This window comes from Grammomys surdaster, unplaced genomic scaffold (genome assembly GCF_004785775.1).
Source record: "Grammomys surdaster isolate TR1022 unplaced genomic scaffold, NIH_TR_1.0 125669, whole genome shotgun sequence".
Classification (NCBI taxonomy): Eukaryota; Metazoa; Chordata; class Mammalia; order Rodentia; family Muridae; genus Grammomys; species Grammomys surdaster.
The window spans coordinates 1663101-1730966 of NW_021620506.1; the positions used below are offsets into that span (position 1 = coordinate 1663101).

The 67866-nt window shown below is 49.8% G+C and overlaps 3 protein-coding genes across 5 annotated transcripts in view; 2 read left to right on the plus strand and 1 right to left on the minus strand.

Moving 5' to 3' along the window:
• Window positions 1–6386: 6386 nt before the first annotated feature.
• Tnnc1 (troponin C1, slow skeletal and cardiac type) lies at window positions 6387–9740 on the minus strand. Its single transcript, XM_028787547.1, has 6 exons — window positions 9674–9740; window positions 8222–8252; window positions 7845–7991; window positions 7371–7485; window positions 6679–6815; window positions 6387–6592 (listed from the first exon to the last, which is right to left on the minus strand). The coding sequence occupies exons 1-6, from the start codon at window positions 9695–9697 to the stop codon at window positions 6561–6563; spliced, it is 486 nt and encodes a 161-aa protein (XP_028643380.1). The 5' UTR covers window positions 9698–9740; the 3' UTR covers window positions 6387–6560.
• A 1587-nt stretch (window positions 9741–11327) lies between these two features.
• On the plus strand, window positions 11328–47883 carry Nisch (nischarin). Of its 3 annotated transcripts, XM_028787469.1 has the most exons (21): window positions 11368–11581; window positions 13652–13735; window positions 14774–14956; window positions 25832–25880; window positions 26916–27079; window positions 27376–27471; window positions 28839–28934; window positions 29860–30012; window positions 30909–30977; window positions 31356–31541; window positions 31711–31839; window positions 33363–33476; window positions 33787–33898; window positions 37868–37992; window positions 38939–38988; window positions 40901–42301; window positions 43758–44457; window positions 44896–45052; window positions 45649–45777; window positions 46224–46385; window positions 46631–47883. In XM_028787469.1, exons 1-21 carry the CDS (start codon window positions 11486–11488, stop codon window positions 47239–47241), a joined length of 4866 nt encoding a protein of 1621 aa, XP_028643302.1. In that variant the 5' UTR covers window positions 11368–11485; the 3' UTR covers window positions 47242–47883. The 3 variants fall into 3 exon arrangements, with proteins under 3 accessions (XP_028643303.1, XP_028643302.1, XP_028643304.1); XM_028787470.1 differs by lacking the exons at window positions 37868–37992; window positions 38939–38988; window positions 40901–42301; ... (3 more) ...; window positions 46224–46385; window positions 46631–47883 and adding an exon at window positions 34451–35531 and having other exon boundaries at window positions 11328–11581; XM_028787471.1 differs by lacking the exons at window positions 37868–37992; window positions 38939–38988; window positions 40901–42301; ... (3 more) ...; window positions 46224–46385; window positions 46631–47883 and adding an exon at window positions 36202–37866.
• Window positions 47884–49933: 2050 nt separating this feature from the next.
• Window positions 49934–67866, plus strand: part of Stab1 (stabilin 1) — a 28746-nt gene continuing 10813 nt past the window's right edge. Inside the window, exons 1-35 of the mRNA XM_028787468.1 lie at window positions 49934–50152; window positions 54241–54377; window positions 54690–54805; window positions 55012–55097; window positions 55163–55232; window positions 55578–55673; window positions 55899–56009; window positions 56231–56427; window positions 56641–56771; window positions 56938–57065; window positions 57300–57394; window positions 57563–57697; window positions 57833–57970; window positions 58125–58187; window positions 58632–58745; window positions 58830–58883; window positions 59059–59139; window positions 59376–59534; window positions 60014–60076; window positions 60300–60395; window positions 60747–60833; window positions 61858–61969; window positions 62593–62779; window positions 62889–62982; window positions 63109–63267; window positions 65011–65106; window positions 65717–65812; window positions 65949–65996; window positions 66101–66231; window positions 66420–66531; window positions 66834–66911; window positions 66990–67088; window positions 67199–67297; window positions 67421–67552; window positions 67771–67866. The exon at window positions 67771–67866 is cut by the window's right edge and continues 33 nt beyond it. Of these exons, the coding sequence (XP_028643301.1) occupies window positions 50072–50152; window positions 54241–54377; window positions 54690–54805; window positions 55012–55097; window positions 55163–55232; window positions 55578–55673; window positions 55899–56009; window positions 56231–56427; window positions 56641–56771; window positions 56938–57065; window positions 57300–57394; window positions 57563–57697; window positions 57833–57970; window positions 58125–58187; window positions 58632–58745; window positions 58830–58883; window positions 59059–59139; window positions 59376–59534; window positions 60014–60076; window positions 60300–60395; window positions 60747–60833; window positions 61858–61969; window positions 62593–62779; window positions 62889–62982; window positions 63109–63267; window positions 65011–65106; window positions 65717–65812; window positions 65949–65996; window positions 66101–66231; window positions 66420–66531; window positions 66834–66911; window positions 66990–67088; window positions 67199–67297; window positions 67421–67552; window positions 67771–67866 (3777 nt within the window). The 5' untranslated portion in view covers window positions 49934–50071. The remainder of the gene's footprint in view (window positions 50153–54240; window positions 54378–54689; window positions 54806–55011; window positions 55098–55162; window positions 55233–55577; window positions 55674–55898; window positions 56010–56230; window positions 56428–56640; window positions 56772–56937; window positions 57066–57299; window positions 57395–57562; window positions 57698–57832; window positions 57971–58124; window positions 58188–58631; window positions 58746–58829; window positions 58884–59058; window positions 59140–59375; window positions 59535–60013; window positions 60077–60299; window positions 60396–60746; window positions 60834–61857; window positions 61970–62592; window positions 62780–62888; window positions 62983–63108; window positions 63268–65010; window positions 65107–65716; window positions 65813–65948; window positions 65997–66100; window positions 66232–66419; window positions 66532–66833; window positions 66912–66989; window positions 67089–67198; window positions 67298–67420; window positions 67553–67770) is intronic.

Sequence of the window (67866 nt, forward strand, 5' to 3'; positions counted from 1 at the left end):
GAGAGTCACAGCTAAGATCACAGAAGGCTGAGAAAAAGCTCGGCTCAACCCTGGAACCCTCTCTTGCTGCTGGTACTACTGGAGGGTTAGAGTCCTGGGACCCTACCTCCCGATCCTATTTCTTCTTTACAGAGGAAACAGATTAGTCTCTGGCTCGGCACAAGAAGGACCCATGGCTTGCAACTTCACCTCCCTGTTCCCCTGGACCCTAGAACATTAATATGCTGGGGGCTTCTTACCTGGATAGATCAGGGGCTGCTCAGAGACACCAGCAACTGGCCCCATTCCACCTCTGCCTCTGAGTCTACTGAAGAACCCTAACCAATGGCCTTTATTTCCTGGATCTTCCTTCTCCTGAGGCAAGGACCAGCCATCCTGGGTATGAACTTACAAACTGGAGAACAATGCCTGTACAGGGGCTGCTATAGTGGTGGTTCTGTCCTGGGATCTCAGTAGGGTGGAGACATTCTGCCTCCAGCTCCCTGGGGAAATGTTGTGGTACCTAGACCAGGCTGAGAGGCCTTATGTCTTGTTTGAGACTGAGCTGAACAGCCAACCCTTCAGCCAGAGGGTGGCCCTCAGCTGAGGCTGTGAGCAGGAGACCAAACCACTTTTTGATCCACCAGCCTTGTGGTCTCTACTCAGCCAGCCCTTTAGCTGTGGCTGTAGGATGGGCTGTGTCTGCCCAGACAGGCATGTGAGGTAAGCAGGCTACCTCACATCACAGAAGAAGCCTGGAAATCCAGACTCAAAGTGTGTGGACTCAGTCAGATTTCTCTACCTTTCACCCCCTCTCCATCCCTCCCTTCTCTTTCTGTTCCTCAGTTTCCCAGGCTAGAGAACAGGCTAGAGGGCTTTCCTAAAAGGCCCTTCCTGCCTTCTGCAGATAATATCCGGAAAGGCACCCTGAAGGCACAGATCAGCAAGCCTAGCACAGACACCCCATGCCACCTAATGGACAAAGGTGGAACTTCATGACAGAGCAAAGGTGCCCATCTATATTTGTGCTGAAATCATCTCCTGAGGAATCCAGCAGTTACCTAGGCACCCGAAAGATGCTCCCGTGGTTTCTTCTAATGGGAAAAACCTTAAGGAGGCTTCATGGAGAAAGCACTTCCTGGGCAAAGGATGACGTAACTCAGCAGTAGGGAGGACAGAATTAGGTGATGCACACAAGTGCGGTAGCCTTAGCTTCAGGGAGCTGGGGCTCCCTGGGTTGATTTATATGTGATGTGTGTGTTCCTACAGCAGGTGCCAGCAGGTGAATACACACAGGGTCATATAGCCTAGCTATTCCTGGGTAGAATTCTGAGGTAGTAATGCCGGAAGGATCGATTCCCCTTCTGTCCTTAACCAACATGGCCTTTTATAGAATTCCCTTCAGCAGATGGGTCACCATTTCCTTCATCTCTCCCAGAACCATTCCTGCCTCTGGCAGTTGATGAGGAGAGAGCCAGGGTGGGCAGAGACATTCCCTCTCTCCCTAATGCTTCTGGTTAGTTCTCATTTCTAAACCCCAGGCATATGGCTACTAGGGGCAGTACTAGGCAAAGAGGCAGCGGTAGCAGGCTCAGCCATCCTCCTCCTTCCACCACAGTGGGCTTGATTCTGTTCCTTTCCCATCAGCGCTCACCACCATCACCGTCTGTCTCCCACACATACCTCAGACGCTCTTCGAGTGGTCACCCAGGCCATGCCTTCCTTCCTCTGGGTTCCACCACTACACTCAGTCCCCACACCCACACTGCCATCTGTACCAGTCTTTCTCTCATGGAGGCCACTGGCCTACCCCCCCCAACACACTTTGAGTCAAGCCTCACTCTCCTTGCCCAGTTCAAATCTTGGGCCTAGCACTATGACCCAGCCTTGTGAACAATGGTGACTGAGCTGCTCTGCTTCTTTGTTACCTGTGACAGGTTGTTCTCATCAGCAGACCAGTCATCCCCCACCCATCCTCAGACAGCCCCCTTTTTCCCTCAGCCCCTGCCTCTTAATCTCTGCCTTTGCCCCTTCCTCTGTGCCTCTGCCCCTTCCTCTGTGCCCCTGCCCCTTCCTCTGTACCCCTGTCCCTTTCTCTGTGCCCCTGCCCCTTCCTCTGGTTTTGGGCTTCTGTCCACACCATTCACCACCTCCCCTGCTTCTGCTCGCTTCCTTCAGGCTCCTCTACTCTGGCTTCCACCCCACTGCTCCACTAGGACCCTCCCATGGGATAGCTAAGACCTAGGAGGAGGGAAGAGGGAGGACTCCAATCCTAAGACCCTGAGCCGTCAGCTGTTGTTCAGGCTGTTTCACCCACTGACTCTTGTCCATGTGTCCTTCCAACTGTCCATGTGTCCTTCCCAGCTGCTCATTTTAGATTCAGGAACTTGGTCTCTACCATTGTTCCCGGGGGTGTCATTTATGGACAAAACTAGCAAAGGGTCTCCTGCTCTGCTGACACCTCCCTTCCTGGTTCTCACTCTGCCCCTTCTGCTCTGTCCATCTGGTTTCCGTCTTCCCACCAGCCTGTCGCAGGATCACCTCAACTTTATTCTCTAGCTTTCTTTTAATTAAGTCATCGGGAATGCCCTTCCTAAATTTAACCCGAGGAAACCCACCAGAACTCCAATAAAGTCGACAAAAGAACCATCCTGGGAGCTGGAGAGATGACTATCTAATCTGAGTCTGATCCCACAGCCAGCTTAATAAAATGAGTGTGATGGCACACTCTTGTAATTCCAGCACGTGGGAGGCAGGGACAGGAGATCCCTGGGATGCACTGGACAGTCAGGCTAGCCTAGTCAGTGAGTTCTAGGTCAAGGAAAGACTCTGTCTCAGACAATAAGCTGGACAGAACCTGAGGAATAATACTCTGAAGCTGACCTCTGGCCTACACACAGACACACATACAGACACACAAACAGACACACATAAAGACACATACACACAAACACACACAGACACACACATAGATACATATGGAGACACATAGACACATACACACACATAGATAAACATGGAAACACACACAGAAAGACACATAAAGATACACACAGACACACACACACACACAGACACACACACACACACACACACTGAGTTCAAGGCCAGCCTGATCTAAAGAGGGAGTTTCAGGACAGCCAGAACCACATAAACACTATCTAACTCAAAAAAAAATTTTAAGTTCAAGCCAGTGTAGTTTTTACATCTGAAGTCACAACACTTGGGAGATGAGGTAGGAGGGTAGCAAATTTGAGCCTAACCTGAACTACATTGAGAGACCTTGTCAAATTCTGGGAAAGCTGGCTAAAGTACAGTAGAGAGCCATTGAATATTTTTGCCCTTATACATCTGTGTATGTGTGTAAGCGTGGGAAGGGGCAAAAGCCTGCCACTATGTGTGTGAAGGTCAGAAAACAACTTGCAAAATGACTCCCACCGACCCTCTGAGACAGGCTAGTTCTCTGTGTGTCAGGGAAGGAACAGAACACCAAAAAGTCCACTGGGTCCCAGGGATTAGACTCAGGTCATCCCGCTTGGTCGCAGGTGCCTTTACCCACTGAGGCATCTCCCTGGACTGAAAATGGGAGTATTTGTGCCATTTCTGCAACATGTTTGAAAGTCCAGAATTTCACAAAAAGATAAATACCAAAACTGAATACAAAGAAACATCTATCCCCCAAACCTCTGATCTAAACCCGTGGCTGCCTCGGCTTCCATACCTCAAGAAATGTCACTATGACCAAAACTCGAAGGGCCACCCTGGAATCCCTGGTCCTCTCAAGTTCAAGCCTTCAACAATTTCTTTTACTAGTTTCAAAATATTCCCCAAACCCAGGACCTTCTGTAAGGGCATCCCACAGCACCAAGAGCCACCCTGCTGTCCCTCCAGGCCACTAGCAGGCCTCCTGGCTCTCTAACCAAGAGCCACCCTGCTGTCCCTCCCGGCCACTGGCAGGCCTCCTGACTCTCTCACCAAGAGCCACCCTGCTGTCCCTCCCGGCCACTGGCAGGCCTCCTGGCTCTCTCACAGCCCTTCTCCCTTCTGCAGCCCAGAGTGCCTCACTCCTTATGTAAGGTGAGCTGCTTAGGAGCGTGCAATGTAGAGTATATTGGTAAATTGTCCTGTACTGTTTAAGCTTGTTGAAAGGAGACTCTGGGAGCAAGGGGAGGCTCTTCTGTCCCAGATTCCAGCATGTTTATTTCAAATATTCTCCAAAATATTTCCTGTGGCAAATTCACCCCCTAGCTCTGCAACAGGAGAGATAAGTCTAAGAATAAAAACACTGTGTCCTTGAGACTAGCCAAAAGGCCAACCATACGCAGCTGATATTACCACTATTCAATCCTATAATGTAAAAACACCCACAGTAAGGCTGAAGCCATGGGGAAGAAGGCTCCACTGGGAACATCTGGCTGTTTCAGCTTGTCCCGTTGGATTCTACTGGATGTTGTGAGGGCCTGGTTTGGTGTTATCTATCTGCTGCTCTGTGTTCTTTTACTCGGAAGCCTCACCATCCTCACTGAAAAAAGTTTCCTCCGTCCAAGACTCTCTAGATGGAGGAACTCCAGATAGTTGCCCAAACAGGGCTTCCCCAGTTGATTTCAGCTGAAAGGCTATAATCCCCTTTTGATGGTATTTTCTGTTTGTGCTCTCAACAATGCTGAGGGAGCATCTCTGCTGAGTGTTTTGAGTACCTGGTTTGATCCTGCCAGCTAGCTGCTGCTTTGCTCTATCTGGGACTCACTATTCTTTTTACCTTTGCTTTCTACGTGCTTACTAAACTCATTTGTAAACCGAAGGCAGAGTACCGTAGATCACTCCCTAAGCATGACAGAACAGGAGGCCTGGCACTGCCCACCTTCTCCCTGAAGCAGCTGGGGCCGGGCTTCTATCCTGTTTGAGACTCATTCCAAGTCTTTCCTGTCATGCACCCCACAGTTGTTTCACTGATGTTCTTTGGGGTTCAGCTCAAAACCACCTCTTTTAGGAATCATTCCAAGATGACTTTATGACAGGCCAGCACACCATTCTGCTTTTCTCTCTGAATTCCTTTGTCTTCCCATTTTCCAGTGTTGGCTAGACATTCTGTGAGATTAGGAATGAGGCCTCACTCTGATGTACCACACAGCATCTAACCCTATAACTGCAGACAGGATGTGTGGACAGGCCACTGAACGTTGTACTCTGCAGGCTGCACCACCCACTGTGGCCCCTCCTCCTCTGGGACATCAGCCTTGCTGGGTCATTCTGGATGTCTTCATAGGACCCCAAGCTCTCCAGTTCCCAACCCAAGGGCAGATCGATGAGATCCCTGTCCACTCTTCCCATGGCTCTGCAGAGACTGGGAACTCCCGGCAGCTCTTGCCTGGCCAAAGGGTTGTCTAGAATTTCAAGACTATCTCTGGAATGTGCAGCCTGCCTGAAGAATGCTTAGGTTGGGGCACAGGTGCAGAGGCAATACAGTAACAGGGTGGAGCAAGGACAGCTGCTGGCATTCTGGCTGGATCCTGGTTGTCATTATCAGCTGTCTCTCCTGAAGGTATTGCTACCAATACCTCCACTTCCTTGTAAACCCCCAACTTCCCCTCCCTAGTCACTGTTCTGACTGCAGCTCTGACCTGCCGGACACCCTTTCCCTACACACCACCTCTAAACTGGGGATGTCACCAGACCTCAGGCCTTCATGTCCTGTCAGGGAAAAAGACCAGGTGGATGACTGGAGGCTGGCCTCAGAGGGCCAAAGGAACTAGACAGTACGTCCATTTGAATCTGGTCTGTCAGACAGAGTTCTTGGTTGGCTGCAAGGTAGCTGAGTCCTCCTGCAAATTTGCCAGGTGACCTTGGCTCTCTGGGCCATGGGGTCGTGATCTGTAAAATGAGTGCTGGAGGATAGAGCAAACTACACGTTCCCCAGAGGCAGGGAGTCAATACTCCTGGTGAAAACCGCAAGGCAGTGCGAAGATATTGCTGTAAGTCTGCTGGGTCTCAGGAGACTTAGCTTCATTCCAAACAGGATGGAGAGGGTGCTGTGCCAAGGAGCATTCAGTGCCCTCGGAACTAACTGCTCCCCTCCTGAGAGAGTATCTGTGGGCTGAGCCTGGCAGTTCACCCGCAGTGGGAAAATGGGAACGGGCAACTCTGAATGAAGGTCAAATGTCTACTCCGCCTTTCACGAACTCCAGGAGCTTGTTAAAATGCAGGCTCTGGGGCTACAGCAGGGCCCAGTCATCAGTGGGATACAGAGCAAGATGTCTCTGACTTAATGAAAGTCCTCCTGCAGAAGGTGGGTTGAACAGTCAGAATACAAGCTTTCTCACCAACCTGATAGGGATGGTATCATCAGGCAGGAGAGAACCCCGAGAAAAGACTGTGACCCCAGGAAAATCAGACCAAGATACCAGGCCTCTGGGGAGCAAGGATTTATTTGTGTTTCCCAGGACAGGAAAAGGGAGAGAGTCCAGAAGGGCCAAGGTTCAAGGACACAACCAGGTTCAGAGTCTAGAGAACCCAGCTGCACTCCTACCACAGGGTCTGGCTGAAGAAGAACAGGCATGGGCAACTTTGTGCAAAATCAGTGTCTACTCCACACCCTTCATGAATTCCAGGAACTCTGTGGAAAGAGGACATGTATGTGTCAGCAGTAAGAGAGGAGCAAGGGGTGAACAAGAGGGGACCTGGTCCTCCCCATCCCCTCACCATCATAGTCGATTCGGCCGTCATTGTTCTTGTCACCATCCTTCATGAGCTCTTCAATGTCATCTTCTGTAATGGTCTCACCTGTGGCCTGGAGCATCATCTTCAGCTCATCTAAGTCAATGTAGCCATCAGCGTTTCTACAGGGAGGGCACGGGGCATCTCAGAGCCCAGGAGGATGTGGGGGGGGGGGGGGAGAAAAGGGAAGGGGGGGGGAGGAGGGGGAGGAGGACAGGGAGGAAGAGGGGAAGAAGGGGAGGAGAAGGATGGAGAGAAGGGGAAGGAGGAGATGGAAGCTGGGGAGGAGGAAGAAGAGAGACAGAGCCATCCCACACATACAACCCCAGGAGGCAAGGCAGGGACACTAGGAGATGGGCACTTCTGTGTCTCATCACATAGGATGGAAAACAAAGACAGCAGGATATCCAGCCTGGGATCTGAAACTACTCTTTCTTTCTTTCTTTCTTTCTTTCTTTCTTTCTTTCTTGTTTGTTTTTTTCTAGGCAGGGTTTTTCTGTGTAGTCCTGGCTGTCCTGGAACTCATTCTGTAGACCAGGTTGACCTCAAACTCAAAGATTCACTTGCTTCTGTCTCCTGAGTGCTGGGATTAAAGGTGTGGACCACCATTGCCCAGCTGAGACTACCCCTTTCTCCTCTCTGCTTGGGTCAGGGTCAGAAGCCAAGCAAGTTCTTACTTGTCAAACATGCGGAAGAGATCTGACAGCTCCTCCTCAGACTTCCCTTTGCTGTCATCCTTCATGCACCGAACCATCATGACAAGGAACTCATCGAAGTCCACTGTACCACTGCCTGTGGATAGGCAGCAGGGTTGGAGAGAGAGAATGGTTAGCATTCCGGCAGTGCCCCCCCCAACACATACATACACACACACCAACACTATAGGGCTAGTGTGCTCCTTTGCCCACTCTTCTTGTTTGAGATAGAACATTGCTCTGCAGTCCAAGCTGATCTGGAGCTCTCTATGTGGCCCAACCAGACTGGCTTCAAACTCACCGCAGTTCTACTGCCTCAGCCTTCTTGGGATTACAGTACGAGCTATTTGTCAAGTTTCTGGATGAGATAATTAAGGTATGGAGGGAAGGTAGCTCCTGGGCCAGTGAACCCAGGGTGCTACATGTGTGGAGCCTGGAGTGGGTGAAGGGACTCACCATCCTCATCTACTTCATCAATCATCTCCTGCAGCTCCTCCGGTGTGGGGTTCTGGCCCAGCATCCTCATCACCTTGCCCAGCTCCTTGGTGCTGATGCAGCCATCCTCCGCGCCCAGGACAAAGATATCAAAGGCAGCCTTGAATTCTGTGTCCGACATAGGGTGAGAAGATTGAATCAGCAGTCAGGACACTAGAAATCCAGGTCCCTGGGGCCACCAGCAAATTGTCCACCTCCCTTTGAGAGTTCTTTGAGGTCATAGCAAGGAGAACCCTCAGATTGTAGCCTCTAATTTGGGATTCTGAGAAGATGCCTGAAAAGGCATACCCACTTTCCCCCCACTTAGCGCTGCTGTCCCCTCAATGGGAGACACTTACCATTCTTCTGCTCTTCTGTCAACTGCTCTACCTAGAGAGGAAAAGGGAACTCAGGACCCAGACTCAGGCCTTAGCAGAGACTGCTGTAGAGACTGACCCATCTTACAGATGGGAAGAATGATAACAGAAGGAGGTATATATTCCCAGATTACAGACAAAGTCCTCAGTCCTCCTTTCCTGCCCCCAGAGCCCTAAGGTGACCCAGCTGGCTTCCCAGGGGCTGGGCTAGGGCCAAGGTGACAGGCAGGCACATCTCCCAGGACTAAGGTGTCCTGAGTAACAATACTCATTCCATGCCCTTTAGGTCATCCTAATGAAACTTAAACTGCATGGCCTGAGAGACAGCTGTCCCTCAGGTTGAGACAATAAAACTAACATGGGGGCGAGCAAAGCCACCCACTGTAACCTGACCAGGGTGGCCACTGAGCTATTTTTAAAGGGGGACAAAGTTAAACCTGGTGATTGTTCTGGGGACTTTGGTATGCAGGGGGTGGGGCAGTGTTATCTGCCCCCCTGGCCTATTGGTGCTGCCTCAGGAGCCAAAATTAGTCCCCAGCCCCGCCAGGCCTTGTATGGGCACTGGGTGGAGGGCCACCCCCCTACTCCAGCTCCACAGACTCCTACAAGATAGCCAAGGATACCATGGGAACCAGCTGCAGCCCTTCCCTGCTCACAAGTGGGGCCATATTCTGGGGGTTGGGAGAGAATTTCCTGGGAACAGCTGTTTCCTAGGATTTTCTTGTCCCTAGAGCAGGTATATCAAAAGCTCCTCAGTGTCCCCAGGAAATTGAAGAGTATTAGGGTCACTGTTCTCGAACCCGGACTCTTATCGCTCTCAACTCCTACCTGAGCCCTGAGCCTGCCAGGGACTGAGGTTTCAACAATCCGTTCCTTCTCCTCTACTTCTCCCCAGGCCTGTACCTTCAAAGCATCTTCCCCATCCCAGAACTCCAGTTCTCCAGCCCTCTCACAATTTCCTCCTACCTTCTAAAGCCTCCTCAGCCAGCTAAGGGGCTAGAGGAGGATGGCAGCTCTGAACATGTAAGAAGCGGATTGTGAGAAGTAGAAATTGGGGGCAGGTGGCGGGGAGCTGGAGACACACAGAGAGACAAGGACTCGGAGACACAGTGAAGAAGGGACAGAGATGGGAAGACTTGAGAAAGATCAAAGGATGTCTGAAGAATAGCCAAGACAGTGATGGCTAGACATTCAGAAGCAGAGGGAGACACAAGGTGCTGAAAGCTGAGACCACAACCTCTAGCCACATTGACAAACCCCAAAACTGCTACCTTTTCTGCATCCCCTCAAATGTCAGCTTGAGAGGCTGGGCTACAGGTGTGTGTGGGCCCTTTTGAGTCCTCCATCACTTCCCTAGGGTACCCCTGCCCCCCATTCTTAGCTGAGTGAACCCCCAATGGACCTACCCCCAACCCTTAAAGATTCATCTCTCACCGCAGCTTTGTAGATGTCATCCATGCTGGCGACAGCTCACAGAACAGGCTACTAGGGTTGCCAGCCAGCCAGCCCTCGGCCTGGGCTTAAATAGCCCTGCTTCTCTCCACCTCCTGCTGCATTCCCAGCCCAGCCCACCACTGCCTGTAATATCCTCCACCCCCTCCCTGGTCCCTGTAATCTCAGGCTGGCCAAAGTCCCTGTATCCTCTGCCTAGGGCCAGGCGCTATAAAGGACTGCAAGGACCAGGTCTCTTTCCATCTGTTCTCCAGATGCTCCCCCCCCCCCCCCGCCAGGGAAGTCTCAAGAAAAACTAATTCATAATTTATTGCTTTTATTTATGAGTGCATGTGGAAGTCAGAGGACAACTTACAGGAGTCATCTCTCTCTCTCTCTGTTCCCAGGACTAAACTCAAGTTTCATTCATATATGTATATATTTTTTTCTCATAATCTCAACAGCCTCATCTCACAGCCACAGGAAAAGTTTCCTGAATGAATAAAAACATGAGCCCAGGCCCACACAGGAAATGTGAAGTAGTGGGCTCCAGCTAGGCCGGGTCTCTAAAAACAGTTCAATCTTCTATGCAATCGGAGAGGTGGATGATAACACCCCTATTTTACAGATGAGGAAAGAAGAGATTCTCAGATGGACAGTGACTTGCCTGAGGTCAGGCTGACTGGAAAATCCCTACCTTATACTACATGCTCCCCCCCCACCCCCCACCCCCCCAGCAGAGATGGTAACATGCCAACAGAGACTGGAAGTGTAAATCCTGCCAAGAAAAGCCTCCTATGTAAGGTTCCGAGTATAATATGAAACTAGTAAGGGAAGAAGTCACTGGCCCACAAAGGAAAGGCTGGCCTGAAGCCCTTCAGCCAGATCCACTGTGCCTCAACCTTCCATCTTTCAAGGACAACAACCAATGTTCACTTTGGGCTTAAGTCAACAAGTGTCAACAAGTGTCCCTTAAGAACCCTATCTATATCAGGATTCTCTCTCTTCATCCTCCGGTTGGGTCATCTCTTCTCCAGCTAGGTCTTCCCCATGGTTAAAGATGTTTCCTCATTCAAGCACTGAAGCTCTTGTGTCCAGGGCCCAGTCTGTCTCCTCAACTTGAGCTCTTGCAGGATGTCATCTGGGAAACCAGATGGACAGCGCATATCCCTTCCTTCCACCTGCACGTTTGCTTCATCTACATTCTCCCTGAACACACCAGTGTGGCACCTAGCACACTGCTGGTGGAAAGCGGGCGGGGTGCTAGGCACTGCAGAATCACCACAATCAAGTCTCCACCAGTACACGTCACAACAAACCCCCTGAATGTCGGAGAGTCACTCTGGTTCTTGCTCCAGCTCTAAATCTAGTCTTACCTAAGTCTTATCTTCTTCATTTTGCTCTTGCTACACAGGGAATGAGCCTAACAGCCAGGCGAGACCCTATTAATGTCCCCCCTGGAAACGGAGGCCAGGCAAAGCAGACTGACTTTGGAGAATTCAGAAGGCCACTGGCCTCTGCCCTTCGCTGCCGTGGGCCCAGCGGACAATATAAACAACTGCCCGAGAGGACAGAAGCGGCACAGGTATACAAAAAGCAAATTAGGCAATGCTGCAGGAGCTGCGCATGCGTGCCACTGGCTGTGCTGTCAATTACGGGCGAGGGGCGGGGCGAGGACGCAAGAAAGCAGAGGGGCTAAGATGGCGGCGCGGGCGCGGGCGGGGGGCAGCGGGGGCCGGGGGGCGGTGGGACGCTGACCCCGCCCCCTGCTGCTGCCACTCTGCGCCGGGCGTCGGCAGTGGTGGAGCCCGCAACATGGCGGCTGCGACACTCAGCTTCGGCCCTGAGCGAGAGGCCGAGCCTGCCAAGGAGGCGCGCGTCGTGGGTTCTGAGCTCGTGGACACGTACACGGTGTGCTGGGGGGACGCGGGCATCCAAAGCGGCCATAGCGCCTGGAACCCGGAGTTCAACTCGGGGGCTTTGAGGAAGGGGTCTGGGTCGCACATTCGATGAGTGGGTGAAAGGTTCTGCGATAGCGACGAGGGAGCCCTAGAAATGGGGGATTCGGAGGAAGGGCTGGGTCGCATAGGTTCTGGAGGAGGTTCTAGGCGGGGCGCGGGAAGGGGGGTTGGGGAAAAGGGAGCGCGACCAGAAAAGGAGACTTGTGTTGGAGGAATCCGAGGGTGGGGGAGGAGGGGAGGATGAGATGGAGGCCCTCTAGATCCAGGCAAGGAAGAATGCCAGCCCAAGAGGCCTTCTAGGGAGTCTAGGAGGAAGGGGACTCGGAAGGGGGGGGTCTATGATCGGTGGGACCAAGAGAAAGGGCCAGAGATCCTCAGGTGGTGAAGGAGAGACGGTGGATCCCGATCTCCACCCCCACCAACCAAACACCAGTCGCAGTCCAGATCAGCCCCTCGGAGGGGGGGGGGGGGGGAGGTGCGGCGGAGTGGGGAGGTTTGGGAAAATGGGCCTTCGGGGTCTGGTGAGAACAGAATAAATCCCAGCCGTGCAGAAAGAGAAATTACCTCAGGGATGAAGTACAGGGCCTGCAAACCTTAGGGGACGTCATGGCTTAGGGAAGAGGGACACGAGCTTCTAACATATCCTTGTAGGCTACAAGGGAAACCGGACAAAAAAGGAGGGTAGTTACGGTGATGGCGTTGGAAGCCCTTTGGGCCTGTATAGGGTTGGAGGCTAGGCCTGTGAGCCTTGTGGGCAGGCTGCCAGGTGAAAACTTGTTCTGTGGTGGGGGCTCGCTGAGTACCTCCCTGTCCTTGTCCTTTGTTCCCAGGAGGGTGGACAGAGGTAAGGGCCTTGGGCCTGCCTTTGCCCCACCCCATTGACTCCCACCCTAATACCGGATCCCGAGGGCTATTCCTCTATCTAGCTCTTTCTCCCGCTTGCAAGGAAGAGAAGCCGTCACAGTAGAATTCTGGCTAGTGGCTCCTTTTAGAGCAACAGGCTGGCACTGGAGAAATGGCTGCTCCTGGGGGTCGGGGGAATCGGCTTCATTGACTGTTTTCACTAATCTCTCCGTGCTCCAGGCCGAGGAAGGGAAGCTAGGACCATGGGGCTTGATCTAGTTAAGGGATGAGGTCACTCACCTATGGCTAGCTGCAGTCAGTAGAGGCCCTTCCTATCGAGGCTTTGTCCTTCCCCTTAGTGTCAGGAGCCAAGGTAGTGATCCAAGCTGACCATCCTCATTTGTTACTGGATGTGATGCATTCATTGGATGTTATTAGCATACCTATCTTCTGTTCTGTGTTAGGCCTGCACAAATCCTTTTACACTTCATTGCTTTACTTGGTCCTTAAGCCCACCAGGTTTTAAAATGGAGGAATTGAAGCCCAGAGAGAGCTTAGGTTCCCAGTCACTTACATAAGTGGCACATAAGCCACACCCAGGAAATGGGATAGCCAGATTTTGAACCCAGGTTTTGATGGACAATTAACCACCAAAACTATATTGCCTTCTGTTAAGGCTGATTGAACCACTGCTACCCCTGGAAGCATGGTGGTGCCTTGCCTCCTGGTTCAGCTACAGAAGTCAAAACCACAGCCAGTGGAAGAGGTTGACTGAAGACCTACTTCTAGGATGGAATCAGGGTTCCTAAAAAGATGTATAGCAGAAACACTGGTCCTGCCATACTGGGCTCTGCTCTGCCTCTCTTGGAAGGGGCAGCCTTGTCTACAGTACAAGTTGGGTTTTCAACTATACAGAGATAGGAAGAAAAAATTCCTCCGACCCCCAGGTTCAAGGAGGTGTGTTTAGCTAGAAACTCTTTACCATTCCTTCCTGATAATGAAAACCAAAGCTTTTCTCCAGACCTCACAGGGCTGCAGAGGAGGCTGAGGAAGTCTGGGCACACATTGGGTATGGAAGGATGCCTGACTCTGGCTTTTTGGGGAATGGGGACTGAGTACCTTGTAGCTGTTGTAGGTTGAGGTTCTCTTGTCATAAAAAAATCATTTTTCCCTTTAGGTTTATGTCATACAGGTTACCGATGGCAACCATGAGTGGACGATCAAACACCGTTATAGTGATTTTCACGACCTACATGAAAAGGTAATCTAAAGAGCTGGGAACCTGTTTCTAGGGGATGTGGGGCTTATGGACCAAGTCTCCATTGTGCCACAGATTAATTTTAGGGCAAAACTGCCTCCACATCTATTGCTTGTAAGTTTTAAAAACATTTATTTATGGCCAGGGGTAATGGCACACATCTTTTATCCTAGCACTTGGGAGGCAAAGGCATATGAATTTCTGTGAGTTTAGGGCCAGCCTTGTCTACAGAGCGAGTTCCAGGGCTACACAGAACCCTGTCTTATAAAAAAAAAAGTGCATGTGTGTTTGTGTGTGTGTGTGTGTGTGTGTGTGTGTGTGTGGTTAGGTGAGAGGAAGATGTGCACGTGCCACATCCCATCTGTCAGGGTCAGAGATCAGTTTATGAGAACAGGTTCTCTTTCTACCATAGAAGCCCCAGGGATTAAACTAAGGTCATCTGGTTCCTTGACCAGATAAGCCATCTCATGAGCTCTATAACTCACTTTAGTAAGCCAGTTCCTTGATACAGCTGGCAAAAGAATTGATTGGTCCTAGGAGTTCAACCCTAATATGAGACAGACTATGGATAGTATATGTAAATTTTGAATTTAAAATTGTCATACATCTTGAATATAAGACAGTCTCCTGAGGAGGATACAAGTTTGAACTTGTCCCATGAAACATATTTTTATTCTCTAATAATCATATTGAAATTGTATTTTCCATTTGCTTTTAGAAAGAGCTGCTTTCTGTGGAGCATTTGTAGTGAGAGTGTCTTAAAGTTACAAACTCCTTTGATTTCCAAACTTCAGGGGCCATAAGCACTACTTCTCTGAATATCCTCAAAGACTAAAGATGGAATTCCTGACTTGGAATTATGTTAGTATTTCCAGTACTACTTGGATTCGAGGCCAGATTCCAGATGCATTAGCTGGAGCACCAATCCTGGCACTGCTACCAACCGTGGTTGCAGAAGATACAGTTGATAGTTGCAGCCTGGCTCTTACATAGATGCAGAGCTTCTAGGTCTGTGGTTGATGTGCTTGTTTTCCCTTACAGCTTGTTGCAGAGAGAAAAATTGACAAAAATCTCCTTCCACCCAAAAAGATAATTGGAAAGAACTCTAGAAGCTTGGTAGAGAAGAGGGAGAAAGATCTGGAGGTGTACCTCCAGACTCTCCTGATGACCTTCCCTGATGTGGCTCCCAGGGTTCTGGCCCACTTCCTGCATTTTCAGCTCTATGTAAGTTCCTTTGGGGCCCTCTGCTTTGCCTGTGAACTTACAGCCACCAAAGCTCAAGTCATAGAACTTGGCTTTAAGGATCCACAGACTGGACCCCGACCCTGAGGTCAGATGATAGAGGGCAGACGGTATAGACTCCCGTTTGTGTTGGTGGGTTACATTCAATTGAACTGGCCATGTATTTTCTCTCTACTACACGACATTTTACTTTGCAAAAAAAAAAAAAAGCCCATGTTTTTTTGTTTGTTTGTTTTTGTTTTGCTTTAGATTTATTTATTTATTTCTTATATGTGAGTACACTGTAGCTGTCTTCAGACATACCAGAAGAGGGCATCAGATCCCATTACAGATGGTTGTGAGTTACCGTGTGGTTGCTGGGAATTGAACTCAGGACCTCTGGAAGAGCAGTCAGTGCTCTTAACCACTGAGCCATTTCTCTAGCCATAGCCCATGGTTTTTAAGGTAGATTTTCCTCAGATGGGTGAGCATGGGGTAGAAATGTGTAATGTCTGGCATACACTTATTATTGTCATGTGGGCTCAGACTCAACACCAACACATTAACAATGGAGTTATTCACTCTTTCCTACTTTTAAGATTATTTTATTTATGTATGGGATGTGTACATGTCAAGTAAATATGTAAACCAGAAGAGGACGTTGGGTTCCCTGGAGTTTGAGTTACAGGTGGGTCCAGGCCATCTAAGGAGCCAAATTTGAATATATATATATATATATATTAACTGCTGAACCATTTCTTCAGCCTGGACTTAGTTATTCTTGATTAAAGAATTGCTGTCCTGGGACTCAAGGCAGACATCCCCACTGGCAGTGTACTGAAGCTGAGAGAAGCATCATAGAGCAGGTCTGCTCTCTCTGCCGGGTAGAGCATGATATGCCACTGCTGACAGAGTAAATCATGCTGAGCAGATGCTTTATCAGTTTGTGACTGTCCAGAGCTACAGAGCAAGACGATGTCTCAAAAATGGTAAGAAGTAAGACATCATTTAGTTGTGAGACCTTAGGAAGGGTAGTTTAGCAAGCAATGTGAAACAAGAATAACAAAAGCTACTAGCAGTCTCCTTCTGGGAGCTGATTCTCAGGAAAGATAGGACAACTGTAAAGGACTCGCGAGCAAAGGTAGTCATGCCGGACACTGAGGACAGTACGGAGAGCACTGGGAGGAAACTTCTTTAAAAAAAAATCAAGCCAAGCCAGGTGTGATGGGACAGACATACCTGCAGTTCTAGCATTTTCCAGACTATACTTGGAAGCCAGCCTGGGCTACACACTTCAAGACTTGTCTTGAGAATCCAAACAAGGCTGGGCATAGTAGCATGTACCCTTTATCCCAGCAGGTAGAAGCAGGCAAATCTCTTAAGTTTGAGATTTGCCAGGGCCACATAATGAGAATCTTGTCTCCAGTCAAACAAACAGAACAACAAAAATGTGGTCAGCCATGCAACTGGACATTATATTGATGGTATAGCTGAGGTCCCATTGTCATGGGAAAATAAGTATGTAAGAACAAGTCCTAGCCATTCAGGCACATGCCTTTGGTCCCAGCACTTGCTAGGCAGAGACAGATGGATCTCTGTTTAAAGCCAGCCTGGTCTACACAGCAAGCTCTAAGCAAGCCAAGGTTACTTAATGACACTCTGTCTCAACCCCTTCCCCACCCCAAAAAATCCATAAAAGAACAGGTTGTAGAACAGTACATAGACTAGGGTTCTTGTTTTATAAGAAAAGGGGTCACATAGAAGTCGTAGTCTATGAAAAACTACATGTAGCAGTTTTCTTTGAGAGATTTTCTGATAACATTTAATATTTAATTATTTTCCCCTTAAATAATGAAGATGGTCTTGTCTTATAGGAAGTAGCTTCTTTAAAATAAATCTTTTTTGAAGTTGCAAAGTAAGACTCGTGGGTCTCGTTTGGTGATTTGGGATGTGCTGATGTGGCTAGTGTCCTGCCACTGAACTTGAAGGGACCATGCAGTTAGAGTGCTTGTATACCAGCTCCAGTTGTAAATGTTTTTTTTTTCTTTGTGTTAGAAAAAATTCTCCCATGCTATGTGAGTCTTTTAAATAAACGTCACAAAACTTCCAATCTCCACTGAAGAATGAAACCTGATAAACATCTCTTTGAAAGTCTGGTTTGTTGCTTAAGTCTGTGTCTTTGGGAAGAGATTTTCCTGGCTGCTTCAGGTTTGCCCAACTCTGAGCTGGGAAAGGCCTGGAATGTTCTTTTTAGTTGGACTTTCCTGCGATAGTCTGGGGCCAGCCTAACTCTAAGTTTTTCTGGTTTAAGCATGGCCTCCAAGCTTTTGAACATACTTGACATTGTTAATGTCAAACATACATCAGTCATATAAATCTGAGGATTTTAAAAGTAATAAACCTGCCATTGAATGAATACAGGGGTTCTCAGCTATGGCACTGCTGTCATTCTGAACTGTGAGGGACTGACCTGTGCTGTTTAGTAGCACCCCTGGCCTCTGTCCACCCGAAGCCATTTTCCTTCCCAGTTCCGTCAACTACAACTCTATGCTCTGGAGGAAACAACACCCATCTTCTGGGGGGACGCTGAGAGAGATAGAGGGTGGGGCAAAAACCATGCAGTTGAGAATCACTGGGTTAGCTCTCCATTTAAAAATAAATTTGAGGGCGGTGGTGGCGCACGCCTTTAATCCCAGCACTTGGGAGGCAGAGGCAGGCGGATTTCTGAGTTCGAGAGTTCGAGGCTAGCCTGGTCTACAGAGTGAGTTCTAGGACAGCCAGGACTACACAGAGAAACCCTGTCTTGAAAAAACCAAAAAAAAAAAAAAAAATTAAAAAATTAAAAAATAAATTTGAACCCACACAGTGTAATAGTAGTCAGCTTTTTTTTTGCAGTTGAGAGGCTCTCTAGGGAATCTTTTCTTAGCCAGTATCTTCCTCAGAGTTGTTCCTGATGTGTCTTGTGTGTGCAGACACTGGATGAGGCAGATGGACACGGAAATCTCTATTTGGCCATGGAGTGAACTATTTACATTTTATTTTGTTAAGACAGGCTCTCACTATATAGACATAGTTGGCATAAGATTTGCTCTGTAGCCCAGGGTGGCCTTGAATTTGTAGTGATCCTCCTGCCTTCCTCCTGAGAACTGCAATTACAGTATATGCCAACATACCTGGCCTTTTGGAGGTGGGGGGTATTTGTTTCAAGAAGGGTTTCTCAGTGCTTTTTTTTTTTGGGGGGGGTTTGATTTTTCGAGACAGGGTTTCTCTGTATAGCCCTGGCTGTCCTGGAACTCACTCTGTAGACCAGGCTAGCCTCGAACTCTCAAACTCAGAAATCCGCCTGCCTCTGCCTCCCAAGTGCTGGGATTAAAGGCGTGCGCCACCACCGCCCGGCTCAAGAAGGGTTTCTCTGTGTAGCCCTGGCTTTCCTGGAAACTCACTTTGTAGATTAATCTGGCCTCAAACTCAGAGATCTACCTGCCTTTGCCTCTCAAGTGCTGGGATTAAGGGTGTGGCATGCCCAGCTCCATACCTGGCTTTTTTGTTGTTTTCTCTTTGTTTAGGAGAATTACTTTTAGATTGAGATATCATTCACATACTATAAAGTTTACCGTTAGTATACAATTCAGTAGTTTCTAGTTGGTTCACAGAGTTGTGAAATGAATACCACTGTCTTAATTCCAAAACACTTAACCCAAGCTGTATCTAGGAGCAGTAACTGTTCCTTTTTTTCCTCCTACCCTTGACAGTTGCTACCTTGCTTTCTGTCCCTGAGTGTGCTTGTTCTCAGTGGTTCATACAACATGTAGCTACTTAATTTATTTCCAGGGTTGATTCATGTTGTAGCATTAAACTTTTAGTCCTTTTATAATTAATATATTCTTCAGTTACACATTTTATCTGTGACTTTTAGTTCCATGGTTTCTATTGCTTATTGACAACCATGGTTTGAAAATGGAAAGTGTAGACTCCAGAAGTTTCATTCTTCATGAGTTTTAAAGTATGTTCCATTCTGAGTGGTGTGGTGAAATCAATCGTTCACAGGATTCGGCACCTTCTCTGGTGTTTCCACGATATGCATGCATCACTTAGTAGCCATCTCAGTTGTCAGATCCCGTGGTACAGTATCACAGTGCCATGCCCAGGTAACTGGCTATGTGAAAATAGCCCAGAGCACCTGAGCCATGATCCTGGAGGCTATTCAGATGTGCCAAAATAGAGCCAAGAAGTGCTTTCAGTAAGTGGAATGGTAAAAGAAAAAGATACTTTGAGAGACCACATTATATAATTTTCATTACAACATTATTTTAATAATTTTATTTTAGATTATTAATGTTTGACTCTGCCTTAGATTAGACTTTTATTGTGTGTTTTTTGTAGGAAAGAATGCAATATATGAGCTGTTGTGAGCATCTGTGGGTTTTAGAGCATGCCCCCTGTGGGTAAGGAGGACTGCTACACCATATTGTGTTTTTCATTCACCATCCCCTTATGTAAGGTGATGAATATATTGTAAGGCCCCCAGTAAAGAACTAAAAACAAGGCTAATGCAAGTCCTACCTATGCATATGCAAATCTTTACTACATATGCAGATCCATTGTTTTTCTGTCTTAGGATAGTACTTATCATGTATTCTAACCATAGCTTTTATAGTTTGAAGGATCACAGCGAAACTAGCAGGAATATCCTCTTCACAATGTCCTGGGCTGAAGATTTGTTTTTAGTGTAGATCTTAACAACTAATTTATCTTCTTATCAAATTAGAAACTTTTCATGATTTGTCATATGGAGTCGCTGTAAGACTTGTCTTTGTCCATCTGAATTCCTGCATGCACAGACTATTCTAAAATCAAGTAAGAGTTACTCACACACACTTGTCTGTACTGTGGTGGCCATGGTGGCTGCTAAGGAACAGTAAGTGATGATATGTTAAGTAGATATGCTGGACAAGGCTGACTCGTGTTCCAGGGAAGCACAGTGAGGCAGCTGGAGGTTTTGTGCTACTCAGAATGATGTATAATTTAAACTTAAAAAATTGTTTATTTCTGGCACTTTCCGTTTAATAATTTTGGACTATAGTTGACTATGAATACCACAGAAAATGAAACTGGATAAAGAAAACCGAGGGAGACTACAGCCTAAGGTTTTCTGTAAGTGTGTGTTTCATACCTACTGGGTGTATACCACCCAGAAGAGGAAGGTGGGCTAGAGGAGCTGCTGACGTTGAGGACGCTCCAGACTGCTGCTCTGGGACATTCTTAGTCACAGTGTGTAGGACCCAGTCTCCCACAGCCTTACTTGCACTGGCACATGTGTTGTCTTGGCCTGTACATCGTGGGAGGGGTGAAGTAGTTTCATCGTGGTTTTTTTGGCTTGCAGTTGCACCATGAGTAATGATGTTGAGATTTTTTTATATGCTTATTTGCCATTTGTATCCTTGGAGAAATGGATTTAAATCCCTTGTCCCTGTAACATCAGGGGTTTGTTGCTGTTGTTTTGTTTGTTTTGAGTTATAAGCATTCTTTATGTATTCTAGATGCTAGACCCTTATCAGAAGTGTGATATGCAAATAACTCATCTTGTTCCATGACTTGTTTTTTTTTTTTTTTTTTATACCTTTTGTTCTTTTTTCTTCTCCTTTTTTTGGGGGGAGGATGGGGCTCACAGATCAAATTTAGGGCCTTTTATACTCCAAACATGGAGTAGTATCATTGAGCTGTGCCCACAGCCTTTCACTTTATTCTGTTGTTTCTTAGGACATGGTATCTATATAGCACAGGCTGGCTTAAAACTATGTAGATGTATTTTACTAGATGTAAAATGTCTGTAGAGGCCGGATGACAGGGCTCAGATTCCTTAGAACTTGAGTTATAGACAGCTGTTAGCTCTGTAGGTGCTAGGAATTGAACCTGGGTCCTCTCCAAGAGCAGGAAGTTTTCTTAATTACAGCATCCTTTGAAGCATATATGCTTTCAGTTTTGATAAATCATCTTTTGTATGTTTTGGTCACGTGTTTTGGGTACCATATCTGAGAAGCTATTGCCTACCAGTGTCATAGGAATTTATATTTTCTCTTACGAATTTTGTTTCACATTTAGGACTCTGACCCACTTTGAGTTCATTTTTATACATGGTATGAAGTGGGGGGTCCAGCTTGATTCTTTCAAAGTATGGATTTTAATGATTAGGGAAAAGCATCCCGCCAGGCGGTGGGGGCGCACGCCTTTAATCCCAGCACTTGGGAGGCAGAGGCAGACAGATTTCTGAGTTTGAGGCCAGCCTGGTCTACAGAGTGAGTTCCAGGACAGCCAGGACTACACAGAGAAACCCTGTTCCCCCCCCCCCAAAAAAAAGGGAATGTATCCTTTCTGTCCCCACCCATCTCTAAAATGGAAGTCTAGGGGATGGGCAGCCTTTGTTTCCTACTCCTGGCTAGCTGCGCTTGTAGCTTCCTAGACTCCCAGGGATAGATCTATCCCAGAACCTCTAGAGACGTTTCAGACCCTGTAGAATCCAGTCTATGGTTTATCACAACCATAACCTTTCTTGGGTAGGAGACTCACAGTGGACTTGGAAATAAACAGAGCCAGGTTTGTCTTCCAGACCTGCTCATTTCACGTTAACTCCAAGTCAGTCGTTTAACTTTTCTGCGCCCTGAACTGCTTTGTGAGCTGGAAGATAATCTGGGACTCTCTGAAGACTCCATAGGATTGCTCCATGAACGTCTGAGGCTTAGAAGAGGGGTGGGTCAGGGCTGATTACGTGTTACCATACTGGGCTGTTCTGTTAGGGAAGGAGACTCAGTTCTCTTCAAAAGTAATGTTTATATCATTTCTTTATATTAAAGCCACTGGCTGTAAACAAAAAAAAAATTCAAATTTGAAATGTAACTGTCTTAGCACTGGCTTTAGATCCATTTTATTCCATTTGTCTTAGTTGAAAGGGCTGTAGGCAATAACAAGCCTGTTTGCTGTGTCTTGGAGCTCTTTTCAAGTTTTATGTGAATCCTTCAATGGGGAATCTTTGCTTAAGATTGACTCACATATAATATGCCTGACTTCTACCAGCTCAAAATAAAAACTAGACAAGCCCCTCGATCCTTAACATATGTATCCAAATCACATCTGGGCGATGGCCTCCGAGGCTTGTTATTAATGCCTGGCCAATGTCCACTGACAGGCACAGTACTTTAGCATGGACCAAGCAGAGGTGTCAGGTCCTGACTAGGTGTTCGTTTGTTAAGATTTGTTTATTTTATGTATGAGTGCTCTATCTACATGTATACCTGTGTGCCACAAGGGGGCATCAGACCCCATTATAGATGCTTGTGAGGCATCATGTGGTTGTTGGGAATTGAACTCAGGATCTTTGGAAAAGCAGCCAGTATTCTTAACTGCTGAGCCATCTCTCCAGCCCCTGATTGCCCTTGGCTGGGATTTCGTTTTGTTTTTGTTTTTTTTCCCTTCTCCCTCTTGCTCCACCCCACTCGCTTCAGCTTGCTTACTCTGGCCCAAAGCCTTATGTAAGTACACTGTAGCTGTCTTCAGACACACCATAAGAGAGCATCAGATCTTATTACAGGTGGTTGTGAGCCACCATGTGGTTGCTGGGATTTGAACTCAGGATCTCCAGAAGAGCAGTCAGTGGTATTAACTGCTGAGCCATCTTGCCAGCCCTGGCTAGGGGGTTTTAAGTAAGTATTAGCATATGTATTTGGGGGTATACTTGCAGCTAAGCTCTGTGTCTACATGGTGTTTATATGAAGCCCAAAGGGGAGGTGTAGCTAACGTAGAATGCTTATCTAGAATGAGAAAGACCCTGGGTTCCATCCCAGAACAACAGATTTTTTAAAGCTCTGTAAGAGAGCAAGAAAGAGAGAGGAGAGGAAGAGAGAGAAGGGGGAGAGAGAAAGAGAGAGAGAGACAGAGAGAGAGACAGAGGGAGAAAGACAGAGGGAGAAAGACAGAGGGAGAAAGACAGAGAGAGAGAGAGAGAGAGAGAGAGAGAGAGAGAGAGAGAGAGAGAATATCTTTTCCTTGAGAGTACACACAATCCTAGTCCTTGGAATTCTATAATATATGTTATTTTACAGTTTGTGTCACCCCAAAGCACTTCAAGTCCCTTCAGCACAAATATAATATGCTATATAGAGAACTACCTACCTGTCTCCACAGGTGACCCAACATGGGAGTCCATAGCTCAGGACTGTCACCCCTGCCCTGTTTCTTCCTGTCCCAGAGAGATGCCTGACTCTGTATTCCTTTACCCAGGTGCAGTTTGACCAGAGGAGGCTAGTGTTCTAGGTTTGCAGGCTGAGGAATTTCTGTGTTCCTCTGGTTTAGGCTCTCTCCTAAGATGAAGGTCAGTCTGAGGAAGTCTGAGGGCAACAGGGTGCTCTTCCTGTGCCCTGAGTGGGGAGAGTGTTACAGTTTGCTTTCAACGTTCTTCAGAAATTAAAGTACTAGCTCTTGGCCCCTCATATTAACTCTCTCTGTGTTTTCTGGAAACTCCAGCCCTGTCTCCTTAGCAGGGCTGATATTCATCATGAGTCTGTCTCTGTTCTGTCTGAATCAACACCAGTTGCCCAAAGAAATACACCATGAAAGGGGAGGACCGTGTTGATGACAGGGCAGAGAGACAGGCTTCCTGTGCCTATGCAATGCCTGAGTGGCCTAGGGAGCTGAGGGAAGTGGAGGCTAGCAGCCCCGGGAACGTCAGACTCCAGACTCCAGGAGGATGAGAAGTAGAGTACTGTTTTCAGAAGTGCATGGGAGACTTGTTTGTGGTCAGTCCAAGCTTTTCCCTGGCTGAGTTCAGATCCTTACATCTGCCAGGGGAAACTGATGTGCATAGGAGGTTGTGAGACTGAGGTTGAGCTTCCTAGAACTGTAGCCTCTGCTAGCTGGCAGCCTGTTTCTCTGCTGGCTGTTTACATTTTGACCCATAGCCCTAACTCTAACACAGCTGTGATGGCTTTTTGTACACTGAGGGATGAGGTGGCAGAGAAATAATTCTTACCTTATATAGAAACTGAATAAACACAACCTTTAAAGATCATAAAAGGTCAAGAAAATAAAACAGGAAAATATTCTTGGAGTGGAAGAAGAGATCCTTGCAATTACAAAGGAAAAGAATTAGAAGTTAAACATAAAAATGAAAAACCTCACTATGTTAAGAAAACTACCTTGATCAAAGGACAACTAGGCCAGAGGAAACGCTTCCTGTATATAAATAACCATTAAAAGTGCTACCAGCAGCTGGGCTCCTGTCTATCCCAGCTACTTGGGAGGCTGAGGCAGAAGGATTCTGAATTTGAACCCAACCAGGTAACTTAGTGAGATTCTATCTCAAAACACAAAAAGGTTGGTTGCCATAGCTCAGTGTAAAGGCTCTAGGTTCAGTTCCCAGTATTTGATGGGCGTATCTGTGATTTGTAAGACTATGAATAAGAGACAGTGAGTTCTGAGAAAAACAGGAACAGGACTCCCTGTCCCCTATAGCTAGGCGCTGTAAATACGTAAATTGTGTGTCCTAGTGGCAGCAGTGTTCCTGTGAGTGGTGAGGGGTTATTTATACCTGCCATCTGGGCTTGTTTACAAAAAGACCTGTGTACTGCCATCTGCTGGTTCAATTGTTTACCTGTGGGAGGTGGGGCTAAAGGTTTTGATGGGGGTCTGCAAACCACATGATTGTTTTGTTTTAGGTTTTTAGAATTTTATGTATATGAATGGATTTTTTGGCAAGTATGTATATATATCATGCCTGTGTCTGGTGTCTGAGGTTAGAAGAGATTCCTAAAACTGGAATATGATCCTAAAATTGGCTCAAAACCGATGATTGTGAGCTACCAAGTCATGGGTACAAACCCAAGCTCCCTAGAAGAATAGCCAGTGCTGTTAACCACTGAGCTGTCTCTAGGCCCACAATTGTTTTGAGTGTAGAGGTTATGTACAGGGGGGGACCAAGATTGAGTGCTGGAGTGTAGCCTTACTAGTTTATAGCCATATGAAATTGGGGTGTCCCTAAAGCTCTCTGCCTGTGTTTGCTCATCTGTGTAACATGGTGCAATGTAGCAAACAGGTCCTCTGGTAGGGCAGTGGGAGAAGTCAGCGAGCCGGAACCTACCGAGTACTCAGGCACTGTTTGTGTGAGCTAGCACCCAGCATGCCAGCTGTCATTGTGAGAGAACACTAGTCCTTGCCATGTCTCCTTAAGGCATTGCATCATTTGAAAACCCTTGCCACATTGTTCTAGTGACCCAGGGGCTTTGTGGTACTGCTGTGACTCTGGAAGGGATGTGCACAGGAAAAAAGGTGTGTACACTCTTTTTAAGAAATGTCTGACAGGAAAGAAGGTGGCTGTTCCTTTCTCCGAGTCAGTTTAGGGAGATGATGGCTCTCCAGTCAACCCTTGGCATTGGTCAAGCTTTGTTGACTAGAGGGCCGCAGCACGCCCTGCCATGCCTGTGCAGACCATTCAGATGCCCATAGATTGGGAATACTTGGTCCTGTATCTAAGCTCCTTGCTTTGTTCTAGGTTTTCTTCCACCTCTAGCTTGTTCCCCATCTAGCAGCTGTGTCCTGCTAGCTACCTGCAGGCCATGCTGCTCGAGGATAGGCATGATACAACCCAACACAAAACACTAACTCACTCAGAACATCATCAGATGTTTCTTGTGATTGTATTGTTACTTGATTGTGTAGTTCTCAAGTGTGAGTTTTGTAAGTGACAGTGTCTTACTGAAGTGTCAAAGATTGGACACTCCTGAGATCTAGAGTTGGCCCTCCAGGAGCAGACTGAGCAGATAGCATGCTGTGTGGTATTCCAGGGATGGGCAGGTAGATGTCTAACTACAGGGCTTGTTTTCTCCACAGGAAATAAATGGTATCACTGCAGCACTGGCTGAAGAACTCTTTGAAAAAGGTACATAGCCATTGGTCATTGAAATGCTGGGGGCCATTTGCCTAATCTAGTAGGTAGCTAAAGGCTCAGAATAGCACCAAACTCATCTGTTAGGTCCTATCCAGGTCCTACCTCCTTGAAGGTGTCAAGTCCCTGGCCCTGGTCCCCAACCTGGTAGTCTGCCCACCTACTTGCCCTGCAGGTGAAGATCTATAGTCCTTCATTCTTAAGATTCCTTATTAGCATTATTTTGTCTTCTTACTATTATTATGGGTGTGTGTATGTGAGTACATGTGTCACAGCGCACATATGGAGATCAGAGGACAACTTGGTAGAGTCAGTTCTCTCCTTCCACCTTTATGTAGGTTCTGGGAATCAAACTCAGGTAGCCAGGCTTGTATAAGGTGAGTGTCTGGGACTCACCCAAGTCTCAGGATCTATTTCCAAGCCATGTGGGGTGTTGAAAGGTGGCTGGCATGCTGCCATCTTGCACCTGATTTGTCCTTGCTTGGAAGTGTTCAGAGTGCAAGTAGAAGTCAGTCTTGGGTCACGGTCTTGCAGAGAATATATTAACAGTAGCTGACATGTAGTGAGCAACCCCTGCCAACACTCTTCCATGTAGCTTTCACTGCGCTCCCTGAAGTAGAGGAAGGATGCTAGTGGTCAGAGGCCCAGAAATCTGATAGAAGAAGCAGTTTAAGGACAAAACGCTGGCATCTTAATTGACCTTAGTCTCTGCATATTAGGGGGTGCAGTGTAGTGGTACCCAGAGCACTGCCTTTCTCAGCCTTATCTTGGCTCAGTCAGTGGCTTAGATCTGTACTCACAACACATCCCTCCTTTCTCATTATGTGTCCAGGACTGCCCTGTGCCCAGTGTGAGCTCCAAAGGGCTGCTCTTCTGTGCTTAAGACTGTAGCTTTACATAGTGGGTGGGTGCATGTCATAGGTGCTTGCTGCATGCTTATTGACTGTTGGCTTGATGCTTACGATGCCCTGGCTGTACAACAGGCTGGGACTGGGGCTGGACACTTACCTTTCGGTTTGACTGTTACAGGAGAACAACTTCTAGGAGCCGGTGAGGTCTTTGCCATCAGGCCTTTGCAGCTCTATGCTGTCACAGAGCAGTTGCAGCAGGGAAAGCCTACTTGTGCCAGCGGTGATGCCAAGACTGACCTTGGACACATCCTAGACTTCACCTGTCGCCTTAAGTACCTTAAGGTAAAGATGCAGTAGCTTAGTTGTGGAGAATCACTCAGTTGGCTGTCGGTTCTGACAGCTTACTAGCTGGCAGTGTGTGGCAGAGACAGGGCTTAGGGTGTTCAGTGGATAAAAGGGACCTAGTATTCTTGATACTGTGCTTCTGCGTGTGAGCACCAGGAGGCATCACGGCCCACTGTCTCAGTACTGTTGAAGTGGCCAAAACTTTTGAGTTTGACATCTGTTGCCACAGTGACCCAAACGTGCAAATGGGGAAGGTATTCGCATTCCTAATTTAAATCCATCTTTGGCCTCAGGTTTCTGGCACAGAAGGACCTTTTGGGACCAGCAATATTCAGGAGCAGCTCCTGCCCTTTGATCTTTCAATATTCAAGTCTCTTCACCAGGTGGAGGTAAGGTCATGGCTGCTGGTGAGCAGGCAGGGCTGGGCCCTGCACAGCAGTGTCTCGCACCTATTGTCTGTATGTAGGAATGGTTGTGATAGCAAGTGGTAGGTACTTTCATATGTGGCAATAGATTGGCAGATTCTATCCAAGTAAATCAAGGCCCTCTAAAAACAGAAAGGATTCCTTTTCTGACTTTAGCTGGTTGCTGGCCTCCATCCCTGTTGTAGGCAACAGGAAGTATTAGATATGCACAGCACCAGAGCCTAGTCCTTCTGACCTCCAGTGGAGTCAGGGACAAGTGTTACTCAGGTAGAAGTCACAGAAATCATCCCAAGGGCCAGACAGAGAGAGGCAATTCCAATTCTTTGTTTTCCAAGTCAAAGGGCCTTGAAGGCTCTTTGCCCTCTAGGGTACCACACCTAATAAGAAATGCCTTATCTTACTTCCCACTGAATTCTGGTTCTTAACACTAATTTCATTATTTTTTAAATGAAGGAATTAGTAATGAACTATAAAAGCTGTTTTAAACCATGTGTTTCCTGAGCTTAGCTCTTCTGTTCAGCCTTGTACTCTGTGTCCATGTATACTCCATCAAGTCTCCCCAGCTGTTTTGTGAAATAGAGATGCTTTCCTTCTGTTTACAATCAAGGAAACTGAGGCTTAGGAAGATAAGGAGGTTTGGCCAGGAGACTGAATTGACTGAACTCCAGAAGCCTGCTCCCATTGACCTGTTCTTACCCAAGGACAGCTGGGAAGGCAGAAGAGATAGATGCTCTGTGTACTGTGGAGGAAACCCCTTGTTCTCCAGCTCTGATTCCTAGGTCCAACCTTTTCTGTTTACTTGGCAAGCCCAGATGTCCTTTAACCAAGGAAACAGAATTTGTGTCTCTTAATGAATGTGAGAGTCCAATTTTGAGATAGGGTCTCACTGTGTAGCTCTGGCTGTCCTGGAACTCACTGTACAGATGAGACTGGCCTTGAACTCACAGAGATATGCCTCCCTCTGCTCCTGAGTGCTGAGATCAGAGGTGTTTGAGACTGCCTAGCTAAATGCCTTTCTTACTAGATGCTTAAAACAGTTAATCTGCTCAGTAGCACTGGGGAATAAAAAAGGCCAAGGTTGGTTGGTTGTGACAGGGTTTCTCTGTGTAGCCCTGGCTGCCCTGGAATTTTCTCTGTAGACCAGGCTGGCCTTGAACTTAGAGATTCACCTGCCTCTGCCTCCTGAGTGCTAGAATTAAAGGTGTGGACGACCACCAGGCTGAAAGAGGCCAAGTTTTGAGTCACCTCTTATCAAAAGAATGCCTGGGGTTTCCTGGGGTTTCCAAGGCTTCAAGATGCCATTTCTGAGACACAGCTGTTCTTCGTTCCAGATAAGTCATTGTGATGCCAAGCATATCCGAGGGCTGGTCACCTCCAAGCCAACTTTAGCCACAATGAGTGTTAGATTCTCTGCAACCACCATGAAGGTGAGATCTGCCTTTGTGTTTTTCTGCCTGGGGCCTGGCCTGTGGGCTCAGCCTTTGTCAGTGTACCTGATAGAATTTCCTCTGAGCCCAGAAGCCCTGGCTTAGCCCTTATTTGTCTCTTATCTGCCATGGACTTGAAGAGGAAGATGAGGCTTAGAAGGGTTGGGCCCCAGCTGCTAATGTCAGAAGTTTCTTTTATCGTTATGTGGATATCATCATAATAATGTTAAAATTCTCCCTTAGTATAGAGACCATATATTGTAGTAAATTTTATGACTTAGGCATCTGCTCAAAATTTGGGTTTATTGAAAATTCTTTCTCCTAAGGCCACTAGCTGAGAGGAAGAAGCTGTAGGGAGAACAAAGTGTAGCTGCCTTGTCCCTTGGGAGGTATTCCTTGCCGTGTGGATAAAGGAACCCAGGCTGATCCCTAAGAAGATGTCTTGTAGGCATCAAAAGTCAAACCAGGGAGAACTGCCTCCCTCTCCTTTGGTGATCGATGCTCTGTGCTGTTACTCTCCTCTCAGCCATGATTCTTTCCCTGTGAAGTCATGGCTAAGGGATTTGCTGTCCACAGGAGAGACCATTCTGAAAGCATGGTTGCCTGGCAACACCATGAATTAGCCCTTCAGTCTCTGCTGGTTAAGCCAGGAAAGATATCACTCTATAGCAGAGGCCCGTGAGAACTTGACTGGCATTTATTCTTGAAGTCACAGGGCCAGAACATACTCAAGCTGCTGGTATGCTAAGCCTTTCAGTTATTTCACAACTGTTCAACGACACATAAACCAAAGGCCTTTTAGTGCAAGCTCATTTCCACATGCTAAATATGCTCCAGCTCTTCCTTAAATTTTGCAACTATAGCATGTTCTACTTAATGTTGCGTGAGGGCCCAAATGTGGTGCTCAACAGATGTTCTTATGCAGGAAGTTCTTGTTCCTGAAGCCTCAGAATTTGATGAGTGGGAGCCTGAAGGCACAACCCTCCTTGGCCCTGTGACTGCTATCATCCCAACATGGCAAGCACTAACTACTCTGGACCTGAGCCATAACAGCATCTCTGAGATCGACGAATCTGTGGTATGATTGTAGCAGCCTCCCAAGGCTTCAGACTGCCCAGACCCTAGGAATGGCTACTATAATTTGACCTTTTTCTGAAGGCTTCACCAAAAACCTATATTCAGTATTCTATACATTGTTTGTAGTTTTAAAATTAAATTTCAAAACGAGAATATTTTAAAATGGTGAGTTGATTCATAAAACCAAGTGAAGAATTATGAACTATGCATACATTTAATATAGCCATGGTAAGTGATAATTTTCAGTCCTAAGAAATAGCAGAAAACTCATTCCCTAGAGTACAGGTGTGCCTATGTTAGAATGACATTCCAAAGGCCTTAAGTGTGGTTCTTAGCCAGGCAGTGGTGGTGCACGCCTTTAATCCCAGCACTTGGGAGGCAGAGGCAGGCGGATTTCTGAGTTCGAGGCTAGCCTGGTCTACAGAGTGAGTTCCAGGACAGCCAAGGCTATACAGAGAAACCCTGTCTCGAAAAACCAAAAAAAAAAAAGTGTGGTTCTTAGCTGGCAATGTTGGTGTATGCCTTTAATCCAGACACTCAGGAGGCAGAAGGATCTCTGTGAGTTTTGAGGCTGGCCTGGTCTACAGAGAGAGTTCTAAAACAGAGAAACTCTGCCTTGAAAAACCAATAATAATAATAGTGTGATTCCTTTTGTACTCTATGGTAGTGGGCAGGGTTGAAAAAGAACATGCTCCTTTATCTCTCTGGGAATTACCATTTGTATTACTTAAGCCACTTGTTCTATCCAAATTGTGGATTCTTTTGAATTTCTGCTGATTGGACAGTGGGAGGTATCAAGGAGAAAAACTGCTGGCTGGAAATGCATGTTCAGTCACCAGGTACATGGACTGTGTACAGCCTCCTTGAGTAATGCTGAACATTCTTTTCTTTCATAAGAAACTGATCCCAAAGATTGAGTACCTGGACCTGAGTCACAATGGAGTACTAGTTGTGGACAACCTGCAGGTATAATCTCTAGGGACTTTTTCTCCAGGTCCAGAGGCTAAAGAAGCAGTGTACCCGAGGGGGTGGTAAATATGGGGGCCATTGCCTGCCTTTTAGGCTTCCAGGGATGCACAGACTGTTGCTCTAGCTCCCAAGTGTCAGTAAGGCTCAGTGCATGCAAACTGAGTGTGATGATGATAGGCAGGCTGATTTTCAGGACACTCCTCTAACCTGTCTTCAGGGGATACCAGCAGGTTATGGCATGGGGAAGAGAGAAGAGGGCCTTCCTTCTCAGCTGTTGTCAGAGCACTTATACGCTGGTCCAGTTGGTCTAAAGGGCACAGTGAGCTCTCTGGAGGACTGACCTCTGCTGCCACCCTGTTTCTCCTGCTAATACAGCACCTGTACAACCTTGTGCACCTTGACCTGTCCTACAACAAGCTCTCCTCCCTGGAAGGCGTACACACTAAACTGGGCAATGTCAAAACCCTAAACCTGGCGGGCAACTTCTTAGAGAGTCTGAGCAGTCTGCACAAACTCTACTCCCTGGTTAATCTGGACCTCAGAGACAACCGAATTGAGCAGGTGAGCCCCACTCCGGAGGGCCTTGAGGATCTAGGATTGCTGGACCTTATTGTTTATTATTTTAAAGAAAAGAAAACCAATAGAATTCTGTTCACTCAAAAGCAGCTATCAGTATAGTCTGTTGCTGAGATGTTAGAAGACAGGGCCAAATGGCACTGATGTCTTGCAGTTGGATGAGGTCAAGAGCATAGGCAGCCTGCCGTGTCTGGAGCGTGTGGCTTTGCTGAACAACCCTTTGAGCATCATCCCTGACTACCGAACCAAGGTTCTTTCCCAGTTTGGAGAACGAGCCTCTGAGGTAAGCCCCAGAACCAGTAGCAGAGCTCAGAGAGACTGGTAGGGTAAATCCAGTCTGTCTGCAAAAGCAAAGCAAGGTAAGGCTGTCCACTCAGCCCTTGTCTGCTTCTGAGGGATGTCTGCTTTTTAGGTCTTCACGTCCACTACTCCCTATGAGAGTACTCCCTGGGGTTCCCATTTCTCTCCCATCAGTTGCTTATTCCCTGCAGTCTTCCTGTGTGCCAGAACTTCAGGCTAGGAGGGCTTCAGGAACACTTAGGCACAAAAGGATTGTTTTCAACTCTTAAAAACTACATTGGAAGCTGGGCAGTGGTGGTTCACAACTTTAATCTCAGCACTCAGGAGACAGAAGCACACAGATCTCTGTGAGTTCAAGGCCAGTCTGATCTACAGAGCAAGTTCCAGGACAGCTAGGGCTATACAGAGAAATCCTATTTCAAAAAACAACAGTAACAATGATAAAAATAACATTGGATATTTTAGGCAAGGGGCCTAGAATAAGATGTCTAAAATTATATGTAAGATTTTTATTTAATTTATGTAAGATGCCTGAAATTATCAGTTTCTTGGGCAGCTAGTTACCCTGGTGCTTAACTATAAGCATTGAGATTTTTCTTTTCTTTACTGTGTCAGTCTAGTCTGTCTGCTGCCTACTGGCTCTGACTGTACAGGTGCCACCATGCTAACTGAGCAGGTCCTTATCAGGTATGCTCCTTCCCCTCAGCCTGCAGCAGGCTTTATTTCCAATCTCTCACAGTCCTTAGAACCCATTTTCTTCAGATCCCAGGCCAGAAGACACTGAGATTCTGTTTGCATCTCTCTCCAGCCTTCTCTGTCCCCACCAGGTATCACTTTGTCCACATTGTCCCTAAAACAGTTATTATAAGATAACATCTCTTGCTGGAGATGATTGTTTATGCCTGTAATTCCAGAACTCAGGATCTGAGGCAGAAGGGTTGCCCATGAGTTCAAGGCCAGCCTGGGTGACAGAGTGAAACCCTATCTATATATTAATTGATTAATTAATTAACCAATTAATTAAAGGAAAGCCTTCCTGGCTCCACAGTGTCTGCATGTGTCTGGTGCTTTGGGGTGTCCTTCAGGTGGCCTTTCTGCCCGCATGCCAGTCCACAGCTCTCCCCACTTACCCAGAATGGGGCTCCTATTCAGTGTATCTTTACCCCTGTAGTCCCTTATCCACAAAGTTCTTTTCTTGTTCTTTGACAGTTCTAAGCTCTGCCTATAAGTGGGAACTCAGTACATTCACTCCCTTCTCTTGGTTCCCAAGAGGCTTCTGCCCCTCTTAGTGGAGAGGGTCTCCTTAAGATCTGTTGGGCAATGTGGGATCTTCACGGGCCATCTACGGTGGTTCCACTACTTGTGGTGGTGAGGAGTCTCTCTTCAGTCCCCAGTATCCTCTTGAGGTCTGTAGTGTACTCAAACCCAGTCTTCACCAGGATCCCACCATTCTCCCAATATGCTCTGCCAGTCTCCATACTATAAACGACTTTCTGGATTCTGTAGATCTGTCTAGATGATGTCACAACCACAGAGAAAGAGCTGGACACTGTGGAAGTGCTGAAGGCAATCCAGAAAGCCAAAGACGTCAAGTCCAAACTGAACAGCATGGAAAAGAAGGTGAGCGTTTGAGGGATCTAGCCAAGAATGGAGCTTCGCTTGGGGAACTGAGCCATGGACTCACTCCCTCAGGGATCTCTGAGCATTAGTGTCCCATGCCCCACTCCCTACCCCTGCCTGTGAAACCTTAGACTGGGTCCTCAGATGTGCTTTGGAATGGTAATGGTACTTTTTATGTGACTTGTGAGATCATTGTCAACATCCTTTGGTTGGGAGAATGTTGAGCTCTTTCCTGCACATCCCTGGCCTTAGCGAGTCTGTTCTTCCTGTACCTTTTTCCCTCCTGGATTTACTGAATACTCTTCCTCAGGTTGTTGAGGACTACCGGCTCCCACCTGCTCCCTGCATCAGATCCAGCAACTCCTCCTCTGCTACAGCTCCCGCCTCAGCCTCCCTGCCTCAGCCTATCCTCTCTAACCAAGGTAATCATGAACAGGTCTTGCTCCCAGCTGAGCTGCTCAGTTCTGCCTGGACCATAGGCAGGGCTGTGCTTGAGACAAATGCTGGCACCTGCTTCCTAAAGGCTCGGGCACAGGGAGGGTGGCACTTTTTGCAGGCTGGCTCCTTGGGTGGCACATGGCAGGGAGGTGCCTGGCCGGAATTCAGCACTGTTGTTCGCTTAGTGAGGACCCCCCTATCCCTATATGATGTCCAGTTCCTATAGGGTACCATGGGGGTGTTGGAGAGAACTGAGCAGGCTCAGGCTGTTGACTCATACGGATCCATTCCCCTGTGGCCATCATGGGCAGGTCAGCTTCTAGAAAGTCAGGCCTTGTTTGGGCCCTTGACCCCTGAATGGAAAGCTTTTATTGTTGTTGTGATGCCTTTGTTGCACTCAAGGTATAGCCAAACCCCAAAATACTGCATTTATGGGACCAAGAGCTGCCTGTCCCCATGGACCTGTGGAAGAACAGTCCTTTTCACCTGCCCATTGTTTGTGAGCATTTTCAAAGGGCTTTCACCTCTGAACCCAGGCACCCTCGGAGATGAGTGAGTGAACCAGGTGCCATGAGCGTGGCTGCCGGCCTGGCCCCGACGGAAGAGGGGCAGGTGTGCCGTCCCAAGTGGAGCTGAGGCTCGGGACACAGGAAAGAACGCCACCCGCCCAGGCTCCTGGAGACGCAGAACTTGGTGTGAGGTCTTGGGAAACTAGTTTGGCCCTAGGTTTTAAGAGCCAGAAATATATTTCTACTCCTTAATCTGGTGACCCCACTGGAGGAAACTTATCTAGAGAGGGCTAAGATGCTGGGGAAAGGGAAGTCCTCCCTACTAGCAGACCCAGACTGTGGTCTGCACATCAGGAGGGCAGGGAAAGACGGCTATATCCCAGAACCCTCTACAGCAGTCCTGTCAGGGAGAGAAGACTGAGCTGCAAAAGAGACAACACTTGCTTATTATGTTGAAGCAAAAGCCCAGAGCACAACAGCCCGAGTCACAGCTGCGATGTACAGAGAAGTCATGAAAGCAGAATGGTAGAGCTAGGTGCCAACACATTTACCCATTAGCTTTGTCAAACTTCTGACGAAAGTTTTTATTTTTTATTTTTTCATAAAAGAGGAAGAAAGTTTGAGTCTCTGTGAGAAAGTTTCCCTGACCTCTCTTTAGATCCCCACAGTATTAATGATACTACATAGAAAGCATGCAACCATAGACTTCTGGGGACAGGCCAGTAGGTCCAGAACGTAACCTGTTGTAGCATTTGTTCAATCAGTGTGTGTGGATGAGTGCATGGGTGCTGTGTGCATGCATGGATGCATGGGTGCTGTGTGCATGCGTGAGTGTGTGGACAAGCAAGTGAAGAGCAAGTTGGCCAAGAGCAGGTCCTGGCTAGGCAGGAGGAATGGGTGTCTCCTCCAGGCCACAACTGCCAATAGCCACTGTACCTTGAGGTATTGAAGTCTCTGCAGCAGCCTGGGGCAAGCTTCATCTACTCGTTCCTTGCTGCCCCTTCACCCCTGGGTGCTCTGTAGTCTGCCCCTCCTTTCCCAGTCATTGGACACTGAGAGATGTTGTCCCATATTTACACCTCTTGTAAATAAAACTACAGTGGATGTCTGTGTGTGCACATCTTTTTCCTTTGGGTGAGAAATGACAAAGGTCAGACCCCTGTCTGAGGATTCCTGGTGTCCCCTATCCCATCTGCTGAGTGGCCCTTTCTGACCACTTGTTTGTACAGGCCATGGTCCAGGAAGGAAGTGGACAGACTGTCCTGTCTGCATTTCCTCATGCCCAAACAAGGCTGGAGGGTGTGGGGGTAGTGGCAAGAAAAATACGGATTTTTTTTTTTTGGGGTCCACCCAAATGTGAAACACTCACTTATATGTGTGTTCAGCCATGTGTTCCTGGAGCTGGCCTGGATGGACAGGAAATTTTCTGTGTGAGAACAACTTTACTAACCTACCTTGGGCACTCAAGGCCTGCCTGAGGTGGGTGCTGCCGGGAAACCCCAGTCCTCCGGTCATCACAGCCATGAGAGCAGTGGGAGATTGACAGGGTCAGTGTCCAAAATACCAGAGTTCAGCCCCAGCCCCGGCTGTGCTGTAGACATGATTAGAGCAGGCAGCTGAGTTCCTGATCCATTTTTCTGGCCCTGAAATCCCAAGCAACTTGTAGCCTCTTGGAAGCTGTTTTCTCAACCACAGAGTGGATACATCCTAACTTCATCGATTCTAAGATGCACACATTCCACCCTGTGACTTCTCTGAAATTGAGATGCGTCTTTCAGTCAGTGGCGTCCCCTAGTTGCTGTCAGCCAGCTGGTAATCGTGATGGAGCCGTGTGAATACCTTCCGTGGACATCTACCCTGACCAGGATGGCACCTTACCCACACACCTTAGATTTGATGAAATGTGGTAAATAACGTGAGGTGCGCGTGCGCTGATGCTGGGGGATGCTTGGCACTGCCGAGGCTGAGCAGGATGAGGTGTAGGGGCTGCTTTCTGCAGCCTGAATTGGGATTTCAGCACAGTACCTCTAAGATCATGGAGCTACTTGGGGACCTATGGACTTGTGCCTATGGAAGACCAAGGTAGACCAGTTTGGGAGTACTCTTAGGACTGTAGCAGAAGTGGTGTCAGATGAATTTTGAAAGATGGGTTGGGTTAAGATAATTCCACAGCAGAGGCAAAGCCTGGGGTGCTTGGGGCATGTCTGTGTGCTTATCCCTTCCTGCTTCACAGCCTCTGCAGCTAAGCTTCACGGGGTATCTGGGCTTGGGCTGCCTGCTTATCCTTTGGGCAGAGAACCTGGGCTCTGTGAGTTGTCCTGGTGTATGCAGCAGTCCATCTGAACAGGATACGTGTGGGGCTCTTGAGGGTACAGTCATTTGATTGGGCCATGGTGGCTGTTTAGTAACAAAGCCAGACTGGAGGGATAGCTCTTCTAGACCAGCTAGACTACAGTTTGAAACACGTTGGTGGTTGTTTTTGTTGGTGGTTGTTTTTTAAGTGCAGGGGTGGGAGTGGAGAAAGAGACTCCCCCTTAACCAGTTGCAAACTGGAGTGAAATAATGGCTCCAGACAGGCTGTTCATAAAATACCTTAGTGTAGCCTAAATAACCAGTGCATTTCAAGGAAAGTAGGCGATAGTGCAGGACAGTCAGCAGGGCACCCTGGGAAAGTAGTCCTGTGGGTTTAGGCACTAGCTGTGCTCAGCACTGAAGGAATCAAGTCTGCAAAGCCTGGCTTCCTGGCAAAGGGGCCTGCACATGGAATTTGTGAGCCCTGCAGAGATACCAGATGAGAGCACAGGGTCACTTGTGGTCCTTTCTTTGGACAGTGTTTCAGTACATCCAAGGCTATCGATAAATACATTACCAAAATGTTTTTCTGACAGTTAGACCAGCTTGTTCCCCAGTACCCATCTTTTCCTTGTCAGGCTGGGCCAGGCTGTGTGGTCTAACCATGCCACAGTAAGAAAAAAAGTGGTCTCGTGTTTGAATGTGTCTTTCTTTGTGCAAGCATTGTTTATATGTAGTGTCAATCTATTGGTCCTTCTTCCATGCGATGTCTGCTCATAGTCTTTACCTTCTCTTACAGCATCACAGCTCTCCCCGTTTCTGTAATTTTATAGATTGAGGTACAGATCTTTGTTTGTATTCCAGGCACTTTTTTGTCTGTGCATTTTTCTGTCTTTGTAATATACCTCTAGAGGTTTGGTCTTTATGACTCCCTCCCCAGCTTGTCTGCCCAGGTAGCCTTTTCCTCACACTAGAGAGCAGCCACTGGCTCCATCCTAGGTACTGAGGAGTTACTGAATTATTGCATTTCTTTTCTGTGACCTGTATGATGATTTGGGGTCCGGCTAGTGCCCGGCTGTGCCGTGAGCCCAAGGCCTAGCCTCTTCTTGAACAGCTGCTCTTCCTGCCCACCTGCCCACCCCATCTCTGCAGGTATCATGTTCGTACAGGAAGAGGCCCTGGCCAGCAGTCTCTCATCCACTGATAGTCTGCCTCCCGAGGACCGGCCCATTGCCCGAGCCTGCTCTGACTCCTTGGAATCTATCCCCACAGGACAGGTAATGCCCTCACCTGCTCCTGGAAACTCTCTCCTCAGCCATGCTGCTGCCATCTGACTTTGTTCACACAATATGGCCTGGTGGGGTGTGGCACATGTGGCAACAGCTTCTGGGTACTTTCTATGTCTTGTAGTATTTCTCTTGGATGTGTCTCTAGTTGGGTCATAGGCCAAGTGGTTAAGGGTTTGAGTTTGGCCTCCTCCATCCTACAGAAACAGGCAGTACTTTCTCTTGGGTCCTAAGGGCAAGGGAAGATTGGCATTCTTTGCCACACATAAGCTGGATGTCCAAGGGGAATATCCCCTAATGCTTAGCACCCCAGAGCCCACTCAGTCCCTTCTTCCCACATGTCACCGTGGTGGTCTTAGCAATGTGACTCTAGCTCTTCTTTGTAGTTGCAGTCTAGGCTTTTGGGACTCATTTCTGTGTCCCTTGAAAAGAGAGATGGAAAATGAGTGCCTGGTGCTGTGTGTGCTTGATGCCTGGACCTTTCTGCTCCATCATTCTGCACAGCTAGGGTCATGGTCATATGATGTTAAGACAGTTTGCAGAGGCTTTGTCTGTCCTACCTCCTGAAGACTGGCACCTTAAGGAGAGCAAGGTCCTTGACCTAGTCTTAACCTGGTACACAGGAAGCACTGGGGGCCTTGCCAGAACCGGTTTCCAACATGTGCACTGCTGCCTACCTGGGGCCAGACCAAACAAAGCACCTGATCCCTTGGGTGGCACAAAGGTCCTCAAATGCCAGACATCCATGGAAACAGGCTCTGGTCCATGGATGTGCATGTAAGTCAGGTCAGACAGGTGGGAAAGCAGCAAGTTCCTCAGCTCACCCAGAGTGGAGTATGAGGCAACGAGGCAACTTTACAAGCAGCTGAGGGCCAGCACCCAGTGAGTGCTGAAGAACAGCTGCAGCAGGTGGGCTCACTCTTTTCTCCTCTGTCAGGTGGCCTCTGAAGATTTAAGGGATATACCAGGAGCTGTTGGCGGTGTGAGGTAAGGAAGAGGTGAGAGTCAGTGGGGGCAGCTGCACAGCTTCTGTGTTCACTGCCGCAGAGTGAGCGGCCAGTGGAGCCTGTTCACAGAAGACTCTAATCAAGTGCAGTTGAGATGATGCACTCTGTCTGTTTTTCCTCAGCTGCCTAATTGAAATTATCTTACACTAGAAGTTGGCAAGTCAAAGCCAGTATGAGTCTTGTCTGGTTTGTACTGGGAGCTAACGATATGTGTTCTCTCTTTGTTTGTGGGGTTGTTTTGTTTTTGAAACAGGGTCTCATTTAGCCCAGACTGGCCTAGATTTTACCTTGCAGCTTAGACTGGCCTCAAATTTATGGCATTCCTCCTCCCTCAGTCTCCATAGAGACAGGCTTACAGAAATTAGCCACCCCACCTGTTTTTGTTATTACAGTCTTTTTGTTTGTTTTGTATTTGTTTTTGTTTTTTGTTGTTGTTGTTGTTTTTTGTTCTTTTTGCCTTTGAAACAGGGCCTCTGTATAGCCCAGACTGTCCTGGAACTTGTTTGTAGACCAGGATGGGTTTGAACTTGAAAGATTGGCCTGCCTCTGCCTCCTATTGGCAGCGATTAAAGGTGTAGGCCATCATACCTGGCTCCTGCTGTTTTTTGTTAATAGATCTGTTTCTTTTTTCTGGGCGTGGTGGTGCACTTCTTTAATCCCAGCACTCAAGAACAAACACGTCTTTATAGGTTCGAGAATAGCCTGGTATACACTACAAGTTCCAGAGCAGCTAGGACTACATAAAGAGATCCTGTCTCAAAATAAACACAATATTGTTTCTTTTCATTTTAAGTGTAGGAGTGTTTGCCTACATGTATATATGTGTGTACCACACATATGCTTGGCTCCTCTGCAGTCTAAGACAGGGTGTCTCATCTCCTCTAACTGGAGTTAGAAATGGTTGTTAGCTACTGTGTGGGTGCTGGGAAAACAACCTAGATTCACGGCAAGAACTCTGAGTACCCTTAACTGCTGAGCCATCTGTTAAGCCTTTGGTTATTACATGCCTAAATGATTGTTTATACAAAATTACAATGGTAGGGTCAGCACACGCATCATGAAATATTAGCTCCTTGGCCCTTTGCACAAGTCTATTTTTAGTTATGTGTTTATTTGTATGCTTAATTTTTTTGTTGTTGTTGTTGTTTGGTTTTTTATTGTTGTTAAGACAGAGCTTCTCCATGTAGCTCTAGCTGTTCTGGAGCTCACTCTGTAGACCAGGCTGACCTCAAACTCAGAGATCCTCCTCCTTCCCTCTCCTGAGCGCTGGAATTAAAGTTACCATGTACCACTGCTGCCTGGCTTTATTGATTGATGATTGACTTTTGAGGCCAGATCTCTATATAGCCCTGACTGGTGCGGGACCCACTGTGTAGACAAGCTGGCTTCAAAACCGATAGAGATCCCCCTGCCTCTGCCTCCCTATTCTGAGATGAAAGGCTTGCTCTACCATGCCCTATTACAGAAGCGTGTATCTCTGATTCTTGTTCATGGAGGGTTGTAGAGGGCAAGTGAGGCCAAAAGTTAAATGAAAAGATCCTAGGACCCACCCAACTTGATTTACTGCCCTGGAAAACCAGGCTGTCCCTAAAAGTAGCCTTTTTCAACAAAGTAATTCACATTTTGTAGCATTTCATTGCATCTTTGACACCTGACAGCATCCGAATGATAGAAGTCTACATAGCACCTTTGTTGTGGCAGCCAGCTTGGTTTGGCAGGCTGTCCTGGGCAGTATGTGGAAGCATGGACTCAACTTGATGGTAGCCACTTGACAGGCTCAGCTGTATGAGAGGCTCAGGAGACCCATGGATTGGCTTCCTAGGGTTAGGGTACTACAGCAGTCTAGGGGATAGAATGTCCCTGTGTCCCTGACCCAGTCTCTTCTTGTACAGCCCAGATCACGCAGAGCCAGAGGTTCAGGTGGTGCCTGGGTCAGGCCAGATCATCTTCCTGCCCTTCACTTGCATCGGCTACACAGCCACCAACCAGGACTTTATCCAGCGCCTCAGCACACTGATCCGCCAGGCCATTGAACGGCAACTCCCTGCCTGGATTGAGGCTGCCAACCAGCGAGAGGAAGCCCATGGTGAACAGGGTGAGGAGGAGGAAGAAGAGGAAGAAGAGGAGGATGTTGCCGAGAACCGCTACTTTGAAATGGGACCCCCAGACGCAGAGGAAGAGGAGGGGAGCGGCCAGGGAGAAGATGAGGAAGATGAAGACGAGGAGGCTGAGGAGGAACGCCTGGCTCTGGAGTGGGCCCTGGGCGCTGACGAGGACTTCCTGCTGGAGCACATCCGCATCCTCAAGGTGCTGTGGTGCTTCCTGATTCACGTGCAAGGCAGCATCCGCCAGTTCGCTGCCTGCCTTGTACTCACCGACTTTGGCATTGCTGTCTTTGAGATCCCACACCAAGAGTCACGAGGCAGCAGCCAGCACATCCTCTCCTCCCTGCGTTTTGTTTTCTGCTTCCCACATGGTGACCTCACGGAGTTTGGCTTCCTCATGCCGGAGCTGTGTCTGGTGCTCAAGGTGCGGCACAGTGAGAACACGCTCTTCATCATCTCAGATGCTGCCAACTTACACGAGTTCCATGCTGATCTGCGCTCCTGCTTTGCGCCACAGCACATGGCCATGCTGTGCAGTCCCATCCTTTACGGCAGCCACACCACCCTGCAGGAGTTCTTGCGCCAGCTGCTCACCTTCTACAAGGTGGCCGGTGGTAGTCAGGAGCGCAGCCAGGGCTGCTTCCCTGTCTACCTGGTCTACAGTGACAAGCGCATGGTCCAGACAGCTGCCGGGGACTACTCAGGCAACATTGAATGGGCTAGCTGCACACTGTGCTCGGCAGTGCGTCGCTCCTGCTGCGCGCCCTCTGAGGCCGTCAAGTCAGCTGCCATCCCCTACTGGCTGCTGCTCACGTCCCAGCATCTCAATGTCATCAAGGCCGACTTCAACCCCATGCCCAACCGTGGCACCCACAACTGCCGCAACCGCAACAGCTTCAAGCTGAGCCGGGTCCCACTCTCTACTGTGCTGCTTGACCCCACTCGCAGCTGCACCCAGCCACGGGGCGCCTTCGCTGATGGCCATGTGCTCGAGCTGCTTGTTGGCTACCGCTTTGTTACCGCCATCTTTGTGCTGCCTCACGAGAAATTCCACTTCCTGCGAGTCTACAATCAGCTACGCGCCTCACTGCAGGACCTGAAGACTGTGGTCATCTCCAAGAATCCTTCAGCTAAGCCAAGAACCCAAACCCATCTTGTGGGTGGCCAGCCTGCCAAGAGCAGGGCCAGGTGAGACTAGTGCAGGCTGTTAGGACCTGGGGTGTGGGATTGGCTTGGGTGTGGTCTCTGGGCCTTCATACTCTGTGGGAGTCTCCCTCTACCTTCCCTCTCCCGCTTCTCTGAGCACTGACCAGTCTCAGGCTTGGCCTCCATGGACTTAGTGCTAAGTGTTCCAGATCTCCAGAGCCTTAAAAGCAGCCCGAGCAAGCTGTCCATGCAGTGTAGGACAGGGTAAGGGAGCCAGCCCTGGCTTGCCAGTGGAGAACATCACCTTGTCCCCTGGCCTTGTCCTCGGACCCTCCCACTGTCCTCTCATATGCACAGGGTGGTTTCTTGGTGTCACCTTTCTCCTCTACCAGGCAGCTCATCTAGTAGCTGGCTCTGTCAGCTCGTGAGTGTTCCAGGCCCCCTATTTCTGAGACAGCTTCTCAGGCTCCTTTTTTTTTTTTTTTACCATAAAGTTCTTGTCAGGAAGGACTGAGTTATATTATATCTAACTTGGAAGTCCCTAAAAGAACCTTCTGAAGATCAAAACCTATGGGTAGGTCATCTTTTCTTCAGGAGAGATTGAGGTACGTAGCAGGAAGGATCTGGCAGCTTTAGTCTGTTCTCACTCTTGCCCCCCTGTGAGGGCCCTGCCCTCTGTTGCTGGATTCCCCACCTGTGGAGCAGAAGATCTAACAGCTCATATTCTCTATCCTGGCAAAATGCTGAGACTTTGACCCCTGGCTCCCTCCCCTCCTCTCAGTCAGTCCCTGGCTGATGATCCAAAGGGCTTTCAACTCTTACAGCTAAATCCTGTGCCCCTCTTACATCTGTACAGAGGCATGCCCCTTACCTCCCCTCGCCATGTGAGGCTTAGGTGCCATGCACCTTGTCCTTCTTCCAAGCTGCCACAAACTTAGCTTGCTCCTGGGACTGCTACAGAAACCAGGCCCCATACAGATGTGTCTGCACACCCATGACAGCAGGAGAGTAGCCCGCCCGCCAGCTTCATGAGGTATTCGGACAAATTCCAGGTCGTGGCCATAGGGATCACAGCAGTTGGACTGGATCTGATAGGTGGACAGAGCAGCGTCCAGAGGACCCCACCCCTTCCTTCAGTGTGGCCCCGGGGGCTGAATGCTGGAAACTCCCAGCTCCCATGGGATTTAGCTTTTGAGCATTAATTATGACTAGGATAGATCTGTGACACTCCAGCATGGCCATGTGCAGTGGTGGCTGGGTGAGTGACATGCCAGGGCCACCTAAAGATACCCCCAAACAAACTGAAGACCATTTTGAGTCTTAGTTCTCGCCTCTGCTTGCATATACACACCCAGACACTTTCCCTATTCTGTGTAGTAGATCATCCCAAGGGTAGTGTGTACTGTATGGTTGTCCGTCACACTCTGATGTTGTGCATATGATGGAAATGTCCATGGGCACACATGGTTATTTGTCATTTCTTCGCTGGGAGATGCAGTGCTGAGCAGCAGCTGCAGGAGACCCCAGCAGAAGCTCCTGCTCCAGTGCCAGCTCCAGCTGCAGCCCCAGCAGAAGCCTCAGCTCCAGCTCCAGCTCCAGCTCCAGCTCCAGCTCCTGGAGAGGACCCAGTTCTAACTTCAGCAAAGGCTCCAGCCCCAGCAGAGGCTCCAGCTCCACCAGAGGCTCCAGCTCCACCAGAGGCTCCACCAGCCCCAGCAGAGGCTCCAGCAGAGGCTTCAGCTCTAGCAGAGGCTCCAGCTCCAGCAGAGGCTCCAGCCCCAGCAGAGGCTCCAGCTCCAGCAGAGGCTCCACCAGCCCCAGCAGAGGCTTCAGCAGCCCCAGCAGAGGCTCCAGCTCCAGCTCCAGCAGAGGCTCCGACTCCAGCAGGGCCATCTGCTCCAGCAAGGGCTCCAGCAGGGGCATCTGTTCCAGCGGGGGCATCTGCTCCAGCGGGGGCATCTGCTCCAGCAAGGGCTCCAGCTCCAGCGGGGGCATCTGCTCCAGCGGGGGCATCTGCTCCAGCAAAGGCCCTGGCACAAGCAGAGGTCCCTGCCCAGTACCCAAGTGAGCGCCTAATCCAGTCCACATCTGAGGAGAATCAGATCCCTTCTCACTTGCCAGTCTGCCCATCACTCCAGCACATTGCCCGTCTTCGAGGGAACGCCATCATTGACCTCTTCCACAGCAGCATTGCTGAGGTATTGGCCCAGGTGCTAGTCTTACTGACTGGCAGAGGTGTGGGCTCTGCTGAGGTACCAGTTAGTCCTGAGGTAGAGTTTGTGTTGGGACATCCTCATGACCCAGATTTCTCTTGACTGCTCACAGGATTGAGGATCTGGGTCAAGAGGTCTGCCATTCAGCTAGCCAGGTGTGCCCTCTGTCATACCTGACTGTGTATCCCTGGTCCCTGTGCTTACCTCCTTTTCTCCCCTCCTCTCTGCTCTGAGTTTATTTGAAAAATGAGATGAGCTTTCTGTCTCTCCCCATCCAAGGCCATGAGCAGTTCCTGGAACACAGGAATCACCACATTAGCCAGACTCAAAAAGGAGGAATGTGCTGCCTGGAGTCTGTGGTCCAAGAGGAAGGGGGTGTGGCCTGCCCTCACCTCAGGCTCTCACTTAACCCTGTGTTCCCAGGTTGAAAACGAGGAGCTAAGGCACCTCCTGTGGTCATCAGTGGTATTCTACCAGACCCCAGGGCTGGAAGTGACCGCCTGTGTGCTGCTCTCCACCAAGGCCGTATACTTCATTCTGCACGACGGCCTCCGCCGCTACCATTCTGAACCACTGCAGGGTAGGTGCTCCCCGCCTGACCGCTCTCGGGGCAGGGGCAGGTTAAGAGCCAACCGTGGGAGGCTGGAGAGATGGCTCAGCAATTAAGAGCACTAACTGCTCTCCCAGAGGTCCTGAGTTCAATTCCCAGCAACCAATGGTGGCTCACAAGCATCTGTAATGGGATCCGATGCCCTCTTCTACTGTGTCTTAATGTGTACTCACGTACATAAAATAAATAAATAACCTCAAAAAGAGCCAACCATGGGCTTGGGTAAAAGCTCTGGGCTCAGAGTCCCTCATCTGAGAAAGGGGTAACAACATCACTTCCCTCTTAGAACTCATGTAGACCTAAGGCTAAACGTGAATGTGCCATGCCAGGGAATGCTTGGGAACTGGCTGACACATGCAGGGATTTGGCAGTCTCTGCCCTTTGGATCTCAGTAGGAGCCTCATCCAATGGTCTGGTGACTCCACTGAACTAAGCTAGACGAGGCTCGTACCCCACACCCAGTGTCACATAGGTCCTCCATATGTGAAGGTGGTGCTGGCTCCCTGCCAGGCTAGACATGTTAGACATGCTAGACATGTTTAACCTTAGCCTCTTCTCCATCACAGATTTCTGGCACCAGAAAAACACTGACTATAACAACAGTCCTTTCCACATCTCTCAGTGCTTTGTGTTCAAACTCAGTGACTTGCAGTCAGTCAACGTTGGCCTTTTCGACCAGTACTTCCGGCTGACGGGTAAGTGAAATGATGTGTTTTATCCTGGTTTGAGTGTAGGCCGGTGTCACCAGTGGGCTTCCATCTCGAACACGTAGGTACACTACCACATGACACATTATCTTCACTTACAAGCTAGCTACTCGGGTAGGAGGAAGCAGCTTCAGGAACTGCTGAGATGGCAGGACTCCCACCCCACGGTTGTAGCAGGAGCTGGGTGTACAGAGAACAGCAGAGTGGGCCCTGGGCTTAGGGCAGGATGTTTCTGACTCATACTTCCTTCCTGAAAGGAGAAAACTAAGTTAGCTCTTTCCCTAATGCCTCTGTCCTCTTCCTGCCTGAGATACGGCCATCTCCCCGGCCCATGGTGCCCTCCCACATGAACCCTGTGGGTCCTAGTTTTCTGTTGGGGCATTGCAGGGATGGGAATGGTGGCCTGTAGTTGTGACCAACCCCTTCTTGTGCAGGCTCCTCCCCGAAACAGGTGATCACGTGCTTGACTCGCGACAGCTACCTGACACATTGCTTCCTCCAGCATCTGATGCTTGTGCTGTCCTCCTTGGAGCGCACACCCTCACCTGAGCCTGTTGACAAGGACTTCTACTCGGAATTTGGGGACAAGAATACAGGTACCCTGTCCACTCCAAGAGCCCTCACTGCCTCTGCCTAGCTGGCCAGGCTTTATGTGGTCCTCAGAAGTTCCATCCCAGCAGTCCCCAGCCAGCCAGCAGACCTGACTCCTCTCCCTGGCTTCTAGCTTACAGCAGCACCCTGACTCTTCTCATTAGAGTCTGCAGATGGGGTGGGGCTGCTGTTACTTCTGACTGCACCGCAGGCCAGCTCAGGCCACACTCTGCTGTCTCTCTTCCTGCAGGGAAAATGGAGAACTATGAGCTGATCCACTCCAGCCGCGTCAAGTTCACCTACCCCAGTGAGGAAGAGGTCGGAGACCTGACCTATATTGTTGCAGAGAAGGTGGCTGATCCTGCAAAGAGTCCAGCCCTCAGCATCCTACTATACATACAGGCCTTCCAGGTGGTCACACAGCAGCTTGGGCGGGGCAGGGGCCCCCTGCGCCCTAAGACACTCCTCCTGACCAGTGCTGAGATCTTCCTCCTGGACGAGGACTACATCCACTATCCATTGCCTGAATTTGCCAAAGAGCCACCACAGAGGGACAGATACCGGCTAGATGATGGCCGCCGTGTCCGGGATTTGGACCGGGTGCTCATGGGCTACTATCCCTACCCACAGGCCCTCACTCTTGTTTTTGATGACACACAGGGCCATGACCTCATGGGGAGTGTCACCCTGGACCACTTTGGGGAGGTGCCAGGTGGTCCTGGCCGGGCTGGCCAGGGCCGGGAGGTTCAGTGGCAGGTGTTTGTCCCCAGTGCTGAGAGCCGAGAAAAGCTCATCTCACTGCTCGCACGACAGTGGGAAGCTCTTTGTGGCAGGGAGCTGCCTGTGGAGCTCACTGGCTAGTGCATGCCACAGCAGCCCTGGCCTCCTGCCATGACCAGCCTAGCCTGGTGCCCATGAGGGCAGGGAAGCGGGCCTTTTGTGTTCTTTTTAAGGTCTTTCTCCTCTCCCTTGGTTCCTCCATTGATTGCCCATGGCCCCCACACATGTGACCAGCTCCTACAGAGAATGTGAACATGTGTACTCAGTTAATCCTTCCTAACGCTGGGAAGGTGTATGCCAGCCCCACCAGAGCGTCCTTGTGCTGTTAGCGTCCCTTATGTCGCCTGCCCCTGAAGTGGCATGGCCAGTCACGCCAGCATTGTTTTGTCTGTGATTGATGCTGTTGTTAGCGTGGCGCTGTGGACCTGATAACCCCCACGTCCTTTCCTGAAGTGTTAAGTCCAGCCCTTTGTTGCTGTTGCTGTCATTGTGGGCGTGCTGCTGCTAATTACAAAGCTGGTAGCAAAATACATGTGGCAAGCTCCCATGTCGTGGGCTTTTCAAAATGGAGGCCTCCTCAAGTCCAGACCAGAGGAGGTCCTACGGGGAGTTCCCAGGTCATAGGTCCAAGAGGAGCCAGTGCAGGGGACCTAGAGCTGCCAGCACCAAGTATAATTCCTGTTGCCTATGTTCTCTATTCTAATAAAATGGAGTTTGACACAATCTGAGTCTTCAAGGTCATAGAATACTGGGCTCCCAACAAGGCTTCAACCAAAGGCTTGGTCAGCACAGGGAAGTTGGAGACAAGAAGAGAGAGAAAGAGGGGAAGGTGGGAGGGTCCCCAGGACAGAGCCATGCTAAGCTGTGGTCAAACCAGGGGCCTAGGTAAACAATAGTACCTGTCTTCAGCAGGAAGTGGTGGTACACACCTTTAGTGCCAGCTCTCAGGAGGCAGATTCAGGTGGATCTCTGAGTTCAAGGCCAGCCTGAGTGAGTTCCAGGACAGCCAGGACTACATCTGTCTCAAAACAAACAACTTTGTTTTATTCCTTGTCTTGTTTCTTCCACACATCCATGTCAGCCCAGATGGTACCCCTGTTCTTTTTCAGCTAACACTCCAGGAGAGACAAAAAAATGAACTATTAAAGAGAGCAGTACCAGCTGATTGCCAGTGCCAGAGAACTGAAATCAGGCCCTGGGCTGCCCCGAAGCCTGGGGTCAGGTCAAAGAAGTGCTCTGAACCTTGATTAAAGGGAAACCAGACTGGGGCTGGAGCTTGATAATCAAGCACCTGTAACATGTACTAAGCCAACAACACAACCTTAAACTAATTAAATGTAGCAGAGTTTATCTGAGCAAAGTAAACCTATTTCTTTAATCAGGCAGCCCTGGGAAGGGCAGCAGCCAGAAGGACCAGACTGGGCAACACTTACAGGAGACAGAAAGGACCTAGTTGGCCAGTTGATGAGAAAGCCTGTAATTGAAGATCCATGTGTCTGGTTTGTTGGTCACAGTGAGAAATTTTAGTCCAAACCAATTAGCTTCAACACCAGAGACCACATCTACCTGGGAGAAGGAAACAGCATGTACTGTTGCAGCTTACTGGAAGAGAAAAGCCCCAGTTGGCCAAGAGGCAAAGCAGAAAAGGAAAATCTATGGGGATGTGAAAAGAGTCCAGTGAAGGAACAGAGAGGCTTTTCCTAAAGCTGTAGCGTGACTGTGGCATCCTCTCTCCAACAGGGCTGCCTTGTCTGGCCTCAATGGGAAAAGATCCCCCTAATCCTGCAGCCACCCCAGGAGGGCCCCATGCTCTCAGAGGAAAAAGGGAAGGGGGATGGGCGCGGGACTCTGTGAGGGGGAACCAGACAGCATTTGAAATGTAAATAGATATGGGTGGTGGTGGTGCACATCTTCAATCCTAGCACTTGGAAGGCAGAGGCAAGTGGATATGGACAGCCAGGGCTACACAGAGAAACCCTGTCTCGAAAAACAAACAAGCCACCGCCAACAACAACAAAAACAAACAAAAACCTTAAGTCTTAATAAATGGTGACTTGGAAGCCTGCACACATGTTCTTGAGTGTGCTTTTTTTTTTTTTTAACACTATTTTTAATGAAACCTCAGTTTTATTTCATACCGGCCAGTCCAGAAAATCTTTTCTGCTTTGAATCCATGAATCCTGGGTTTGCCTGAGTGGAGGTCCCTAAAAGATTAAAGGAACCCCTCAGGCTGTGCTCTGTGGCTCTACCCAGTCTGAGCAGAGTGAGAGATGTCACAGACACCCACCACAAGTGTGGAAAGGATTGACAGGTGGCAGTGGAACCTGGACTGCAGAGTTAGGGGTGGCCTTACCATGAGGCTGGTAAGGGGAGACCAGTCTGAGGGGCTAGCATGTTTTTCCATCTCTACTGGTGTTGGACAGGAAGACTGAGGCAGCTGGCCTGGGGACAGGCAGCCCAGGGGCTGCCCAACAACCACCTAGCCACCAGAACCCCAGAGCCTCTGGATGAAAAGCCAGCTTGACAGATACAGGGAAAATTTATTGGTGTTTAAATTTGCTTCAGAATCTCCCTCCCCTAGACCCCAGGCATGTGGCTAATGGAGGCTCTGGACCTCCAGACCACGATACCAGGGAGCGTCGTCCTGGGCCAGGAAGCCCTGAACAGGGCCCAGGTCGTCCATGTGGGGGTCACTGGCCAGCGTCTTCCCTTCCGCCTGCAGGCTGCTGATACGCAGGAGGAAATCCTGGTGGGTTCCTGTGGGGGTGAGCTGACGATAGCTTTTAAAGCGGCTGCTCACCCACCCTGTCCTGCTCCTTCCTCATGCCTGCCTCTTGGAGTTCACTCACTGCCTGCCGCTACAATCACTGTCCCCACAGTACTTTTGTCTCAGACAGCGGACCTGCCTGCTATGGCAGAGCCCCGAATCCTCCTTTTACTCTGCATCCTGGTTCTCTGCCTGGCAGACTCCGGCTTCATCAGAGGACAGACGGTAAGTGGGAGCCAGGGTCAGGGAGGGACCATGTTAGTTGGTGTTTCAATGCGTTGGGGGGTATCAAAGCAGCTGGTACCTGTCTGACCTCCCTGGGGGCCCAGGTCACCAGGCTGTTGTCCCACCTCCCCAGGCTGAAGTCTGTGGCTGTTCTCCCTGAAGTTTAAAGGCTTCAGCAACATAGAGATCTCCTCTATGTCTGGCTAGCTGGATATGCACTATGGGCAGTCATGCTGGGTTCCCCAGCCTGAGTAAACAGGGACAGAGCCAGCCTCATCCTCCTGGGTTCCCTTCCCAGATTGAGACTGTAGTCTATGCAGCCCTCACCTGGGGTTTGTTAATGTGATCATTACCTATCCTCTGGAAACTAAACCAAGGGGCTCATTCAGAACCTGGCTACATATATGCCCATAGCCAGCACTGAGCCTGTCTGGAAGGAATGAGAGCCACTGGGCAGATAGCAACCAACAACAACGTTCTCAAGTCTCAGAGGTGCCCCTCACCAGCCCTGGATGTGGCCCCTTCAGTCTTTACAGCTTTTAGCAAGCTTGTTTTTTTTCTCTCCTGTTAGAAATCCAAGGCCCAAGGAGGACAGCAACAAGCTGTTCCCTCTAGAGCCATGGTCGGGACCACAGCCTGTGGTTCTTACTCAGGCCTGCGATTCCTCATCCAGTGCGCTGAGTAGACAGGGCCTCATGAGTGGTTGTAGCACAGCTCCGGAGGCCTAGGGTGCCAGGCTGCCTGTCCCTAGGTGTCCCCAGTCTATAGCTGCTGTGTGAACTTTGGGAAGAGCTTCTGTGAAGACTGAGTTTTGGATCTGTAGCTGGGCAAGGGAGCTTCCCTCATGAGACCAAGCTCATCATCTGCTTCTTGGGCAGCTTCCAAGGCTCCTGTGGCAAAGAGAGGGGATCTGCCACCAGGTAGCTGTGGGGTGCTTTGTCTTTATGCTCCCTGTGGTCCTGTGGAAAAAGGATTCCAGGGCCAGGCCAGGGCTGGGTGGAGCAGGTGGGACACCTGATGAACATGATGGAAAACCACAAGCTCCAGGGTTGTGCACCTTGTCACCTGTGTGCTGGTGTTCTGGTCAATGAGGACAGTGGTCAGTGAAAAATCTCAGCTTGGAGGGTTTTTTCTTGTCAGAGACCTGGTATAGTTCCAAACAGTCCTAAGTCTGTAGTTCTGAGACTGAAGCCCAGCCAGCCTGGACCAGGGAAGAGGTTCTGAGGTCCTCGTGCTGTCCTTTCCCCTCACAGACCCTCATCCTGTATGACGTGAGACACAAGCTGCAGCTGCTAGGAACAGAGACTCAAAGGGCAAAGGGCACCCCTGAGTCAGACAGCCAGCAAAGGTGGCATTAAGGACTTAGCATAGCAGGCTTGGGCAGCAGACACACGGAGGTCTCCCTGTGGGAGGATCTTAGCATGTGTCCGTCCATCTGCTCAGGGGCTACTTTGTGTTGAGCACAAGCCTGGGACCCACAGCCCAGGTAGAGAAGCAAGAGCATTGACCAGTACCCAGCTTTGTCCCCGCCTGCTCTGATCCAGAGTAGGAGGCAGCTCACAGGCCCTTCCACTCTTAGGTGGTTTAGATTCTAGGCAGTTAACCCAGAGACTCCCCAGGAGCTTGGTTCCAGTGTGGGGGAGTTTTCTTCACCTCACTACTGAGTTTATTAGTCCGTGTCTCCTCCCCTTTCCCAGCATAGAAAGCAGACACGGCAAACAGCCCTGAACTGAGCGCTCTGCCAGGTCCTGAGATGCACCCAGTAAGCAGACCTTTGATTCAGTTGAAGCCTGTCCAACCTCATCCCACCCAGCTGTATCACCAGCAGGAATGTGAGCTCCATCTGGTGCCCCTGGTGGGCAGATGAGTGCCTGTCTCTCTTGGGTGTGGTCCCTGGTGAGGTGCTGATTCGGCAATTGGCTTATCCATCCATCACCACTGCATACAGGCTTACAAAGCTCCAGCTTCCTCCAGGCCCTCCCTCCCTCTGAGTAATGCCGGCTCCCAACTCACCCAACTCACCAAACTCTGGCCAACCGTCCTAGGAGCTCAACCAGAGTGGCAGTTGTCCTTTCAGTTCTGCTTGTCTAGGCAAGTGGCTTCAAGGAGAGCCCACTGTCAGCCAAGCATATGCCCGGAGCCTGAAACTGAGTTGCTTAATTTCCTAGACCTGTCTTGGGTTTGCAAAGAGGAGCTTTGGCATGACAAATCCAAACATAACATCTAGACCTGAGGTTTTGCTGAGTAACTTCCCTCTTTCTCAACCACAGAGGCATGAGCGGAAAAGGCAAAATCACTGTAGCAGGGTGGCCGGAGGGGGGTGGGAGGTGGGGGTTGTACACTCCACCAGAAAGTGTTTTTCTTTCTCTCTGGTTTTGGTTTGCTTCACTAACTGAAGCAAGTGTGTAGCCCACGATTATAACAGTTGAAGGTAGGAGAATCAGAAATTCAAAGCTAGCCTGGGGCTATGTGAGATATGTAATATAAACACGTATCAAAGCTTTAAAAAATAATAATAAAATAAATTTAACAGGCAGTGGTGGTACATGCCTTTAATCCCAGCACTCAGAAGGCAGGGGCAGGCAGATTTCTGAGTTCAAGACCAGCCTGGTCTACAGAGTGAGTTTTAGGACAACCAGAGCAACACAGAGAAACTCTGTCTTGAAAATAAATAAATACACTTTAAACCAACAATAACAACAAACAACTCATTAACTGAGTTCTGAGGGTGTAGCAACTGGACCTCTCTTAAGCTTGGGCCTCTGTTTGTGAGCCTGGCCTCCAGCCACTCTCCAAACCTCTTTCAGGCTACCCTGCAGGTCACACAGGAACATTCGCGCTTTCCATCTTCAGCCTTTGTTCTGCTGCTGCCCCTTCAGCCAGAGCGCTGACCCTGGCCAACTCTCTTACAACCTTCAGGTCCAAATCATGGGAGTAGTTTCAGTTGTCAAGTTGACAGAACCTAGAATCACCTGGGAAGGGAGACTCAATGAAGGATTGCCTAGATCAGGTTGGCCTGTGGATATGTTTATGGAAGATGGTGTTGATTCTGTTAATGGTGCCCACTATAGGTGGCACCATTCCCTACATAGCGGGTTCTGGGCTGTCTAAATATAGAGAGCAAGCTGAACACTAAAAGGTATGCTTTTGCTTCTCTCTCTTTCTTTTTTTAAAGATTTATTTATTTTATATATATGAGTACACTGTAGCTGTCTTCAGACACATCAATAGAGTGCATCGGATCCCATTACAGATGGTTGTGAGCCACCATGTGGTTACTGGGAATTGAACCCGGGGTCACTGGAAGAGCAGTCAGTGCTCTTAACTGCCGAGCTGACTCTCCAGCCCCATGCTTTTACTTCCCGCTGCTTAGCTGTGGATGTGATAGCACTAGCTGTTTTAAGTCCCTGTCACTTCCTAAAATGATGGACTGTGACCTGGACTGTGAGCTTAAAATAAGCCCTCCTCCTCTAAGTTGCATTTTATCACAACAACAGAAATGAAATTAAAACATCCTGGGTCCTGTTCTCCCAGCTGCCCCCATTGCCTGTCGTCACCTGGGTGGTGGTTCCCTATCTGGAGGCAGAGCCGTGGACCAGGACTGCCACGGGGCTTTTTCAACTGTGGCTGCCCAGCCCTAACATAGCAGGCCAGACCCTCTGCTTAGCGCTGGTGCTTGGCAGAAAGCTTGTGCTTTGTCCTAGTGTGACAGATTGAGGATGAAGTCACTGGATTCCTACACACAGTGTGAGGCTTGTTGCATGTTTCTTTGGACCAAGAAGGCAAGGATCTCTATGCAATGAATTCAGGCTCCAGACCCTGCTTTACACCCTGTCCCTATGACAGCTTGGGAAAAGGCTACCCTGGGACTTCAATCTTCTCATCTTAGATGGAAATCATTCTCCTGGAAAAAGAGAAAGACTGGAGGCTTTCAGCACAGACATAGGGACAGGAGATGACAATGAGGCTTCCTAGGACCTTCCCCAGGCTTGCTCATTCCCACCAAACTGAAGGGAAACTGTAATCAGCAGGGACTCAGGCTAGACCACGGTCCAGGCCCCTCACTGTACGTTTTGCCCATGGCCCAGGTGCGGTCTAAACGCTGTGACATCCACACCAAGTTTATCACTCACACATCCTGCACCTCCTGTGCAGCTATCAAGAGGCAGCTATGTCCCTTTGGGTGGTCCCGGAATTTCCCAGAAAAGATACTCCTGGACTGCCGGTATGGACCTGCCTACTTCTTTCCCACTTTCAGGAGGGTGGCAAGGGATCCAGAGGAACCTCACTGACCTCCGGGTGGGAGCAAATGAAGTATCAGTAACACACACACCTGTTGTGTCCTACAGAGCAGTGGGCACAGGAAGGGAGGAGGAAAAGTGTTTCCCAGGCACCTACTATGTGCTGGGCCCTGGGCTCAGCCCTGGGTTAGATGGAGAGCAGAGAGGCGGGGGGATAAGATTCCTGGAATTCAGTGTGAGGAGAGTGACGGCCACAGGTGCCCACCACCCCAACCCCTGTCTACTCTCTCTCATAGTTATGAGTTACAGCTCAGGGACTCTGTGATATCCTTAAGTGGCTGCAGCCAGGAGTGCTGGAAGGATGTGGTTCAGAAGGCCTGCTGCCCCGGCTACTGGGGATCCCAGTGCTATGGTATGGAAGAGGCCGCCTGCCCTGGCCGAGCCCCCAGCTCCTCATCTGAGGGGCACCTATATTGCCCTCAACCTTGTTCACCCAGTGACTACTCATTGAGAACCATGACTACTCATGGCTCTGTGGCCCTGGCTGTCCTGGGGGAGGGGCTGGAGGAGATGTAAAGGAAGCATTCTGGGAAAAAGCTGAGTTCTTGGGGTCCGCAGAGTGCCCTGGTGGTCCAGCGACACCATGTAGTGGCCATGGGACCTGCCTGGATGGCATAGATGGAAACGGAACCTGTGTGTGCCAGGTAAGGGTTGAGTAGGGATGAGGTGGGGGTGTCGAGGGAACCCCACTGATTTAGTGCGTTAACAGGAAAACTTCAGCGGCTCAGCCTGCCAGGAGTGCCGAGACCCCAACAGATTTGGGCCTGACTGCCAATCAGGTGAGCTTGCAGGGCCTCTGGGCAAGGCTAATCCTATCTGTCTCTGCAGACCTCTCCTAAATCTTCAGCCTTGCCTTTCCCTCCTGGAATGCTGCCCTTGAGTCCTGCCCTGAGATTCTTACATATGGTAGTCTCAGAAGCCTCCTCCAGGAAGCCCTCTGTGATGCCCCTCTTTCTACTCCCTGGCTCCCTCCGGGATTTCCCCTCCTTCTGTGTTCTTTTATCAGAGCTCTGGACTCTCGAGGTTATTCCTACATTGTAAACATGCAGAGGGCAGGGAGGTGATGTCCCTGTGTGTACCTTGGTGAGGCTGTGGTTCCATGTGGCCTTGTATGTCCCCTTCAGTGTGCAACTGTGTTCATGGGGTGTGCAGCCATGGGCCACAGGGGAACGGAAGCTGCCTGTGCTTTGCTGGATATACTGGCCCCCACTGTGACCAAGGTGAGCAGTGCTGCCCGGGGCAGAAGGTTCTCTGTGGCCTCAGGAGGGGAGGACAACTGGGTGACAGATAGAGTCTGAGTCTCAGCAGGACCTGGACCAGACTTCCACTGTCTGGAGGCTCAGAGAGGTGAGGCAGCTGCCTGGAGTCACACAGCAAGCAGGGCAGAGTGCTTTGTGCTCCTCCCCAACCTGGAGCTAGGCCTTCACTATAATCTCTCTGCTCAGAGCTTCCAGTCTGCCAGAGCCTGAGATGCCCCCAGAATTCCCAGTGCTCTGCAGAGGCACCCACCTGCAAGTGCCTGCCTGGATACACTCAGCAAGACAATGTTTGTCTTGGTAAGCATGTGATCTGCAGGCAGGGGACTCCAGCTTGGAGAGCAGACGGGGTGGCAGGGACTGGGAGGGTAACCTTTTATACTAGTATGTGCAGTCTGGCCACTTCCGCAGAAAGAACACGCTTCCTACGAGGCAGAGGGCCGATGGCCACTCAGGTGGAAACTATGAAGGGGAGAGGGCTCCTGGGGCTCAACTCACTCAGACCCTCTCTGCCCTGGCAGCTCCTGACCCCTGTCAGCCATCTCCTTGTTCCCCACCGGCCCGATGCTCAGTGACTCCCAAGGGGCAGGCTCAGTGTCACTGCCCAGAGAATTACCATGGAGATGGGAAAGTGTGTCTGCCCCAGGACCCATGCCTCACCAACTTTGGTGGCTGCCCCAGCAACTCTACCTTCTGCCTATACCGTGGGCCAGGCAAGGTGAGCTAGGTCCTGCTTCGCAAGCCACTCACCCACTCTAGGCAAGTCCCAAGTTGTCTGAACCCCTCAGATGCCCCATTTATAAGATGTGAGGAGAGTGACAACCTTGGTTTTGGAGGAGGGGCGGCAGGGCTGTGTGAGGGAGGCATACGCCAGCAGCTTTCCTATATTCTCACTGGTACCGTCTTCTCCTGCCCCTGCCGTTTTGCCCAGGCCACCTGTATGTGCTGGCCAGGTATGAAAAGCATTAACAATGATGCTTCTGAGGGGTGCCAGGTCTCATGCAAACCACAATCCTGCGACAAATCAGCCACCTGTCAGGTGACCCCTGATAGAAAGACCAGGTTGGCACAGGGGCCAAGGGGGATGGGCACAGGGCAGGGTGGGTGGAGTGGGCAGTATACTCCTCTGTGTGCCTCCCCTCAGGGCCTGGCAGGGAGGACTTGGGGGTTGAGGCGGGGCCAAAGGGATGGTCCATCCTTTCCCTGACCAGTCTCTCTGGGTCTCCAGCTGTGTGTGCAAAGATGACGAGGTGGGTGACGGGCACGCCTGCTATGGACATCTGCTCCACGAGGTTCAGAGAGCCAACCAGATTGGCCTGGTGCTCCTGCGGTTAAGAGTAGCCATTGCCATGCTAGGTGTGTGCCCCCTAGACTTACCTGTGACCATGCCCCTGCCCTATACCCACAAAGCTGGGAGGAAGACTTAGTCTCAGCAGAGACTCTAGTTTCTTTGCCCAAGAAGAGGGTGAGGCCAGGATGGAGGTGGGGACTGGTCCCAGCACTAATGTCCCCTCCCCACACTAGACAGCTAGACCCTTCACCTCAGGAGCTCCCCATTTGAATTCTGACACCACCCCTCTCCATCTACAGGGCAGGGCTGCCAGGAGATCCTTACCACATCGGGCCCATTCACCGTCCTGGTGCCATCCATGTTCTTCACCTCCTCTATCTCCAGTAACATGAATGTGAGCCCTTTCTCCCTGAGAGTAGGTCATGAACTCCCTGTTCATGACCCTTCCCTTTGAGATGGTGGCCTGCAAAGCCTCTTGTCCTCTCGGGCAACTCAGGAAAAGGAGGTACAAAGAGGGTTGGCCTGTTTGGGCTTTACCAATACCCCGTCCCTGTGTCTGCAGGCAACATTTGCCCAGCAGCTCTGCAGACAACATATCATCGTAGGGGAGCACATCCTGGAGAATATAGGGGCCCCAAACACACGCAAGTGGTGGACACTGGCGGGCCAGGAGATCACTGTCACTTTCAAAAACATGGTATGAAGGGGACCTCAGACTGGGGCCAGAGGAACGGCAGGCAGAGGACACAGCTGGGATAAATGTGTAGCAGGGGAGGGGCTGCGGAACAGAGGGTTTGGCATGTGGGATATAGTCCTGTGTCTGTCTCATCAGAAATATACCTACAAGTACGAAGACCAGCCCCAGCAGTTCAGTATCCACAAGGCCAACTACATAGCAGCTAACGGGGTCTTCCATACGGTCACTGCCTTACGATGGCAGCTTCCGCCCCCACTTCCAGGGGACCCTAAGGTGAGCCAATGACCTCTTCTCTACTTTGTGCTGTAGGGAATGTCTCCGTGTGTTAAGGACAGGTATGAAACTTCTCTGGCTTGCGGAGGCTAGGCTCCTCCTCCTCCTGGGGCAGAAGCCACCTCATCCTATCTTGGGGCTCTTATCCTTACAGAAAACTGTTGCCCAGATACTTGCGTCTATGGAGGTTTTCACGAGGTTTGAAACTATCCTGGAGGTGAGCTTGAAAAACGGAGTTCTGCCGGGCGGTGGTGGCGCACGCCTTTAATCCCAGCACTTGGGAGGCAGAGGCAGGCGGATTTCTGAGTTCGAGGCCAGCCTGGTCTACAGAGTGAGTTCCAGGACAGCCAGAACTACACGGAGAAACCCTGTCTCGAAAAACAAAACAAAAAACAAAAAAACAAACAAAAAAAAAGAAAAACGGAGTTCTACCTGGCTTGACATTCAGACCACAACAGCTCACGGCCCCAGAATCTGCTTACCCACCTTCCTAGAGCCCTCTGCCCCCATCACCATCCCTGAGACTTTACAGGGGCATGAGCCAATGCATTGCCCATGTCTCCCACTTAACCAGTGGGAGCTCCTTGTTGGCTGATGGTGGCAGGAACCAGGTAGGGCTCTGAGGCAGAGATCTGTCTAATCCTACATTCTGCTGCTATAGAACTGTGGGCTGCCGTCTATCCTGGATGGGCCTGGGCCCTTCACAGTCTTTGCCCCAAGCAATGAAGCTGTGGACAGCCTGCGGGATGGCCGACTGATCTACCTTTTCACAGCAGTAAGTTCTATGGGGAGATGGAGCTGCGGGTTGGGGCTGCCAGGGCTCCCCCATCAACCTCCAGGAACTGACTTCTTTCCTCAGGGCCTTTCCAAACTTCAGGAGCTGGTACGATACCACATCTACAACCATGGCCAGGTGAGAGGATGCCCCACCCACTTCACAGTGGTCCCTGTTTCAAAGACTGCTACAGGTTTTGACCTTTCTGGGGACCTGATTTCCTTATCCTCTCCTCTTCGCTTCTGAGAGTCACTGTGTAGCACCTGAGCAAGGTGTGGCCAGTGCCCAGCCTAACTACTGTCTCCTGCCTCAGTTGACAGTTGAGAAGCTCATCTCTAAGGGACGCATCCTCACCGTGGCCAACCAGGTCCTGACTGTGAATATCTCTGAGGAGGTAAGATCTGTGGGCAGCTGGAAACATGAGTCAGTGCTGAAGCCACTGGCCTTGTTCATGCTTATTGGTGTGCTCTGAATACCATGGTGGGCAGGACACTTGACGAGGACCCAGATGGGCTAAGAAAGTGGACATAGATCCCACAGTATGAAGTAAAGCCACAGCGCAAAAACAGAAGAGCAAGGGCCTTCTGAAGCCTGCTGGGCTGGCGATAGCATGTGGGGTCTGTGTTACAGGGACGCATCCTGCTGGGACCTGAGGGCATCCCCGTGCGGAGGGTAGATGTGCCAGCTTCCAACGGTGTGATCCACATGCTAGAAGGCATTCTGCTGCCCCCCACCATCTTGCCTATCCTACCTAAGCACTGTGATGAAGAGCAGCACCAGACTGTGCTGGTGAGCCCTGCACTGAACCCAGGCCCCACCCTGTACCCAGACCCCATCCCTAGAACATGGGCAGGGGACAACACTGTTGTGTTGGTATTGCAATCACTGAATATTCAGGACTGGGTAATATAGAGAAAGAGGCTTAGTTTGGTTCACAGTTCTGAAGGCACAGCACAGTGGCAGCTCAGCTCTCTCTGAGGGAGTTGCTGTGTGGCGCAAGGGCAGTTGGGCATAGGCGAGAAGATCACAGTGAAGGAAGAGAGTCCTGGGTCATTTCGCCAGAGTCTGCTATGGTGACTAGAGCACCCTTCCATTCAGAGAGCCTACTAACCACCTGCCTCTTACAGGCTCCTTACAACACCTTTCCTGGCCTTTCTATACGTGGCTCCTTCTCCCTCAGATCTTTGCTCCATCTTTCCATCATGTCAGGGTTGTTGAATCTCTCTGACCCTCCTCCCCCTCCCTCTGCCCTGCTCTGTTCTTCTTAGGGTTCTTGTGTGGATTGCCAAGCCTTGAATGCCAGTATATGCCCCCCAAACAGCGTGAAAATGGTGAGCACCCCAGCCCGGCCCTCAGGGATGGATCTCTTTTTGCCAGACTCTCAAGCATACCCAGGTTTTACTAGGGAGTAGGAGCAGTGAGGGGTGGACCATACCTGGTGGCTCAGCATGCCTCAGCCCTGCTCAGGGTGGGAGAATGGAACCAGGGAGGGCTGCCTGGCAAAGGCTGGCCCAGCATCCACTCTGCTGACTGGTCTTGTATGGCATGCCCTAGGATATCTTCCCCAAGGAGTGTGTTTATACCCACGACCCATCTGGGCTCAACGTTCTGAAGAAAGGCTGTGCTGACTACTGCAACCAGACCATCACAGTGAGCCTGGGCAGGCGTGTGACCCCTGGGGACCCTGGGTGTTTCCTCTTTGGGGTTCCCAAGTTGGGTTGGGGAGGCCTCCCTTCCTAGGCATTGCTTTTGCTTTTGTTTGGTTTGGAAGAGTTTTTGTGACAGTACTAAGATTAGAACTCAAGGCCTTGCATCTGCTAGGCAAGCGCTTTGCAGCTGAACTATAACCCCTAGCACTGTCCCACGTGCTAATGGTTAAAGAGGTGCTGCTGGAGGTGGGAGGTCCATACCTATTTCTGTGCTCTAGAGAGGAGCAGGAGGCAGATGTTCTGGGTTGGGGTTAGCATGGGCTGGATGTCAGACATGCTCCGTGTCTTGCAGAAACGCGGCTGCTGCAAAGGTTTTTTTGGGCCCGACTGTACACAGTGTCCTGGGGGCTTCTCCAACCCCTGCTACGGCAAAGGCAACGTGAGTCCCCACCCTTGCTAGGTGTAATGACGGTTAGTACCTTCTTCAGCTGACAGTGTAGTTTCCCTACTTCTAAGTAACTGATGTTGAACCAAACTGTTTCATTAGATATTATTACATTCATGTCTGGAAAGACGCCTCAGTGGTTAAGAGCACATGCTGCTCTTGCAGAGGGACCTGAATTTGGTTCCATGTTAGATAGTTCACAACGACCTTTAACTTCAGTTCCAGTGGATCCAACGCCTCCAGGGGCCTCTGTACTCAAGTGCACATGTCTATGTAGACATACAAACACGCTAAGAAATATTTTTCTGAGACAAGGTCTTACTACATAGCCCTGGTTGTCCTGGTACTCACTATGTAGAACAGGCTGGCCTGGAACTCACAGAGATCCATCTGCCCCGGCCTCCTGAGTGCTAGGATGAAAGGTGTGTGTCAACATGCCTGGCTCTCAACCTTTTTTTTTTTTTTTTTTTTTTTTTTTTTTTTTTTTTTTTTTTTTTTAAAGATTTATTTATTTATTATATATGAATACACTGTAGCTGTCTTCAGACACCCCACAAGAGGGCACCAGATCTCATTACAGATGGTTGTGAGCCACCATGTGGTTGCTGGGATTTGAACTCAGGACCTCGGGAAGTGCAGGCAGTGCTCTTAACCACTGAGCCATCTCTCCAGCCCTCTCAACCTTTTTTTAAAAAAAGAAGTAATTATTTTTTATAGGTTTTCCATCTATTTCCCAAAAGGTGACCTGACAGTGTTCTTTAATGTTCTATTTTTGCCACCTTGGGACATCAGGGCTCCTTAGTATCTGCCGCAGAAAAACACAGCAGTTAATGGTCAAAACATCGCTGGGGCCGTGAGCCTTTGCGGGGGTGGGGTGGGTGAGCTACTCTGGCACCTTCACTGATTTTGGAGGTCGATTCCAGGATGAAGTCTCAGAGCCCACCAGGGAGGGAAGTTAATGAGGGGCGGGGCTGTGGTAACCATGTCCACAACTGATCCTGTGCCTGGCACCCTTCAGTGCAGCGATGGAATCCAGGGCAATGGAGCCTGCCTCTGCTTTCCAGACTACAAGGGTATTGCCTGCCACATCTGCTCCAACCCAAACAAGCATGGAGATCAGTGCCAGGAGGGTGAGTGACCTTGGCCTAGGCCACCTCCTAGGGGGAAAGAAGCTTAGTTTAGAAAAGGTACCAAGGGGCTCCCCAGAAGGAACAGCAGTGGATATTGTCCTCTTCAGCAGAAGAGAGCTGGGCTTTAATCTAAAGCAGGATCTCTACAAGACACACTGGAGGCTTTCTGACAGTGGCATTGATTGGAGGCAGAGTCAATAGAACGACTTGACTAAAAATGCAAAACTGCACAGCTGGGTGTGGTGGCACACGCCTTTGACCCCAGCACTCAGGAGGCAGAGGCAGGCAGATATCTAAATTCAAGGCCAACCTAGTCTACAATGTGAGTTCCAGGACAGCCAGGGCTACACAGAGAAACCCTGTCTCAAAACAAACAAAAAACAAAAGCAAACAAAAAAATATAACAAAACAAAAAAATCCAAAATGGCCTCCCTTGTAGTTTCCGTGCCTGTTTATCGAGTATGAGATGGTCTATGATTTAAGAATCCTAATACAGGCTCAAATAACATATGGTCTATTATAGATACTCCATTCCTAGCCTCGACCTGTACTTTACAAAAACAGTCCTGGCTCCTAACAAGCCCTCCTGTCCGGTTTCTCTGTTCCCATCTCTTCCCTTACAGACTGTGGCTGTGTCCATGGTCTGTGTGACAACCGTCCTGGCAGTGGAGGGGTGTGCCAACAGGGTACATGTGCCCCTGGCTTCCAAGGCCGCTTCTGCAATGAATCCATGGGAAACTGTGGATCTGTAGGGCTGGCCCAGCCCTGCCACCTGGACGCCCGCTGTGTTATTCAGGAGGGTGTTGCCAGGTGAGGAGGACTCTGACTCCTTTTGTGTACTGTCCATAATTACACGTCAGTTTGCTCATTCTCCAGCCTCTTCCCTAGGCTCAAATGGGCCGATTCTCCCCTCCACCAGGTGTGTCTGCCATGATGGTTTCGAAGGTAACGGCTTCTCCTGCAAACGCAGCAATCCTTGCTCACGCCCAGACCGTGGTGGCTGCTCAGAGAATGTTAGTTCCTCTCTCTGGCTCTCTCTTTACCCTTTTACTGACCCAGGGGCAGGATGGGGCTCCTTGGTCTCCAGTCATGACCACATGACCATGCAACCCCAAGTCACTTATTTATAACCCACACAGGCTGAATGTGTCCCTGGAGACCTGGGTACCCACCACTGCGTTTGCCACAAAGGCTGGAGTGGGGATGGCCGCATCTGTGTGGCCATCGATGAATGTGGGCTGGACACTCGAGGTGGCTGCCATGCTGATGCTCTCTGCAGCTATGTGGGCCCTGGACAGGTAAGGCACAGAAGGATAGCCGGGGACTTTCCCTAACCCAACCTAAGCTTAGGAACATCCACTGTAAGCTCAGAGTCTGGACCCACAGATGCAGACGAAGTCATGCACTCTGGCACTGGTCACTCGTGTGCCCCCTGGATCCCTGTGTGTAACCAAGTACCTGACATAGGGCAACCTCTCTCTTCGACTCAGGGAGTGTAATGCTACTAAGCAAGGCAGGAGGAAACCCTGCCTCTGGAGGTCCCAAGTCTATGTGTAGGTTCACATAAATCTATCTCTGGAATTTCACAATCTAGTCTTGCATATTTGTTATGGGATCTTGTACCCAGAGCCTCCAGATCAAGAATGTTGAGGTTCATGGACCAGAGTTCTGACAAGGTTCTAACACATACCAGGCACAGTGGGGCACACCTTTAATCTCCGCACTCCCGAGGCAGAAGCAGATGATCTCTGTGAGTTTGAGGCCAGCTTGTTACCAACCAGAGCTACCCAATAGAGAGACCTTGCCTCAAAAGAAAACAAAATCTAAGCCAGGTGGGAGAGATTGCTCAGTAGTTATGCACTTGTAGGTCTTTCAAAGGATCTGGTTTAGATCTCTAGCACCCATATGGCAGCTAACCACTAACCACTGTCTAGAACTCCAGTTCCAGAGGATCTGATGCCTTCCTCTGGCCTCTGCAGGCACCCCATGCATGTAGCACACAGACGTAATGCAGGCAAAATGCCCATATGTAAAAAGCAAGCACAAATAAATTAGAACTGGAGAGATGGGTCAATGGTTAAGAGCCATGCTGCTCTTACTAAGAACCTGGGTTTGATTCCCAGAACCCATATGGCAGCTCACAGCTGTCTGTAACTCTAGTCCCTGAAGGATCCAGTGCCTTCTGGGCCTCCTTAGGCACCAGGCACACACATGGTGTACACACATACATGTAAGCAAAACAGCCATACACATAAAATAAGATAATTTTTCATAAATATTTTCAAAAGAATATCTAGTGTACCAGCAGGAGGCCAGGCATGGCTGGTTCTGAGTTAGCCTCTTCATGGCCCCATCTTCCTGTTCTTGGTGGCCTCTGGCCCAGCAGTCTGTGGAGTATTGACAGTAAAAACTCAGACTGGCATAAGAGCTCTGAACTTAGAACGCCCTAGAAGCCGGGGGATCGGGGGGGGGGGGGGGACTCAGGAGAAAGAAGCAGGGAATCTCGCACTGAATACCATGCTGGACTGTGTAGCAAGATCCTGTGAAGGGAAGACTGGAAAGAGAGCTCAGAACTGAGGCTTTGAGTGCATGGGTTAGATATCCCCGACCCCCGAAATTAAGATCTGGAGGTGAGGGGCCTCACCTGTGCTCATTTGTAGTGCAGACAAGCCCGAAGATATGTCCCTAATGGGGGAAGAGACCAGAACAGTTGACTGGGTCACAGGGGAGGAAATGGGATCCCAGCTCCCTTCCTGGGGCTGGCCTTGGCTGAGACTGCTCACTTGTCACAAGCCCCTGACCTCAAGCCAATGGGCTTGATGAGCTTCTGAGTACAGGGTGGTGGTGAGTCTCTGTGGAAGCTTCCCAGCCAGGGGCATCTCTGATCAGCCTTGCTCTGGGAGCTGGTTTTCCCCTGGGGCTCTAGAGCACAGCTCACCAAGGGCAAGATAGTAAGAGTTCCTCTAGGGTATGAGCGGATCTCCCCGGAGGAGAGATGGAGTCTCTGGTGAGATGGCGCTGTCTGCTCCCTGCCTCCCCAGAGCCGATGCACATGTAAGCTGGGCTTCGCTGGAGATGGCTACGAGTGCAGCCCTATTGACCCCTGTCGAGTAGGCAATGGTGGCTGCCATGGCCTGGTGAGTGGGTTTAAGGGGTTCAAGCTCCCAGGGAGGGCCTGATGCAACTGGCTTGTCTGTCTGTCCTTAGCACTGGAATCTTCCTAAAGTGACCACTCCTTTGCTGTATCATAGGATAAAGCCTTTGTGCCGTGTCATTAAGGCTCTAAGAGCCAGTCCGGGCTGCCCAGATCCCTCACTGTTTTACCCCATCTTTGGTCCTCTGGCCCATCCAAGCTCCGTGCCGCCCCTTGCCCTCCTTCTGCCCTTCTACCCTGCAGCAGCTCTGCCTTTGACAGCCCCCCACCCCACTTTCTAAAGCTCTGCTGCTGAAAGTCATGGCTACCTTTGTTGCTCTTTAGTGCTGGCTCCCCAAGTCCCTTGTTATGCTTGGTGAGGTGGTTTTCAGTACTCTGTGGTACTGGGAGCAGGCCTTCTGAATGGGCTCTGTAAACACAGACAAGCTAGCTGGAGGGGAGCGTAGAAGGACTTAGTGGCCGCACAGGCGGAGGGCTGGGAATGGACGACATGGAGGGAAAGATGAGAACACCTGGTTCCCAGCTTGTTATTTGAAAGATGAATGGAGGGCCGTAACTCTGTCATCTCTCTGTCTATTCCTTGCCTCTACCAGGCTACCTGCAAGGCAGTGGGGGGAGGCCAGCGGGTTTGCACATGCCCCCCTCATTTTGGTGGTGATGGCTTCAGTTGCTATGGAGACATCATCCAGGTAAGGTGCACAGATTTGTCCTCTTCCCTATGCCCTGTGCTGTCCTCCCGTATGCCTGTTTGGGGGAGGGTGCTTGGGATCTTCAATTTGTCCTTAGGTAGGTCTATAACCTCAGCTTTTTTTCTGCCCCCCTTAGGAACTGGAGGCAAATGCCCACTTCTCTGCCTTCTCCCAGTGGTTCAAGGTAGGCTCAGGGCAGAATGCTAGGATTGGGCTCATGTCTACAAGGCCTTCCCTAGATACAGAAATGTCCATCTTTATCTCCCTGCTCCCATTCACTGTGTGCAGAATTCAAGCATCACTCTTCCCGCCGATAGCAGACTCACAGCCCTGGTACCCTCTGAATCTGCCATCCGTAGACTGAGCCTTGAGGACCAGGCCTTCTGGTTGCAGCCAAAGATGCTGCCAGAATTAGTCAGGTGGGGACAGCTGGGAGGGGCCATGGAGGGGATTCTGGGTAGGACCTTGGACCCTTCTCAGACAAGGTTAAGAGAATCTGGTTCTTTGTTTGCTATGTCTCTACAACAGTGGGAGAGCCCAGGCTGAAGGATTTTTGTAGGTCACACTGATCTGTCCAATGTCCCCCTCCCCCAACTCTTCTCCTTAGGGCCCACTTTCTCCAGGGTGCCTTCTCAGAGGAGGAGCTGGCCCGGCTAAATGGGCAACAAGTAGCCACACTGAGTGCTACGACACGCTGGCAGATACACAACATCAGTGGGGTAAGAGAAGAACTCTGGACATGTGTGGGAGCTGGAGTAGTCCCATAGCTACACCCCGCCCCCAAACCAGAGCTCCCAGGAAATAAGCCTGGAGTCCCTGGCCGAAGGCTGACTCTGAGACTGTGCATAGAACACATCGTGGTCTCATTACAAGCTGCGTGTGTCGATACACGTAACTCTGCCCTTCTCATGTGGTGAGGTCTATGCATCCGCCTGGTAGAGTCTGAGGCTGGGAGAAAGCTAGCTTCTCTCACACGTGTATCAGTGTCCAGCAAGACTGAGTTCTATCTGCTGTCTTCTAGAGAGTCTGGGTGCAGAATGCCACTGTGGATGTGCCCGACCTCCTTGCTACCAATGGCATCCTACACATTGTTAGCCAGGTATAGCAGGAGAGGGGAGTGTGGGGAACTTCCTAGGCCAGTAATGATGAACTGACAGCCCCTCCTGCTCTACGCCAGGTCTTGTTGCCTCCAAGAGGTGAGATGCAGACTGGGCCAGGGTTGCTCCAGCAACTAGATAGAGTGCCTGCCTTCCGCCTCTTCGGGGAGCAGCTAAAGGTATGAAGGAGGCTCATTCAAGAAGAATGCTTTCCCAGGAGGCCGGGGAAGGGGGAGGGCGGCTCCCTGTACCAGCGGCCATACTTATTTGCTTTCTGTCTCTATCCTAGCACCACAAACTAGTTGCCCAAATTGAGGCTGCCAAAGCCTACACCATCTTTGTACCCACAAATCACTCTCTGGAGACCCAGGGCAACAACAGCATCCTGGTAAGGCCTTGGGGGTGGGAAGACGAGCCTCCTGTGCCATGGTAAAAGAACACGGTGGTGGATGGCATGACACTCAGAGCGCTCAAGAGTCTTAGAGACTCTGAACTCATTTGTTCCTGGCAGGACATAGACACGGTGCGACATCATGTGATCCTTGGTGAGGCACTCTCCGTGGAGGTCCTGCAGAAAGGCGGCCACCGCAACTCCCTCCTGGGCCCTGCTCACTGGCTGGTCTTCTACAATCATAGTGGCCAGGTTTGAAGGGCTGGGATTAGAACACCCTTTCCAGGGGCTCTGCTTTAAGGACTCCCCTTTGAAGCTTCTCTACCTAGGAGGCCCCAGCTTCTGCTCCAGGGAGACATCCCCCAATCTTTGGAGTTACCCCCTACCCCTGGAGTGTGTTCTTGTGTCCTTGTCTTGTTACCTCTAAGAGTGAGTAGTAGGCAGGTAGATCCAACTTGTTCTCCTTCCAGCCTGAGGTGAACCACATGCCACTGGAAGGCCCTTTGCTGGAAGCCCCAGGCAGCTCCCTCTTCGGACTGTCAGGGATCCTGGCAGTGGGCTCCAGC

Coding starts and splice junctions, on each gene's coding strand:
- Nisch (XM_028787469.1), top strand. CDS start 11,486: ATGGCGGCTGCGACACTCAGCTTCGGCCCTGAGCGAGAGGCCGAGCCT. Junction 11,582..13,651: donor AGCTCGTGGACACGTACACG/GTGTGCTGGGGG, acceptor TTTTCCCTTTAG/GTTTATGTCATACAGGTTAC. Junction 30,013..30,908: donor CTGAGATCGACGAATCTGTG/GTATGATTGTAG, acceptor TTCTTTCATAAG/AAACTGATCCCAAAGATTGA.
- Tnnc1 (XM_028787547.1), bottom strand. CDS start 9,697: ATGGATGACATCTACAAAGCTGCG. Junction 8,253..9,673: donor ATGACATCTACAAAGCTGCG/GTGAGAGATGAA, acceptor TTTCCTCTCTAG/GTAGAGCAGTTGACAGAAGA. Junction 6,816..7,370: donor CTCTTCCGCATGTTTGACAA/GTAAGAACTTGC, acceptor CCCTCCCTGTAG/AAACGCTGATGGCTACATTG.